The following is a 72,089-nucleotide window of genomic DNA, read 5'->3' on the forward strand; positions in this document are numbered from 1 at the left end:
CGAATTGTCCTTTAGTTCTATCTCTCCTTTAATATAGAGATATAGGGATATTTTAGAACAAAAAAATCCGGTTCAAACAGGAAAAACCCCTTAAATAGTAGTATAGATATGTGCGTATACCTTATCTTTTAGATTGACGGTTCATGTGTCACTGGATACGTGACATAATAAAAAATTATGTTACATTTCATACATATACCATGTAATTTAAGATTTTAAATAATCAGTAAATTTTGTATTTTGTAAAAGGTAAATGTTAGGTTCATAGTATTAGATTGGCAAACTGTGAGTGACCTTGTGTCTTGTAAGTTTATTTAGAGTCCAAGACATGTGCCCATGTCTGCATACAAGAGGTTGCAAGTTATGAAATCTTGACACATAGTAGATCGATTGAGATCTCGACACATAATTTACTAAAGTCGAGCCATCAAGAGAAACATGCTGTCAAAATCCTGATTCAGCCTAATCAGGATTTTTAAGGTTTGAAGCTTTTAAGGTTCCATGGATTCCAATTTAAGTTATAAAAGGAAACCTAGAGGATAGGATATGAGACTTTTGAGAGATGTGTATTGCACACTTAAGGTGAGGGTCAACAAGTTCTCACAAAGCATCACTCTATGATTGAGGTTTTAAGATTATTCAAGATTAGTTGATCAAGTTGAAGTTGTTGCAATGAGTAAACAGACAAGTTGCTACGAAAAAGCTTCAAAAGGGTTCTTAAAGGCGTGAGCATGTCCATGATCGAATAAAGTCCATAGAGAGTCCTTGGTTTTGGAATTGTGTGTGGTCATATTAGTAAGTTTACTTGAGTTAGCAATAGATTTAGGGATAAACATGTTGAAATCTTGGTTCCTCAAAAAAAAAAAAAAGACAAAATCTACTTCTTTTATATATATATATATATATTTTTTACAGTTGATTTGTTTCCTTTAGGTTTGTGGATAAATCATTAGAGATTTTTTCTCGTCTAGCCTTTTCTCTTCGTCACCATATGCCTCATTCAATTTCCACTATGTTTACTCTTTTTTTTTTTCTTTTTTTGCAATATGGTAAATAATTGTTTAGCCAATGTTTGAATTAATTCCACCATACACCCTTAGTGCGATGGTCACTCTACAAGTATGAGTGTTTATGGAGTATGGGGGCAAGGGCGGGGTTCAAGTCTTTAGGAGGGAGCTTCACATACATATACACACAAATTAAGCTAGAGTAGAATTTATATTTTGTATTAAAAATAATAATAATAATAATAGTTATCCATTATTATGGCCCCCCTTCTGGTTAATTTTTTTAAGATATATATATATATATATATATATTTATGAATACATTTTAGATTCATTTAAATAGGATTACAATTATGTACAATTTATCACTAAGCTAATTTGTCATGCCCCAAACCCAAAATGGTCCAAAGTATGAGAAAGACATCTCAAAAGTATCTGTAGATTTTTCCTTTTCAACAATTCAATTCAAATAAACCATATCAAGTACCAACATAAAAAATTATTATAATAATTCCATTAAATATACTCATAAAGTAAGTCAGAGCTCTATGCAATAATTACAAGGACCATTGGCTACAAAGGAATGGAGGTCCGAATAAATAATTACATATCATCAATTTGTCCCATCAATGGAAATAAAATCATAACCACTATAATATATAAAAGAATGAGTCGTCTACACTATGATGTGCATCATCTAATATCTCCATCACAAAATTTTAGCCTCTATTAGTAGTTAGTCTAACTACTGTTAGCCACCAAAAAACTATCTCAAAATTATTGTTACCTACTCTGAAATTTTTTGTAAAATAATGGCATGAAATAGAGTCTAGTAAGTAGCATAATTAATGGGGGTGGGGGAAATGCAAGTTTCATTTTCAATAATAAAAATATGACAAGAATGATTGAATAGTGAAGCACAAAGTTTCTCAAAGTAAATACTTTGAAACTATATACTATAATTTGTGAGCACTAGCAATATAATTCCAAAGCTATAAACTCTAACATAAGGTAATTTGTCACAAATATATCACACTACTACATAGACCAATCATGGGATCCACCCATTCACAACTGGCATGATATTGTCCTCTCTAGTATGCAGTCTCTTGGCCCCATGGGCCGTACCCTCACTCATACCCTCAAGGTTTTTCTCTCCCCCCATGGGTAGCAAGGAGAACGCGTCAAATATGACCTCTTTTGCATGTGGTCTTTTGGCCTCATGGGCAGCAGCCTCACCCACTCATAATCAAGGAACCTCTTCCCCTCATGGATAGCAGGGAAGAACGCGTTATCTAAAGTGAAAGGGTATTGACTAGGATTTGATTTCATTGTCACAAAGACTACGGAAACCAAATCGAGTGATCACCAGGAAATTACACGTAGCATAGGGTTAAAACAACATAAAGTTCATAGGTTACATGTACTTTCAAATATATAGTTTATATCCAGATAGTTTCAGAAAAACCTTAAATAATCTAACTTCCACAGAGTTTGTAAGGTTTTTAATTTCATTCTTTGTCAAAAAGATTTTCTATTAGTTTCCCAAATAACAAGACAAGATAAGCATTTTTAAATTTTCCATTATACAATAAAATCAATGAATTCCTTATCAAAGATTAAATCAAAGATGCTCATATTTTCCATGTAAACAATTCATGCATTTCTCCAAATGCAATACCAAATATGATGCACTTTTCATATATAATAATATATAATAGGGTCACAACACAACACTTTTAAGAAAATATATATCCGTATATAATTTTCCAAAATGTGTTTGACCAAAAAACAATGTTTATGCAACATGGTTATTTTTTTTTTAAATCCCATTAAAAAGCTATTTACCTCGCAACCCGCAAAAGCCTAATTCTCCAAGCTCCAAAGGAGATTAGCTAGAATTTAAAAAATATCAAACAAACCTATCACAATAAGCATAGAGCTTGAAATTGTATCTAGCTACAATTTACGAATTGCCAACTAAGCACTTAATTAGGCAAGCCTAGTATTTAACCTCATTAATAGTATATTTCACTTCCAAAGTTTCTCAACAAATTAATTCACAATGCATAGACTCCAATTTATAAAGTTAACACATTCAATATCATCTCCAACATTATGACTAGCTTCAATAAGATTTATGCAACATCATCAAGAGACCCATGAAAGCAAAATTGAAATATCTTCCAAGATAAGAAATTTAGAACTTCAACTAACTCCAAATAAACCTAATATCAGTGAAAAAATTAGATTTACCATCACATGTTATAACTCAAAACCCCTGAATTTCCACCATAAGAGCACTTGTAGCAGTGGAGCTAAAAAGCTATATAGTTATTTTAGCTCCACCAAAACACAAAAATAACCATACAACAGTGGAGGCAAAGCTTTTCTTTTTTTTTAGCTTCATTGCTACAGTCCACATCTATCTATGGATGTACATTGTAGCTTAGAGCTAAAAAAAAAAAAAAATTTATTCCCTGCCCGGTTGTGTGTGTGGTTGTGATGGTTGTATATAGTGGACATATTATTTTATTGCAGTAGATATTTTATTTTATTGTGATGTTTATATTATTTTATTGTGTTGAAAGCTAAAATAGATCCACTGCTGCAGCATGTGTGTAGGTAAAATAGATAAAGTAACTTTTTGTGGTGCCAAATAGTTAAATTTTTAGCTCCACTACTGTAGATGTTCTAAATAAACTTTAAATAGTCATCATTAGTACAAAATATAAATTCACTCATCAAATACTTCCACCAATACAAAACTCATACATAAAAATACAAAAATATCACTTCCAATGCTCATAAATCACTGGGGTATCATTATTAAAGCTTCGATAAAAATAACCTCAAGTAAAAGTGTAAAACCCACCAAAAGATTAGAAATATTTACATCAAATAAAAGGGATGAAATTGCTTAGAGCTTCTTAAGAATTTGCCAATGACATTGCCGGAAAAATGATGGTAAATATGATAGCATGAAGTGGCACCAGTGGGAGAGTGCAAGGGATTGTTTGTGCGTTTGTGAGAAAAATAAAGAAAACAAATGAGAGGAAATGGATGTTGGTAAATCTGGTTTTATATCTCATACAAAACACATAGCAGAAATGACAAACATGGATCTATTTCATTCATGATTGATAACATGCACTAGGTAAATTTCAGAATTTAAGAACAAGATAGCGTACCTTAATGTGGTAAAATTCAAAACAAAAGATTAGAAGTACTTGGGAGCACTTTTAATCTTCGCTCCAATTCCACTTTACGCCTAAGAAATATGGTCTTTCAATCAGTTTCTGAGGGAGAATAATCGAGTGGCTTCACTCACACGTACACATCATTTCATAATGATATCTCTCTTATAATTTTTTTTGTAATTTTCTCCCTTTATATTTAACGGATTATCTAATTGGGCTGGCCTATTGAGCTTTTTCAATTGGACTTTAGTGTGTGGCTTGGAGTGGGACCAAAAGGGACCAATAAAACACTAGCTCCAATGGGCCTTGGGCTTTTCTGTCAACTCTTGACAAGTCCAAAGTTACTATTAATTATATTTAATATCAATATATAAATATAATTGCACTCTAGGCCTTATAAATAAATTATATCTCAAGACTTTATTATACATGCAACCTCTTCATAAAATATTCGTAATAATACAAAGTCATGAATGTAGACTGCCAAGTTGAAGATTACTACATCTTAATCCTTGAGTACCCGGTTTAATCCTCTAAGTTATTCATCATATATTTATGAAATCCAATTTCATAATATATTTATGAAATCCAATTTCATAAATATATACCTTAGTATCTCCTTACTAAAGTGGTTAGGCCTAACACTCTGAATAACCAAACCCATTAAACTTATCTCAAGGGAATATTTTATATCTCTGTTAAGAGATTATGAATTCCATCTTGAGAATATATGTTCCATCAATACTAAATGTGGTTGTCCAACATACTGAGGTTTTGATCGTTACTTTAGATCTCACTCCTAATATATCAAAGCAACCTATACCTCATGATTAGGTCCATTATTCTCTCAGGATTAAAAGTTCATGCAAATAGAAGTAGTGAGATTTATTATTCATTTGATAATCGTTAGGAGAATAATAAATCTCACAGCGGTCCAGTTTAATATGTCTTAACTCTTAAAACATATCAACATACCAACTAGAAGTCTCCACTTTCATAATCAAAACAAATCATCTTAGTTAATATGTTATAGTCTTCGTAGATGAAATGCCCAATTTTATCACCGACTATGAACTATAATTCTGAATTTACAAAGAACTTGTGATTTATATTTTCTGTGACTTTTCACATAAATCACATACTATGCATCTCATGGACTATATGATAATATCCAAATATTCATGTTACCATTATTTTAGATAATAATAAAACAACTTTATTAATTACAACATTAAGTTATATATATAATATTATACATAGCATCATACTATAGGATTTAAGGGCACACATCCTAACAATAGATGGCCGGTCAAAGAGATAAAGTGATAGATAGAAAATGAACGGTGGGGAATGGTGGGTAGGTGGGAGCACGTGGGACACTTAAAATATTTGACCTTTCTTTTTTTTTTGAAAGCCTGGGCCTTACATAATTAATTGGAATTTTTTTAAAATAACTATAAAAACCAAACTATATCATTAATTAACCAAAGTTTGAAACAAATTTGATATCTAACAAATCGAGTTCAAAGGACTCGATTTTGGAATGCTAAATCAAGTGCACCGAACTCGATTTCAATGTGGTTTGTAGTTGACGTGGACAAGTTGGCCAAGTCAGCATAGAACTCGAGTACGTAGGACTCGATTCCTGTCAAATAGAAAGCGAGTCCTACAGACTCGATTTCATTTTGTTTCAGAAATTTAAGTTTTGTTTCAGCAACCGATGTTCTTCTCTTCCAAGCCATCCCACTCTTCCAACCGGCATAAGCTATAATTTATGCCGTCCCACTCTCCACTTCCAAGCCCCAAAAACCCATGAACTAATCAAATCCAAAACAAATCAAACCCACTCTCCAATCGGTGTTCTTCTCCTCCACTGGAGCGGTGGCGAGAGACCACTATCTGATTTCCATCGCCTGAAGTTTTCGCCACCTGGGTTTGGTTGGAATCGGCGCCTGGGTTGCTGGGTACGTGTTCTTCTCCTCCACTGGAGTGGCGGCGAGAAACCACACGTCCGATCCGATTTCCATCGCCTGAATCGGCGCCTGGGTTGCTGGGTTTTGATCTCTGGGTTTTGCTTCGGCGTTTGCTTCTTTCTTCTTCGTTCTCTAGTTGTTGATCTCTGGGTTTTGCTTCGGCGTTTGCTTCTTTCTTCTTCGTTCTTTGGTTGTTGATCTTTTTGATTTCTGCTTCGGCGTTTGTTTCTTTCTTCTTCATTCTCTAGTTGTTGATCGTTTTGATTTCTGGGTTTAGGTACTAAATCGAGTCCATAGGGCTCGATTTCTGTTTGACAGAACGATGTTGAAATCGAGTTTGGCCCACTCGATTTAGTATTCCAAAATCGAGTTCAAAAGAGTCGATTTGTTAGATACCAAATTTATTTCAAACCTTGGCTAACTAATGATATAGTTTGGTTTTTATAGTTATTTTTAAAAAATCCCTAATTAATTGGACAATCAAACACTAATGATAAACACAAGATTGTTTTAACAATCAAAAAGAAAAAATCGATTTAAAAAAAATCTATTTTTTTGCTCCAACCTCATTTAAACCCCTAGAACTTACTTTGGAGTTTGACAGAAAGGTCTCCTTCCTTGTACTCAATAAATTTCATGGCTTTATAGTCACACAATCACACCACCATGTTCCTACATGTTTGTATCTGGGCTTTGACTTCTCTCTTTCTCTCTCCCTCTGAGATAGTTGGTTTGGTTTGTTGTTTTACCTTTTGTTCTCGCTTTACTCTTTCATCCTAAGTTCCAAGACAAGATTTTTTTACAGATTCGAGATTATAATTTTTCCAAGACCTACACGTGTATGGTTTACGCTTCAACTTGTCTTCAAAAGCAAAAGCAGATTTGACCTATCTTTCTTCTGCTTGTTATTTGCCATTAAATTAATAAATATATTAATAATATATAAATATAATATACGATTTATGAAATTGATAATATATATAATAGAAATAAAATAACAGTATTATGCATAATTTGTTGTTTCATATTTTATACGCATAAACACATAGATTAGGCTAACCATCATTTCACAAGTCTAGAGTTAAAAAAGTGATTTTACAACTTGGCATAATTCAAAACTTGACCTAACACAAAATTCAAGTTGAATTGAACTTTCAAGGGCAAAATTGTTATTTTTTGCATAATATTTGGGAACATTATTCTATAAATATCAAAGTTTAATTATCATTGGTTGAAAAATACTCATAAAGTAACATTGGGCATAAAATAAAACTTAGGTTCAATTGTTATGTGCCATACATTAAGTGTCTAGAAGACTTAAAATGGAGCATTGCTTCATTATATAGATGTTCTTAATTTTATACGCAAAAATTATTTTCTTGAATTCTTTGTGTGAATTAATTAATTAATATGGTAGCACAATAAAACCTAATTTGGTTTCTTGGAAAAACACCAAATTTGCATTTTACTATTTGAGCAAGTTCCTCACTCTCAATCATTTCGACCTGTCATCTAGTCTCTTTCCATTATTCTAAGATAAAAGTTTCAAATTCATATCTCTTGACCCCACCGTCCTACTATTATTTTTTCTTCTTTTAGAGCTCCTTACATCATATTTTAAACAAAAAAGGGGAAATTATTAGGAAATTTTGTGAAAGATAAAATATAAGACGAAGTCAAAATTTTGTTGGGTAGATTTGAATATTGGATGTGGTATTTCAATTTTTTGGGATTGTGTTGGTTGTAATTGATTTCTAATACAATATTTTTTTAATAAAATATCCTTAAATGCCTTTAAGATTTTTTGAAGAGTAGTTTAAAATATTCCTACTCCTTTTCTACCATGGATTGCCCATATGCAATTGCTCTCGATAGTTGAGATTGAGAGTTACAAAAGATTATAAAAACATAAAAGTTATCCAAAAAAAAAGTGAAGTTTAAAGTAAAAACTTTTTGTAAGAGGTGAATGAGGTAATTGCACTAGGGTAATGTCCATTACACACACCCACTTACACATATCGCACACACCAATTATGCACAAAAATCACTATTAGAACCTCTCTAGCACCCTTCTCCCTGCTACTCAAGCTACTTTAAAAACCTTCCCTTGGGTCCTTTTAGAAATGACCAGCACTATAAACTTTTTCTTTTTTCTTTTTTTGAGGGAAACCAGCACTACAAATAATAAATAAACTTGACTCATTACTGGAATGAAAAATGTTATGATATGGAAATGAAGCATTTTCCAAACCTTTAGGTTCTATTTTTGTCCCTTAAATATCATACTCTTTTGATAATTAAAGCCTTCTAGCTCCAAACCTACTTCTATTTTTCATTGAAATAAAGCGTTGTCCAAAGCTCTAAAATCCCATATATTTACTATCAGAATGAAATGAGGATTGAATTTAAAAATTCTTTGATACAGAAAGTTACAATCTGAGTGACTAGTATCAAAATTATTTGACTAAGCCAAAAATTTTATGATTCAGTGACTTCAAATGTCCAATTAGCCTCACAACAACAGGAAAACCGAAGTAATTCTAAGTACGATAGGGTTTAAAAAGAAACTACCAATTAGTAGTTAAATTAAGATTAGAATTTAGTAAAAATATATCCATTCGATCAACTCTATACTAAATCAATCATGTAACAAACTTGCCAAAAAATGTTGCAAGTAAATCAATGCTGTTGCGGTTGAGCAGGATCTATTTTTTCAATTTTCTACATGCAATATCAATTCCATAAAATTCAGGCTTTGACATTCATGATCTTCCTTTCTAAATACAATGTTTTGTTCATTTCATAATAGTAAATAAAGAGATAGTGAAACTACACATTGCAGTGAAAACTAATAACAGACATCTGGTAAATCACTGATCTGACTTGTACAATCAATGGTTTGAAGCTAGAATAATCCATAGTAATTAAGCGTACTGTACACATTATCTGATAGTGATATTGTTCACCCGCTTCATATGGCCTACTGGAAGATATCGGCAAGGTGGTCAGTAATTTTCGTTGAGCCTGACAACCTTCTTGGGATATCTTGAGCATGTGAACGTGCAAGCAGTGGTTAAGCTATAAAGCACGTCACCACCAATGTTTCTGATCAAAGAAGCTGAACTGCTTTACTTTTGAGAAGCAGAGTTCAAGCTCTTTGATTGCATGTGCAGGCCAAAGTGAGCCAATGCTTTCATGTTGTTTCCTTAATAACATCTAATTTTCTTCATTTATGATGTTGGGATGTCATTAAGGACAGATCTTAATCACCGCAAAGCTGATAAAAGAAAAAATATGTAAGCACGTCCTGAATATTTGATACTTTCATATGTAGGTAAAGGAAAATTTATGTGATAGTTGAGACTATTGAGTTGTTAATGAGGATGTATTAGACATTATGAAGTACTATCTAGATAGATCAAGTAGATTATAATCAAGATTTATTTTTTTAATGTTGCTTTAACAGATACAAGTCTTATAAGATATTTAAGAATTTTGAAAAATATGTTGTTTGCCATCAGGTTTTTTTTTTTTTTTTTTTAATAATTAGCTTACTTGCCTTTGAAAGTTTTTTATACTATCAATGTTCTTTAGGTATAACGGTATTTTAACTAACTTTAAGCTAATAAACAATAATAAAAGATACATCGAATCACGCAAAATTTGAAAAGTTGTAGTCTTTAGTTATTGAAATTAAACGACATTAATTAAAAGAAAAAAAAAATCCAAAACTTTATCGGCATTGAAAACATGTCAAATGATTTTATTTGACATAAAATACACCACCGATCTATAAAAAAAAAAAGTAGATTCGGACTTTGTAGTTGGTTGTTCATATTAATTATATGCTAATTATGTGCAGATCTAAGGTAACAACCACCTGAAAAGCCAGAGCATAATTCAAAACAGTGAAAAACATCAAAATAATCTAGGGTTTGTATACCACAAGATGGATTTTCAATTAAAATTATAGATTTACATAGATGAAAACAAAATAAATTAATATATCATAAAGAGAATAAGAAAAAGGGTGAGATCTATACCACTGGTTACAGGCTCCCGCCTCATCTGGCTACCTCCATGTATGTTCTAGGAACTGCATCCAAAGTTACAAAGCACATACCATCAGAATATTATAACGACATGTATGTATATATATGATATATACCATCACAGATATATATATGAAACCATTTGTGTGTATAAACTATAAAGATATGTGTTTGTGATTGGAAGAAAGAGATTGCTTACTTTGAAGGTGAGTCATACTATGGAAATCTGGTAATTCGCTGATTCGTTGTGAGCACAAACTTTTCTGTTCATGCTGCTGTTTGATTCTCTTCTTGTTTGAGAATATGAGAATTTCTCTATTCTCCTCCATTGGAGTTTACCTACAAATATCTATATTGCTCACTCTCTCTTTGATCACATTCACAAGGGTTTCTATGAGGATTGAGAAGTGAAGAAGACTAAGGCATAGTGAGGCTATTTATAGTGTGTTTGGTTTGTAACGTATAAGCTATGTAACGTATACTTCTCATACTTCGAGAACGTATGCTAATTTCAAGGCCAACCACCAATTGTACTTATCTTTTTGAGGGTTAGATAGTACAATAGTACAAGAGAAAAATTTGAACCCTTTTGGGACCAATAGTATACTAATCTTACCCCCTTTAGAAATAAAAATTATTTACCTTTTTCTTTTTTGAAAAATTTTAGGAATAAATTGCCTTACCTTTAAATGTGCTGGATACTTGAAATAATCATAACATGTAAAACTGTATCAAGCATTTTTTACATATGTTACTACAATTAAAATTTTAAATGATACATGAACATTGTTTTTTTTGTAAAAGGTAAATTTTAGGTTTTTAGTATTAAGTTGGCAAACCGTGAGCAAACTGGTGTCACTTGTAGCTTGTAAGTTGACTTGAAGTCCAAGATGTGTACCTATGACTACAGGAGAAGTTTTGTAATTTTTGGAATCTCTACACATAGTATATGGATCGAGATCTTGACACGTAGCTTACTAAATTCGATCCATTGAGATAATAATGCTGTTATAATCTTGAAACAACCTAATCATTTGACATAACTTTTTAGGGTTTTGTGAATTCCAAGTTAAGGTATTAAAAATACTTAAGGGGGTGCGATTTTAGACTTTGAAAGCTGTGTCTTGCACACCTAAGGTAAGGGTTTACTAAATTCTCACAAAAGCATCACCTAGTAATCAAGGAATTATGCAAGATTTTATGATCAAGTTGAAATTGTTTTAATGAGTAAACAAAGATGCTTCAAGAGGATTCCTAGAAGGAGTGAGTAGGCTTTCATATAAGAAGTCCATGGAAGAGGAGTCCTTGGTTTTAGAGTTGTGTGGTCACCTCAATAAGTCTACTCGAGTTAACAATATATTTAGCATTAAATATGTTGTAATCTTCCATTATTTCATAGTAGATTTGTTTCCTTGAGGTTGGTGGATAAATTTTTTGGAGAGTTTTTCTTATCTAACATTTTCTCTGTCACCGTATCATATGCTTCGTTTAATTCCCATTGTTATATATATATATAGTAGATTGATTCTCTCCTTGAGATGTGAAGAAGACTAAAGCACGGTGAGGCGACTTATAGTGTGGTAGGTTTGTAACGTCTACTTAGGTATGTAACGTATACTTCGAGAACCTACGATAATTTCTAGGCCAACCCAATGGTTCTTATCTTTTTGAGAATTCGGTAGTACAAATTTGAACCCTCTTGGGACCAGTACTTCTAAATATTTTTTTAAAAAAGTTTGTTACAATTATTTTTATAAATTATAATCAATTATCTGACTTTTTTTCTTCTCAAATAAAATATAGGATAAATCACTAAATTTCAAATTATACCTCTAAAGTTTTGGGGTGTTTGGATTTGACCTCTTGAAATTTCAGAATTTAGATTTTACCTTCTGAAATTTAGAGGTGTTTGGATTTTACACCCTGACGTTTTTAGAATTTGAATTTTACCCTCTAAAGTTTAGGGGTGTTTGAATTTTACTTCCTAAAGTTTGAGGTGTTTGGATTTTATACCCTGAAGTTTTAAAATTGGAGGTGTAAAATTCTAATTATGAAACGTTAGACGTTTTTAGAATTTAGATTTTACCCTTTAAAGTTTAGGGGTGTTTGGATTTTACTCCCTAAAGTTTGGAGTGTTTAGGTTTTATACCTTGAAGTTTTAGAATTTGGAGGTGTAAAATTCTAATTATGAAACGTTAGGGTGTGAAATTTAAACACTCCCAAACTTTAAGGATATAATTTGCAATTTACCTTATATATATCTTAGATGTACGATTTATGTGCTGCTGGATAAGTGACATAACAAAAACAATTACATTGCCTTTTATACATATATCACATAATTTAAGATTTTAAATGATACGTAAACTTCTATTTTTGTAAAAGGTAAATGTTGGGTTCATAGTATTAGGTTGGCAAACCATGAGCAAACTTGTATCTTATAAGTTTATTTCAAGTCCAAGACCAAGACATGTGCCCATGATTGCACAAAAGGTTGTAGGTTATGAAATCTTGACACATAGTAAATCGATTGAGATCTTGACACATAGTTTGCTAAAGTTGATCCATCAAGAATGATGCAATCAAAATCCCGATTTAGCTTTCAAAACTTTTAATGTTTTGTGGATTCCAATTTAATGTATAAAAGGAAACCTAGAGGACGCGATTTGAGACTTTTGAGAGTTGTGTATTGCACACTTAAGGTGGGGTTTAACAAAGTTCTCACAAAAGCATGATCAAGGTTTTAAGATTATTCAAGATTTCATGATTAAGTTGAAGCTATTGCAATGACTGAACAGATAAGTTGCTACGAAGAAGCTTCAAGAGGGTTCTTAAAGGCCTGAGCAGGTGTTCACGTCAAATAAGTCTATGATAGAAGAGTCCATGGTTTTGGTGTTACTTGTGATCACATCAGTAAGTCTACTTGAGGTAGTAATAGATTTAGATTTAAATATGTCGTAATCTTCCATTCTTTATATGGTGTATTTGTTTCCTTTTGGTTGGTGGATAAATCCTTGGAGAGTTTTTTTCGTCTAGCGTTTTCTCTTTGCCACCATATGCCTCATTTAATTTCCATTGTGTTTATTATATATTTTTTTGCAGTATTGTTATGTGATTGTTTAACCAAGGTTTGAATCACTTGATCATAATTAGTTAATTAAATACTCTTGGCCTTAAAATTGGTTAATTGGTACAATTAGGGTCTAAATCTCTGACAGTAAAAATCAAAATTTATGATTAAAAGATCTTAAAGCAGGGGCAAAGCCATCATTTCACAAGTCTAGGGTTAAAAAAGTCATTTTACCACATGAAATAATTCAAAACATGACCTAACACAAAGTTAAAAGTTGAATTGAACTTTCAAGGGCAAAATTTTTATTTTTTGCATAAAATTTGGGAACTTTATTATATAAATATCAAAGTTTAATTTTCATTGGTTGAAAAATACACATAAAGTAGTATTGAGCATAAAATAAAACTTAGGTACAATTGCTATGTGCCATACATTAAGTGTCTAGAAGTCTTAAATTGAAGCACTGCTTCATTACATAGAAGTTCTTAAGTTTATATGCAAAGATTATTTCAAATTCTCTGTGTGAATTAGTTAATGAATATGGTAGCACAATAAAACCTAATTTGGCTATGTTTTCCAATTTGGTTTCTTGGAAACACCCCTAAATTTGCCTTCTACTATTTGAGCAAGTTCTTCACTCTCAATATTTTTGACATGTCATCTACTTTTCTTCCATTCCAAGATAAAAGTTTATAATTCATAACTCTGACCTCACATTCCCACTATTATTTTTTCTTCCTTTAGAGCTCCTTACATAATAAAATACAGAGAAAAATTAACAGATGCCCTAAGAGATTAGAAGTTTCTTAAAACAGTCAATTAACAAATACCTTAAGGACGCCATTAACAGGACCCTAAAATAAAGCCTAGGCATACAGTTGCTAGGTGCCATACATTAAGTGTCTAGAATACTTAAATCGAAGAACTACTTCATTACATAGAAGTGTCTAAGTTTATACGCAAAGATTTGATAATACAATTACAAATGGAACTTTCTTTCCCCGATTTTCTATGTGAATTAATTAATTATAATATGGCAATGCAATAAAACCCAATTTGGTTATGTTTTCAAATTGGGGTTTTCACAAACACACCAAATTTTGCTTCTACTAATTGAGCAAGTTCCTCACTCTCAATCTTTTCAACCTGTCATCTAGTCCTCTTTCATTTTAAGATAAAAGTTTCAAATTTGAAATTAAATTCAGTAAGGATATGGTGTAAAACCCATTTTTTATCCCTCCAATTCCAACATACCACATCATCTTATTACATATTTGAGAATAAGTACAATCACACCCAACAAATTGTAATACCCATATAAAAATCCAACTAAATTAGGAGTTTATCGATATGTTATTAGGCATGGTAGGATGTATTAAATTTTAAGTAAAATGATGATGTAGCAATCTCTTATTGGATGGTGTAAAACATGGGTTTTACACCCCGCTCTTACCAAATTCGGACTCTTCAAATTTATAACTTTGACCTCACCTTTCCACTATTTTCCCCCTTCTTTTAGAGCTCCTTACATCATAGTTTAAAGTTTAACAAAAAAAAGTAGAGACATTGTTAACAAAAACTATAAAAAGAAATGTGAATATTTTTGTTTAAAAAAAGAATCCATTCCAACTAGTGTGATTGTGACTAAAATATACCGAGAAATAAAATTTTTTAATCAGGATTCATGATGTACGAGGGGAATTGAAAATTTTGAATGTAAATTTGAATTTTGGATGCACTATTTGAATTTTTGGGATTGTTTTCAATGTAATTGATTTCTAATACAATATTTTTTTAAATGTCCTTATATGCCTTTAAGATTTTTTGAAGAGTACTTTAGAATATTCTGAAATCTCTACACATAGTGAATCGATCGAGATAATATGGTGCATTTCAATTGGATTATGAAGCTGAAAAGCTGGTAAATCACTGATTCAGACTCATCCACTCGGCGCATACAATGTAACAGAATAAGTATGAACTCTAAATACCATGCATTCTTCAGAAACTTTCACCACAGTATCATACCATGACTATGAATGACCACATCCAACAGCTCTGTAAAGTTGAAGGTTAACCACTATAACCACATCCAATGACTAGGTTCAAGCAGTGTACCACAAGATGTGTAAACCACACTACCAGTGTGACCATTTGTGAAATATTTGGACCAACTGATCCTTGTATCACAGAAGTACTTCTAGAACCTCTCAAGCACCTTCTCCCTGCTACACCAGCTACTTTAAAAACCTTCCCTTTGGGTCTTTCAGAAATGACAGGAAATAATTGTTAGTTTTATCTTCTTTCTAAATTTTGCAAGGTCTTTTGATTACATAGCAAGCAAAAAAAAAAAAAAAAATCTGAATGACTAGTATCAAAAATGTCTGAAGCTCTAAAATCCTATATATTTACTATCAGAATGAAATGAGGATTGAATTTAAAAATGCTTTGATATAGAAGGTTATAATCTGAGTGACTAGTATCAGAATTATTTGACTCAGCCAAAAGTTTCATTATTCAGTGACTTCAAATGTCCAATTAGCCTCTCAACAACAGGAAATCGAAGTAATTCAAGTACGATGGGGTTTAAAAAGAAACTACCAATTAGTAGTTAAATTAAGATTGGAATTTAGTAAAAATATATCCATTCAACTCTTATACTAAATCAATCTTGTAACAAACTTACCAAAATGTTTTGTAAGTAAAATCAATACTGTTGCGATAGGATCTATTTTTTCACCTTTCCACAAACAATATTAATTCCATAAAGTTCAGGCTTTGACATTCATGATCTTCCTTTCTAAATACAATGTTTTGTTCATTTCATTAATAAATAAAGAGATAGTGAAACTACACATTGCAATGAAAACTAATAACAGACATCTGGTAAATCACTGGTCTAACTTGTACAATCAATGGTTTGAAGCTAGTATAAGCCATAGTAATTAAGCGTATTGTACACATTATCTGATAGTGATATTGTTCACCCGCTTCATATGGCCTACTGGAAGATATCGGCAAGGTGTTCAGTAGTTTTCGTTGAGTTTGACAACCTTCTTGGGATATCTTGAGCATGTTAACTGGCAAGCGGCACCACCAACGTTTCTGATTAAAGAAGCTGAATTGTTTTCCTTTTGATAAGCAGAGTTCAAGCTCTTTGATTCCAGGTGCAGGCTAAAGTGAGGTTTGGCTTACCTTCAGTACTTTCTCTAGTATTTTTTTAACTAAAATTTTTTCTTCTTTTAATGAGAAACTAAACAAAAAGTGGAGATAAAAACCCACCCTACTAACTAAATAAAAATTGGAGATTAAAATCCTTACATGATAAAGGAAAAAATATGTAAGCACATCCTAAATATTTGACATCTACTAACTAAATAAAAATTGGAGATTAAAATTCTTACCTGATAAAAGAAAAAATATGTAAGCACATCCTGAATATTTGACACTTTCATATATAGGTAAAGGAAAAATTATGTGATCGTTGAGACTATTGAGTTGTTAATGGGGATGTACTAGACATTGAGAAGTATTTTTAATTAGCTTATTTGCCTAGAAAGTTTTTTATAGTCTTAATATTCTTTAGGTATAACGCTAATTTAACTATCTTCGAGCAAATAAACAATAATAAAAAAAAGAACAAAAAGTACATCGAATCATGCATACAACGGTATTTTAACTAGCTTTCAGCAAATAAACAATAAAAAATGAACAAAAGGTACATCGAATCACGCAAAATTCTTAAAGTTGTAATCTTTAGTCACTAAAATTAAATAACATTAGTAAAAGAAAATAAATTCCAAAACTTTATCTGCATTGAAAACGTGTCAAAAGATTTTGTTTGACATAAAATATAGGACTGATCTAAAAATAATAAAATAGTAGATTCGGAATTTGTAGTTGGTTGTCCACATTATTATGCTAATTATGTGCAGATCTTAGGTAACAACCACCCAAAAAGTCAAATCTTAATTCAAAACAGTGAAAAATATCAAAATAATCTAGTATTATCATTTATGTAACACAAGATAGATTTATTAAAATGAATTATAGATTTACATAGATGTAAAAACAAAACTTTTTTATTAAAATTAATATATCATAAGCTTTAGAATAACAAAACCAAAAGAGAATAAAAAAAAGGGTAAGATCTATACCACTGGTTACACACTCCCACCTCAAATAGCTGCATCCATGAATGTTCTAGGAACTGCATCCAAAGTTACGAAGCACATACCATCAGAAAATTATAACAACATGCATGTACATATAATATCCCATCACATATATGAAACCATTTGTATAAAGATGTGTTAACGTTTGTGATTGTGACAGGAAGAAAGAGATTGCTTACTTTGAAGGTGAGTCATACTGTGGAAATCTGGTAATTCGCTGATTCGTTGTGAGCACAAACTTTTCTGTTGATGTTTCTGTTGATGTTGCTGTTTGAGAATTTGAGAATTTCTCCATTCTCCTCCATTGGAGTTTTCCTACAGATATCTATATACTACTCTCTGTGATCACAATGGTTTCTATGAGAGTTGAGAAGTGAAGAAGATTGAAGAATGGTGAGGCTATTTATAGTGTGGTTGGTTTGCAACAGATACTACTCTCTGTAATCATAAGGCCAATGCCAGGCCAATGTTACTATCTTACCAACTCTTTTTCCCCCCAATTATCTTACCTTTTAGTAAACATGAGTCATGTCACTCGTGACATAAGCAAAACATGTGTTACAAATGCATCAATCCTAAATCCATATGCTTGATGCATTTCTAACGCATGTTTTGCTTATATCTAAAAGGTAAGATAATTTGGGAGCTTAGTAAGATCAGTACCATTGGCTTGGCCTTGGCCTCATGATTATCAAGCATATGCATTTCGAACATATCCTAAATCTTTCTCAAAAAATAAAAAAATACATATCCTAAATCAAATTTATGATACAGTGAACTCTACAAAGTTTTTTTGAGAGCAACAAAGTTATTTTAGCAGTTTAGATTTCTAATTAAGGCCTCCTCATATTCATGAGATCATGAGTATCTCTAACCAAGATTTTGGGACGACTGAGTATTTAGTATTCGAAAAACTTTAGATAGTTTTGTAGCTAAGAATTTTTTAACACTTCTCTAATAATGTATATGTTAGGTTTAGCGTTGGCAAATACATAACAACATGTTTTGAGTTGTAAGTATCAAATATCAAGTACAAGATCAATATTCAAGAAGCTGCTCGATAGAAAGAAGATTCTGTAATCTAGACTTGCTCTCGATTGAGCGTCGATTAATCAAGAATGGGGAAATTTTTTTTTCCTAATATGTTTTATTTTAAGCCAACTAATGATATCGATTATTGTAACCCTAATTAGAGAACATATTTAAAGACCCATTAAGTACGACTTTCAAGAGGTTGTAGAGACAAAAAAAGAAAAGAAAAAGAATATTATATACAAAGAGAGAACTCGAACCTCCAACTACCAACTATCAACGCTTGAGTACAGAAGCAAATAGAGTAGATATTCTCATGTGTTGTTACTACCATATTGTAGATCAAGGTTGAAGTTGCAGAGTCATCCTAAGGTAATTGTGGAAATCAAATCATCAAGAAATTCTTGAAGGCTTGAGCATGGATTCATATTCGAAAAGTTCAAGAGGCTTGGAACAATTTGATTGGACAAGACCATTTACAAGAGATTACAATTAGCGATAAGGGTATATTTCAATCTTACACTTCGACTTTAATGAATAGTGAATTTTTCTTGGGGTTAGGGTTAACTCTCGTAGTGTTTTTTCTCATGGATGTATCCATGCATATTCCACTTCATCACTCTATGGTTATTTTCTTGATTTATTATTTATCTGGTGACATATTTAGACCATGCAAATTAACCAGTAATCAAAATTGAATGGCAAAATTGGTTAATTTAATCAAGTAGAGTTAATTCCCCTAAAATCAACCTACTGTGTCTAAATTTTATTTCAATACAGCGTGCCACATCATTGAACATTTTATATGATGCATAAATATCCTATTTTGCAAAAGGTAAACTTTCAATTTTTTGATTGCAACTCCCAAGGTAGGTGCAAAAGTCATTTTAAACCATCTCTCACAAACTTTGTGAGCTTTTTTCTAGAATATAAAAGCTTAATTCAAATTGGTTGAAAATTACTATTGAAATAGAATCGATCATTGAATAAGTTTCAGAATTAAATTAAAACATAAAACTACATTGGAAAATATTATACTGTTTATAAATTTGGTCCTGTTAACAGATGACTTAGGAGTAATTGTTAATAGACTATTTAAAGAAATTTTTGACAAAATTTTCATGAGAATATATAAAAAACCATTGAAAAAATTAATTGATTTTTTATTTTCCTATAAGAAGTTTCTTCAAATAATTCTTAAACCAATGCTTTTAGAGCATCGGTTAACATTTCCCATAAAATTAATGCAACCATGTGTTTGTCTTTAATTGGAAAACTTAATATGCAACACATAAAGAATTGTACTTAAGTTTTGTCATGGAACATGTATAATAAAGGTTCATTGATTTAGTGTATCATTTTTGTTGTTTGAGAGAAAGGTAGAAATTTAATGTATCATTGAATGAGAATATTAATGTACCTTTAATGAGAATAATGACACATTAAAGGTACATTAAATGTGAATAATTAAATCAATCAATCTCATTAAAGATACATTAATTATTCTCATTCAATGACACATTAAATCAATCAATCTCATTAAAGATACATTAATTATTCTCATTCAATGACATATTAAATCAATGATACGTTATAAATTTTGGAAGTGTTTGAATTTTACTCCCTAAAGTTTGGAAATGTTTGGATTTTATACCTTGAATTTTCAGAATTTGAGAGTAAAATCCAAATACCTCCAAATTTTAGGAGATAAAATCTAAATTCTGAAATGTGAGGATGTAAAATCCATTTAAATAAATAAATATATATATATATATATATATATATATATCACGTAATTTAAGATTTTAAATGATACTAAAATTTAAAATGATATGTAAACTTTGTATTTTGTAAAAGGTAAATGTTAGGTTCATAATATTAGGTTGGCAAACTTGTACCTTGTAAGTTTATTTGAAGTCCAAGACATGTGCCCATGATTGCACAAGAGTTTACAAGTTATGAAATCTTGAGACGTAGTAGGTAATTTGCTAAAGTTGATCCATCAAGAATCACGCAATCAGAATCCTGATGTAGTCTTCAAAACTTCTAATGTTTCTCAGATTCCAAGTTAATGTATAAAAAGAGACCTAGAGGATGTGATTTGAGAATTTTGAGAGTTGTGTATTGCACACTTAAGGTGTGGTTTAACCAAGTTCTCATAAAAAGCATGATCAAGGTCTTAAGATTATTCAAGATTTGATGATTAAAAAAAGTCATTTCACAAGTCTAGGATTAAAAAGTCATATTACTTCTTCTTTTTTTTTTTTTTGTAATACGACTTTTTTAATCCTAGACTTGTGAAATGACTTTTTTTATTCATCAAATCTTGAATAATCTTAAAACCTTGATCATGCTTTTGTGAGACTTGACATAACACAAAGTTAAAGTTGAACTGAATTTTCAAGCTCAAAATTGTTATTTTTTTGCATAAAATTTGGAAACTTTATTCTATAAATATCAATGCTTAATTCTCATTGTTGAAAAATACTCATAAAGTAGTATTGAGCAAAATACTCATAAAGTAGTATTGAGCATAAAATAAAATTTAGGTACAATTCCGATGTGCAATACATTAAATGTTTAGAAGACTTAAACTAAAGCACTACTTCATTACAAAGAAGTTCCTAAGGTTATACGCAAAGATTATTTTCTTGAATTCACTGTGTTAATTAATTAATATGACTGCACAATAAAACCTAATTTGGTTATGTTTCCCAATTTGGTTTCCTGGAAACATGCCGAATTTGCCTTCTACTATTTGAACAAGTTCCTCACTCTTAATCTTTTCAACCTGTCATCTAGTCTCCTTCCATTTCAAGATAAAAGCTTCAAATTCATAACTTTGACTTGACCTTCCCACTATTTTTCCTCCTTCTTTTAAAGCTCCTTACATCATATAGTTTAAACAAACAAAAAAGTAGAGATATTGTAAAGGAAAACTGTAAAAGAAATGTGATTTTAAAAAAAAAAAAAAAAAATCCACTCTAACTAGTGTAATTGTGACTAAAATATACAGAGAAATAAAAAATTTAAGTCGGGATTCATGATGTACGAGGTGAATTGAAAGATATGAAAGTGGATTTGAATTTTGGATGCAGTATTTGAATTTTTTGGAATTGTTTTTGATGTAATTGATTTCTAATACACTATTTTTTTAAATTTCCTTATATTCCTTTAAGATTTTTTGAAGAGTAGTTTAGAACATTATGAAATCTCTACACATAGTAGATCGATCCAGATAACATGGTTTCAATTGGAGTATGATGCTGAAAAGCAGAACTAAGGAACTTCAGAATGGGCTGCCAACACAAGCCCCCCGTCACAGTGTGCATAGTGTTTTGCCATTTGTTTGAAATATTGAAACTGATCATTTTTTTTCCTCATAGATTCAAAAACGCAAATGCAATAGCAGGGTCAACAGAGATAGAAAATACACAATTACACACTATGAGATTCATTTGTCGTAAAATAAAAGAATACACAATACATTTATGAAATCGTTAAAAGAAACAAAAAAAAAAACTGGTAAATCATTGATTCCGACTCATCCTTTTGGTGCATACAATGTAGCAGAATAAGTATGAACTCTAAAAACCATACATTCTTCAGAAACTTTGACCACTGTATCATGCTTCCTGTATGACTATGAATGATCCAAAGAAAAATACTAGCAAGATGACTAAAGGATAATTAGTCAATTATAATGTCTGGAAGACTTAAATAGAAGGCTTACCTCATTACAGAGACGTTCGTCAAGGCTAAGCTTATAACAAACTTGCTGAGCATCTTCTTTGTGGCTTCGTATGCGGGTACATGATGTTCCAGCCAGGTATTTGGAGATTGTTGCTTTTTTCTGCAAGCACTACCACCATCCTCTCCCTTGGCTGAAGAGACTATGTGCCATGCAAACTGGGGGGGAAAGTGTTTTAAGCGGCAGGCGCAATGGTTCATATTACCTGAAATTAACTCAATGAAGTCAAATAAAAGTTATGATTATGTATAATTTCAAATTTAGCTGAAAGTTGACAATCGTCAGCATACTAGAACAATTCATTTGTCCTATTGGAAATTTAGAAAGATGGGATAGATTCTGCCATCAAAGGCACAAGCTGTTTATGAATTATACAACTGAAAAGAGGCACATATGGGCCACATATAGCCTTACCATTTGTCATTTTTTAATTTATGAATCAAGCCAACTTATTTTAGAATGTACAGTTTTTTTTTTGGTCTCAAGTTCTATATGTATAGCTTGTTAATGTCCCGCTTTTTCCTAGGTACATCTTAGTCAAACTCAGCTTATTTTTATCTTACCCAATTAAGCTATATCAAATGTACGTGAGTTAAAAAACAGACTGAGAGACAAAAATCTTGAAAGACAGCAAGCAACATTGAATGTGTAAAAATAATGAATGTCAGCTAAATCAATTAGTAAAGTCTTTTGTGATTAAATGTGGGACTCCTGATTGAATCCCACCTATATAGAGTGAAGCTCCCCCTAGTTCTGTAGCCTATAGGCTATAGGCTAGATAAATTATTATTATTTAAAAAAAGGTGCAGAAGTACATATGTAAAGCATAGACGTAAGATCTGAAGAAAGTGCACATGCCTGTTTGGCCTTTATTTGTTTAAGGTCTAGTAAATCACTGTTTGGATGTGATGGGAAGGAATTGTGATACAATAGCCTCTTGAACACAGACATTATGAATGATTCTTTCTCTCTCTCTCTCCAGAAATATTTCTAGGAGTCTCCATTTGCCACCCACAGGGGCTTCTGTATGAAATAAGAAAAAAAGGAAATGAAGGATACCCTCAATTTCATGCTGGATATCTCACAGAGGAATAATGTTTTTTTTTTCTAGCATTGTTATGTGAATTGTCTCATGGCTTTCCCCAAGCGCGTGAATTTGTTAGGTCCACCTGCCATTAAGGATGATCACATATTGTAAGGAACATAAACTTTCTTATTAAAAAATAAGGTGAAGAATTCCTTAATGGATAAGAAAGAAATAATGCAGTCACACCAGTTGTAATGTATGGTATTCCAGCATAATTCCACATATAGATGTGGCTGAAAAAGAGACTGCAATATCCTGTGGGCACCAATTTGTCAAGTACAGATTATACCCTACTCGTCTTCCATGTACACTGCACTGCACCGGCAGTACCCTCACTAGCGAGTTTTATGTTGATGGCCTGCCAGTGAAACAAATAGATTCTGAAAGACTATTTGTCACCCACATTTTTCAGAATGGCCTAATTCTATCACTCCTCAAAATTATATAACCAATCATGGTTAAGATATAAATGAATTGGGAAAAAAATTTATTTTGTGAGAAATTGAAAGCAGGAACTTTCCTTAAATATTAATAACAGTAGATTAAACATTTGTATGTAGCATCTTACTATATGTGGCACCATAGTTGACACAAGGTAATTTTCAAGTTTCCAATATTGTCCACAGCGAAATTTTTGGTATTTATTTAGTTTCCAAATTCAAAAACACTAGTTGAAATCTATGGAAATATGATCGATTGAACTTTATATGACAAAGGCAAAAACCTACTTGATCTCTTAAATTATCAACCTTAAGCTTAGTACAAAAAGCTAGAATGATGGGTATTGGTCTCATAAAGATCATGGGTCTACTTATTTTTTCCTATTTACAAGAATTTAAAGTTGTATCTTTAGGGGGGAAACATTCTCTTTTTTCTTTCCCTTCTGTTCAACTAAACTATGTCCATAAACTTCCTTTCTTTTCACAATTGATGCAGGATTTGTGTAATCAAAGTTACTTTATATGTGCTCTCCAATAAAAAAAACACACACACACACTCGACTAAATTGGCACATATCAACTTATGATCCAAGTTGGTCTGAACACATGTAGTTTAGACTTGTGACTGAGAAGGACAATAAGTAGTAGAAGTATACCTATCATTTAACCAAGGAAGACACCCATACTCACTAAAGTTGGATAGCCTTGAATATGTCAATTTGATTTAGAATGTAGAATGGGCTTGCTGAAATTGGCAACATACTTCTATCACAGTTTTCTTAGAAATAGTAAAGCAATCAATAGGAATAGATATTAAGAACACATTCCACAATCTTTTATAGTATAAATAATATTAAGAACATATTCAACGATGAATTCAGGTTTAAGCATGAGTTCAATAAAGTCTAGAACAAATCAAGAAATCCAGTCTCAAGGTTGAAAAATTATAAATGCATCCCAAGTCCTTTCCAACACTTTGATGAATGAAAATATACACCGTACCTCTGCATGAAAAAAAAAATAGAGCTACTACATTCCATGCAAGCAAGTTGACAGTGGATCTATCAACACATGGCATAGTACAAAGGACTTATAGAACCCACTGATATTGGGCTGCTGAACACTTAACAAGTCGACAGAACAGGACACATGCACTAGAATCTATTCAAAGTATATTCAGCTAAAAGCAAGATGTAAAGGTCTACTTTTTGCAAAATTTCACAGGTCACATTCTTCATGCTTCAAAACTTTTGTATTTGAAGAGATGCATTGTGCTAAATGAATCTGAGACTTGAGTACTACAATATATATGAGATCCTGACAAGGAAAAGATTTACAATGAACCAAATATTTTAAGCTCAGGTTGTTTTACATATCTGTATGCTTTGACAGATTTAAGTTAGGGTCACGAAAGAAGCAAAAAGTTTCCTTCTTAAATTCCTTTGATATCTTGCAACTATATACTTCCCATATATGACTATATGTATATGCCCAAATGCTATGGTTTAGCAATATGCTACATTGATTTAGTTAGTTGAGTGGGCCGAGTTAGAAGATAATATGGCCAATTGCAAAGCATTCATCAAAACATTTTTTTTTTTGATAGGTGCATAGCATTTATCAAAACATGGGTTCCCTTGATGCTGTAGTCATCATATTAGTGCTCAAATACATTTCTATGGTGTGAGTGATAATCCAAACCAACTAGCCATTGAAGGACATAGCTCCACAAATCATGGCTGACCCCTGCCTCTATGTCCTGCAATGTCCTGTAGGTTTTGGAAGCCAGAATTGACAATTAGGAACTATGCAATATGCACATGATTTTTAATGCCTGTGACCTTTTGCCACCTGCTCTCTCTATGTATTATTATGCCAAAAATCATGGCTCAACCTTGCATGGTATGGGAAATCAAATAGGGAGAGAACAGGGGGGAAAGGTCACAGGCACTCAAAATAATTTGTTGCAACTTAATCAAAATATTCATAAAGAAGCTAATTATCCAAGTAATAATAGCAATGCCCTATTACTAGGACATGAACTTTACTTGGTCATAGCTTTATTGAATAAGATCCTATGGCATGGTGTTTATATTTTTTTTGGGCAGATTGTTTTGAGATAATAAAAGCTCTGGTACCATTTTTGTGAGTGTAATCAATTATAGGTGTCATGTGGAATAGAAATAGAAAAATAGAATAAACGATTGCATATGGATCACAAAGATTTACATGGTTTGACTCTAGACCTACATCCACAGGTGACAGTGTTGAATAGAAAGTTTCACTCAGGAAATAAGGAAAAGGAAAGACAGGTGCAAAACTCTGACAAAACCTAAACTGCAAACACACTCAATGTAATACCTTTTGCCAAATTACAAAGACTGGCTCACAGAGAAAACATAGAGCTGGTTATGAGATTTTCTGTGGAGACAACTAAAATCAAATAGGACTAGGTGATACTATTGGCTTTGTATTACAAGACAAGAGAGCTAACAGACTATCAATGGGTTATACTTCCATGTGGTACGCGTAAGGCTTATTCAAGCCATGCATAAACTTGATTTATTATAAAATCAGTAGCCATCAACAATCCAATCACAAAATCATAGGCAAAAAAAAAAAAAAAGGCAATCAGGTTTGATTTAGAAGTTACCTGTATGAAATAGGTGACGACATTGAAGCAATTGCTGAACATACCTCAATTCGAAGACACTTAAATCCAAAATCTCTCTCTCCCTCTCCAACCTAACTTTGGCTTGCCCAGCATACCTAACTGACACCAATTACAAGATATTCTGCTTTTCATTTTTGATAAATAAATCAATTACAAGAATTACATTCATAATCCAAAAGTATGACAAGTTAAAAGTTAAAATTGCTCCCCTTTCATAACCAGATGTGATTTAATCTTTCTACTTTGTCTCATTGGGAAAATGAACTCCTTTGGTCAGTTTTACGCACAAGCTTTATTTAAAAAACTGGTGACAGTTAGAATAAAATTCTGGTATAAACAACAGCAATGCAATACACATGAGATTAGTACTTCCTAGGGGCTTGCTCTCTCTTAACATTCCAAAACATGTCTATGATAGGAGGAACTATCCATGGCATGATCAAGATCAAAGGTATAATTATTCTTAATTTGAATTTGTTACAAGTTCCAGCTACAACATTGATAGAAATTCTTGCACAAAAAACAAAATTAGGAATTTATACCCTCTTTACTCTAACCATTTTTCTAATTACCTAAAGGAATAGTTTTCCCACAAGAATCATTGCAGAAGTTTTTCTTCTCTTTTTTTTTTTTTTTTTTTTTTTCCCTAACAGAAAATATTATATTAGGTATTTTGACTCCAATGATAATTGAATATATAAAAACTCACTCGCTAAGCTGCAAAATTGCAGATTACACAATAACTCACCAAAAAGTCCATGCAAACAATAAAGAGATGTGAATATAATCCAAAATATAAGAAATAAAAATCTCCATTACTCAGTCAGATAAAGTTGACATAATCTTGGATTTAAACTGCTAAGAAATTAAGAATGATGCCCAATCTTGAATATGGCATTATCCTACTTTGAAAGTAATTCACAAGAGCAAGCACTAATATTGTAGTATGCCATGTAGTGTACAAGATTGATTTACGCATAATTGACTTGTAACAGACCCAAGACACCAAGAAGAGTACAGAAAGGGCACGATATGTTCATATTTCTACTGGAAAACATGAAGAAGTCGAGTGCAATTCAACAATGAAGCTGATACTGCAAAGTATTGCCAATATATATTACTCCAATGCTAGCCAATCCTATATATAAGAAGTGCGAAAAAAGGGGGTAGGTTACTTGAGGCATGCATCCAAGACAAATTATATTAATCTCAAAATTGATAACTCACCAGAGTCATGCATATCACATGTTTTCAGGCAAAAACGATCTCTTTGAAACTGATTTACCATCTGTCATCAGAACAACAATATGGTCTTGTCTTACTGATCTCCCTGCGTCAATAGCCCCTGAATCCTGATCTACTGTCAGCATCATTATGCACACCCGAAAGATTAAAGAAACTAAGAAGCGGCATGAGTTTCAGTTGTTGTAGTACGTTAAAATAGGAAGATTATATGTCATTTGTAATGATGGGTGATAATTATAGTCCAAATCAGTCACGATAACACAAAAGGCAACATCATAACAGAGAACTATCCATAACTGTTGTACCAAGTCAAATATGTTCTTCAAAAAAAAGCAAAAGTACATTTGAATCTGATAAAATAAACCAAGGTTCCATATAATCAATATCTTTGTTCAGCTTTTGGTGCATGCAATAATGTACTGTTCATCAAGTTAAGGCACAATTTTCACTAGGAAGATGATTGTACACTAAATTACACAGCATAGTTTAATTTAATGTGGACTTCACACTTTATAGAAATGCATGAAACAATAAAATGAACACTAGGTGTTCATGATAATACGTAAGACAAGTACCATAAAATTCCTTCTTCTCTTTTGCCAAGAATAAGATTTCATTCGATAGTGCCAATCATTGCGTTCCACACATTCAAATAATGAGAGAGAGAGAGAGAGAGAGAGAGAGAGAGATTTTCATTAACTAATCAAATAAATTAAAAGTTCCATTTGAGATCAAAGCAAAACAGAACATTATCTTTATCTCCATAATACACATGTTTATTCACCACGACTATCTCTTGGTGTCAAGCAATTGTTGGCACCAGCAGCCATTTTACCAAACTGAATTAAAACCATTATGGCATGAAAAATAGCCCACATTATAGAACATATGAAAAATTGGGAGAAAAAAATCTCATACTTTTGTGAAAGTTTGACACCAGCAGCCAGTATGAAATGTCATTGTAGAAAATTCGAAAAATTGAAGAAGAAAAATTGATTACATTCATGGTGAAACTTGGAAAGATTATGCTCAAAACTGCCAACATGCTATGTGAAGTTGCAGGTTAACCACCATAACCACATCCAATGACTAGGTTCAACCACTGTACCACAAGATGTGTAAACCACACTACCATTGTGACCATATGTGATATATTTGGACCAAGTGATCCTTGTATCACAAAAGTACTTCCAGAACCTCCCAATAAGCACCCTTCTCCCTGCTACAAAAGCTACTTTAAAAACCTTCCCTTGGGGTCTTTTATAAATGACTAGCAATAATTGTTATTTTTATCTTCTTTCTAAATTTTGCAAGGACTTTTGATCACATAGCAAGGAAAAAAAAAATAACCAGCACAACAAGTAGGTAGTATAAATAAAACTCGACTCATTCTACTGGAATGAAAAAATGTTAGGATATGGAAATGAAGCCTTTTACAAAGCTTTAGGGTTCTTTTTTTTTTGTCCCTGAAATATCATACAAGATTTCTATAAATAAAGCCTTCTAGCTCCAAATCTACTTCTATTTTTCATTGAAATAAAGCAGTGTCCAATGCTCTAAAATCCCATTTACTATCAGAAAATGCTTATTGAATTTAAAAATGCTTTGATATATAGAAAGTTACAATCTGAGTGACTAGTATCAAAATTATTTGACTCAGCCAAATGTTTCATGATTCAGTGACTTCAAATGTCTAATTAGCCTCACAACAACAGGAAACCGAAGTAATTCAAGCACAATAGGGTTTAAAAAGAAACTACCAATTAGTAGCTAAATTAAAATTAGAATTTAGAAAAAATGTATCTATTCAACCCTATTACTGAACGAATATTGTAACAAACTTACCAAAATTTGTTGTATGAAAAATCAATGCTGTTGTGATTAAGCAGGATCTATTTTTTCAACTCTCCACATAAAATAACAATTCCATAAAATTTAGGCTTTAACATTCATGATCTTACTTTCTAAATACAATGAGCTGTTCATTTCATAATAATAAGTAAAGAGATAGTAAAACTATATATTGTAATGAAAAATATTAACAGACATCTGGTAAATCACTGATCTGACTTGTATGAGACAACTAACATGTACAATCAATAGTTTGAGGCTAGTATATCCATAGTAATTAAGCGTACTGTGCACATCATCTGACAGTGATATTGTTCGCCACACAAAAACAACTGCAACAACAAAAAGATAGTGATATTGTTCACTGGCTTCGTATGGCTCACTGGAAGAAATAGATGGTCAGTAATTTTCCTTGTGTCTGACAGGCACTAGGAATCTTCTTGGGATATCTTGAGCATGTGAACATCCAAGCAGTGGTCAAGCTAAAAGCAAGCATCACTACCAACCGTTCTGATCAAAGACACTGAACTGTTTTTCTTTCGAGAAGCAGAGTTCAAGCTCTTTGACGCCATGCTCAAGCCAAAGTTAACCAATGCTTTCATTTCGATTCCTTAATTGCATCTGGAAATCAACACAAAGCTGATAAAGAAAAAATATGTTAGCACATCCTGAATACATCATATTTTCATATTTCATATAGGTAAAGGAAAATTTATGTGCTAGTTGAGACTATTGAGTAGTTAATGAGGATGTATTAGACATTATGAAGTACTATCTAGATAGATCTAGTAGATTGCAATTAAGATTCTTTTTTTTTAAATGTTGCTTTAACAGATCTAGTAGAATTTTGTGAAAAATATGTTGTTTGCCATCATTTTTATATATATATAGAAAAATTAGCTTATTTGCCTATTAAAATTTTTTATAGCCTCAATGTTCTTTAGGTACAACGGTATATTAACTAACTTTCAGCAAATAAATAATAAAAAATTAACAAAAGATACGTCGAATCACACATAATTCCTAAAGTTGCAGTCTTTAGTCACTGAAATTCAACAACATTAAGTATAATAAAAAAAGTCCAAAACTTTATTGGCAATGAAAACGTGCCAAAAGATTTTATTTGGCATAAAATACACTACCGATCTAGAATAAAAAATAAAAAGTAGATTTGGAAATTGTAGTTGGTTGTTCATATTAATTATATGCTAACTATGTGCAGATCTAAGGTAACAACCACCTGGAAAGCCAATGCATAATTCAAAACATTGAAAAATATCAAAATAATCTAGGTATTATGTACCACAAGATGAATTTATTAAATTGATTTATAGATTTACATAGAAGAAGAAAAAAATGATTTTTCAAAAATTAATATATCACAATTAAGCTTTAGAATAATGGAACCAAAAGAGAAAGGGTATGATAGATCTATACCACTGGTTATACAATCCCACCTCATCTGGCTGCGTCCATGAATGTTCTAGGAACTGAAACCAAAGTTCAAAAACACATACCATCAGAAAATTATAGCAACATATATGAAACCATTTGTGCGCATAAAGCTATGTGCTTGTGATAGGAAGTAAAAGATTCCTTACTTTGAAGATGAGTCATAATGTGGAAATCTAGTAATTCGCTGATTCGTTGTGAGAACAAACTTTTTTGTTCATGCTGCTGTTTGATTATCTTCTTGTTTGAAAAATATGAGAATTTCTCCATTCTCCTCCATTGGAGTTTACCTATAGATTTCTATATGCTACTCTCTGTGATCACAATGGTTTCTATGAGAGTTGAGAAGTGAAGAAGAGTGAAGCATGGTGAGGCTATTTTATAGTGTGTTTGGTTTGTAACGTATACTTCTCATACTTGGAGAATGTACGATAATTTCTAGGCCAACCCCCAATTGTACTTATCTTTTTGAGGGTGGGATAGTACAAGAGGAAAATTTGAACCCTCTCGGGACCAATATTATACTAATCTTACCCCTTTAAAAAATAAAAAATGATCTTTTTTTAAAGAATCAATTCTCAAAAAAAAAAAAGTAAAATAAAAATTGTATTACCTCTAAATGTGCTTCTAGATACTTGACATAATCAGAACATATTGTAAAATGGCATTAAGCATTTTTTTACATATAATAAAAACATATTATAAAACTGCATTAAGCCTTTTTTTTTTTTTTTTTTACATATGTTACGTGAATTAAAATTTTAACTGATACGTGAACATTATATTTTTGTAAAAGGTAAATTTTAAGTTTATAGTATTAGATTGGCAAACCATGAGCAAACTTGTGTCACTTGTGTCCTGTAAGTTTATTTGAAGTTCAAGATGTGTACCTATGACATCACGAGAGGTTTCAAAATTTTTGGAATCTCTACATATAGTATATTGATTGAGATCTCGACACATAACTTACTAAATTGATCCGTTGAGATAATAATCCAATTATAATCTTGAAACAGCCTGATCAATCGACACAACTCTTTAGGGTTTTGTGGATTCCAAGTTAAGGTATAAAAAAGACTTAGGTGACGTGATTTCAAACTTTGGAAAACTATGTATTGCACAACTAAGGTGAGGGTTGACCAAGTTCTCACAAAAGCATCACCTAATAATCAAGGAATTATTCAAGATTTTATGATCAAGTTGAAATTGTTAATGAGTAAACAAAGAAGCTTCGAGAGGATTCTAGAAGGGGTGATTAGGTGTTCATGCTTGAACAAAGTCTATGATTGAGTAGTCCTTGGTTTTGGAGCTATGTGGTCACGTCAGTAAGTCTACCTAAGTTAACAATATATTTACCATTAAATATGTTGTAATATTCCATTATTTTATAATATTTATTACCTTGAGGTTGGTGGATAAATTCTTAAAAAGTTTTTCTTATCTAATAGTGAAAATTAAATTTTTTGATTGAAAATCATAAGGTAGGGGCAAAATCATTATTTCACAAATCTAGGGTTAAGAAGAAAAAAAAACCCCCATTTTACAACATGGCATAATTCAAAACTTGACCAAACACCAAATTCAAGATGAATTGAACTTCCAAGGGCAAAATTGTTATTTTTCACACAAAAATTTGGGAACTCTATTCTATAAATATCAAAGCTTAATTCTCATTGGTTGAAAAGTAATCATAAAGTAGTAATGAGCATAAAATAAAATTTAGGTACAATTGTTATGTGCCATACATTAACTATCCAAAAGACTTAATTTGAAGTGTTGCTTCATTAAATAGAAGTTCCTTAGTTTATAAGCAAAAATTATTTCCCCGAATTCCCTGTGTGAATTAATTAATTAATATGGTAGTACAATAAAACCTAATTTGGTTATGTTTTCCAATTTGGTTTCTTGGAAACACACCAAATTTGTCTTCTACTATTAGAGCAAGTTCCTCACTCTCAATCTTTTCGACCTGCCATCCAGTCTTTTCATTCCAAGATAAAAGTTTCAATTTCATATATCTGACCCCACCATCCCACTATTATTTTTTCTTCTTTAAGAGCTCCTTACATCATATTTTAAATATAAAAAAAGTAGGGATATTGTTAGGAAATTTAGTGAAAATTGTGACTAAAATATATGATGAAATCAAAATTTAGTCAAGATTAATGATGTAGAAGGTGAACTAAAAGATCTAAATGTAAGTTTGAATATTGGAAGCGGTATTTCAATTTATGGGATTTTTGGTTGTAATTGATTACTAATACAATTTTTTTTTTTTTTAAATTTCCTTATATGCCTTTAACATTTTTTGAAGAGTAGTTTAGAATATTCTTACTCCTCATCTACCACAGATTGCCCATGTAGCAGAATAAGTATGAACTCTAAATACCGTACACTCTTCAGAAACTTTGACCAGCGTATCATGCTTCCTGTATGACTATGAATGACCAAAGAAAAATACTAGCAAGATGACTAGAGGATTGTTAGTCAATTATAATGTCTAGAAGACTTAAAAAGAAGCCTTACTTCTTCACAGAGGATAGTTCCTCATGGCTAAGCTTATAACAAAAATTCTGGGCATCTTCTTTGGGGTTTTGTATGCAGGTACATGATATTCCAGCCACAAATGCAGGTACATAATGATCCAGCAGGATATTTGGAGAGATCGTTGCTTTTTTCTGCAAGCACTACCACCAATCTCTCCCTTGGCTGAAGAGACACTATGACCCATGCAAACATGGGGGAAAAGTGTTCCATGCGGCAAGCGCGATGGATCATATTCCCTGAAATTAACTCAATAAAGTCAAATAAAATCTATGATTATGTATTATGTCAATTTTGGCTACATGTTGGTAGTTGTCAGCATACTGGAACAATTCTTTTATCCTAAGGGAAATTTAGGAAGATGTGATAGATTCTACCATCAGAAGAACCTAATACAATTGAAAAGAGGCACATATAACCTTACTGTTCATCATGTTTAATTTATGAATCAAGCCAAAAGTAAATATGTAAAGCATAGATGTAAGACCTGAAGATAGTGCACATGCTTTTTTGTTTAAGGTCTATTAAATTATTGTTTGGATAAGATGGAAAGCTATTGTGATACAAAAGTCTCTTGAACATAGACATTTTCAATGACTCTCTCTCTCTCTCTCTCTCTAAAACCATTTCTTGGAGTATCCATCTGCCACCTACAGGGGCTTGGTATGAAATAAGAAAAATAAGGAAATGAAAGGAAACCCTTGATTTCATGCTGATGCTGGATATCTCACAGAGGAATAATGTATTTTTAGCAATGCTATTTGAGTTGTCTCATGGCTTTCCCAAGCACTTGCCAATTTGTTAGGTCCACCAGCCATTTAAGGATGATCACATATTGTACGGACCATAAAATTTCTTATTGAAAAATAAGGTGAAGAATTTCTTAATGGAAAAGAAATAAATAATGTTGTTATACCAGTTGTAAATTTGTAATGCATGGTATTCCAGCTGAATTCCAAAGTTAGATGTGGCTGAAAAAGAGACTGCATTATCCTGTGGGAATCAATTTGTTGAGTACAAATTACATCCTTTTCACCTCCCATGTACACAGCACTGCACCGGTTGTCCTGTCTCTGGCTTTTATATTCATGGCCCGCCTGTGAAACAAATAGATTCCAAAAGACTATTCGTCACCCTCATTCTTCAACATGGACTAAATTCTATCACTCTTCAAAATTATATAATCAATCATGGTTAACAAATAAATGAATTGGGATATAAAATTGTTTTGTGGCAAATTGAAAGCAGGAAATTTCTTTAAATATCAATAACAATAGATTGAACATTCATATGTAGCATCTTACTATATGTGGCACCACAGTTGACACAAGGTAATTTTCAAGTTTCCAATATCGTCCACAATGAAATTTTTGGTATTTATCTAATTTCCAAATTCAAAAACACTAGTTGAAATCTATGGAAATATGATTGATTGAACTTTATACGACAAAGGCAAAAACCTACCTGAACTCTTAGATTATCAAAATTAAGTATAGTATAGAAAGCTATAATGGAGGGTACTAGTCTCATTTTATATATACAAGAGACATTGCAGCTTCAGGGGAAAACATTCTCTTTTTTCTCCCCATTCGGTTCAACTAAACTCAGTCCATAAACTTGCCTTCTTTTCATTATGGATGCAGGATTTGTCTAATTAAAGTAATTTTATACATGCTCTCAAAAAAATAAATATAAAACACTCTCGACTAAATTGGCACATATCAACTTATCATCCAAGTTGGTTTGAAACACATGTAGCGTAGACTTGTGACTGAGAAAGTACGTGTTAGAAGTATACCTATCATTTAACCACGGAAGACACCAATACTCGCTAAAGTTGGATAGCTTTGAATACGTCCATTTGATTTAGAATGTAGAATGGGCTTTCTGAAGTTGGCAACATATTTCTATAACAGTTTTCTTAGAAATAGTAATGAAATTCATAGAAATAGATATTAAAAACATATTCCACAATTTTTCATAGTATAAATTATATTGAGAACATATTCCACGATGAATTAAGGTTTGAGCATGAGTTCAACAATGTCTAGAACAAATCAAGAAATCAACTCTCAAGGTTGTAAAATTATAAACGCATCCCAAGTCCTTAACAACACTTTGATGAATGAAAATAGACATCATACCTCTGCATGAAAAAAAATAAAGCTACTACATTCCATGCAAGCAAGTCTGCTGTGGGTTGATCAACACATGGCATAATAGTTAAAAAAATCAACATAGTAACCAGAGCATATTACAAGGGACTTATAGAACTCACTAACATTGGGCTGCAGAACACTTTACAATTCAACAGAATAGGACACATTCACTAGAATCTATTCAAAGCAAATTCAGCTAGAAGCAAGACATAAAGGTCTACTTTTTGCAAAATTTCACTACACATGTTCATTCTTCCCTCACTCACAGCTATGACCTTTCAACTATGCAAAGAAAACCTTTTTATTTGAAGAGATAGATAGTGCTTAATGAATCAACAACTTGAGTAATTGAATATATATGAGATCCCGCACAAGGAAGAGACTTACAATGAACCAAATATTAAGCGGGGGTGGTTTTACATACCTATATGCTTTGACAGAGATTTAATTGGGGTCACCAAAGAAGCAGAAAGTTTCCTTCTTAAATCCTCTGATATCTTACCCTATATACTTCCCATATATGTCTCTCTATATATATAAGGCTAATTGTTATGGTTTAGCCGTATGCCACATTGATTTGGTTAGTTGAGTGGACCAAGTTATAATATAATATGGCCAATTGCAAAGCATTCATCAAAACATATTTTTGATAAGTGCATAGCATTTATCAAAACATGGGTTCCTTTGATGCTGTAGTAATCTTTTTAGTGCCCAAATACATTTCTATGGTGCGATTGATATTCCAAACCAACTAGACATTGATTGACATAGCTCCACAAATCATGGCTGACCCCTGCCTCTATGCCCTGCAACGTCCTGTTGGTTATTGTAGCTATGCAATATGCACATGATTTTTAATGCCTATGACCTTTTGCCACGAGCTCTCTCTATGTATTATTATGCCAAAAATCATGGCTCAACCCTGCATCATATGGGAAATCAAACAGGGAGAGAACAGGGGGGGAAAGGTTTCAGGCACTCAAAATAATCTGTTGCAACTTAATCAAAATATTCATAAGGAAGCTAACTAGCCAAAATAATAATAGCAATGCACTACTACTTGGTCATGAACTTTACTTGGTCATAGCTCTATTGAATAAGATCCTATGGCATGTTGTTTATATTTTGCTTGGGCTGATTGTTTTGAGATAATGAAGGCTCTGATACCATTTCTGTGAGTGTATCAATTTTAGAGTTGTCATGTGGAAAAGAAATAGAAAAGTAGAATAAACAATTACATAAAGACCGCAAAGATTTACATGGTTTGACTTTAGACCTACATCCACAGGTGACGGTGTTGGTGTTGAATAGAAAGTTTCACAAAGAAATAAGGAAAAGGAAAGAGTGGTGCAAAACTCTTACAAAACCTAAACCTCAAACACACACAATGCGCTATCTTTTGCCAAATTACAAAGACTGGCTCACAGAAAACATAGAGCTGGTTAGGAGACTTTCTGTGGAGACAACCCAAGCCAAATAGGACTAGGTGATACTATTGGATTTGTATTACAAGACAAGAAAGCTAACTAACTATCAATGGGTTATTCTTCCATGTGGCACACGTAAGGCTTATTCAAGACAAGCATAAACTTGATTTATTATAAAATCAGTAGTCATCAACAATCCAACACAAAATCAGGTTGGATTTAGAAGTTATATGTATGCCTCTCTTACCAATAACACTCTAATTACTATATCCAACTTATTTTATGGAAAATCATCGTAGAAACTAGAAAACACAGTTTTAAGACAATCTTTCTATTATATAGAATATCAACATTAATTTTCATATTTACTGAATTAGTGAATCTTTAAAGAGTCCATGCAAACAAAAAAGAGATGTGCATATAATAAAAAATTTAAGAAATAAAAATCTCAATTACTCAGTCAAATAAAGTTGACATGATCTTGGATTTAGACTGGTAAATAAATTAAGAAGGATGCCCAATCTAGAATATGGCATTATCCTACTTTGGAACTCATTCTCAAGAGCAAGCACTGATATTGTAGTATGCCATGTTGTGTACAAGATTAATGTACGCTAAATTGACTTGTAACGGACACAAGACAGCAAGAAGAGTACAGAAAGAGCATGATATGTTCAGGTTTCTACAGGAAAACATGAAGAAGGCAAGTGCAATTCAACAATGAAGCTGATACTGCAAAGTATTGCCAATATACATTACTCTAATGCTAGCCAATCCTATATATAAGAAGTGCAAAGAAAAAGGGGGGGTGGGTACTTGAGACATGCATGCAAGAGAAATTATAATAATCTCAAAATTGATAACTCACCAGAGGCGTGCATATCACATTTTTCAGGCAAACACGATCTCTTTGAAACTGATTTTACCATGATTCATCAGAAAAACAATATAGTCTTGTCTTACTGATCTTTCTGCATCAATTACCCCCTGATCTACTGTCAGCATCATTATGCACACCCGAAAGATTAAAGAAACAAAGAGGCCAGCATGACTTTCAGTTGTTATAGTATGCTAAAATAGGAAGATTATATGTCAATTGTAATGATGGGTTATAAACTAATAATTATAGTCCAAATCAGTCACTATAATGCAAAAGGCAACATCATTACAGAGAACTATCCATAACTGCTGTACCAAGTCAAATATGTTCTTCATAAAAAAGCAAAAATACACTTGAATCTAATAAAAATAAACCAAGGTCCCATATAATCAATATCTTTGTTCTGCTTTCGGTGCACACAATAATATACAGTTCTTCAAGTTAAGGCACAATTTTCACAAGGAAGATGATTGTAGATTTCTAATTACACAGCATAGTTTAAATTAGCGTGCACTTCACGCTTTATTGAAATGCATGAAACTATAAATGAACACTAGTTGTTCACAATAATACATAATATAAGTACCATAAGATTCCTTCTTCTTTTTTGCCAAGAATAAGATTTCATTTGACAGTGCCAATCATTGCATTCCTGACATTCAAATAATGAGAGAGAGAGATTTTCATTAGCTAATCAAATAAATTAAAACTTCCATTCGAGGTCAAAGCAAAAAAGAACTTTTTCTCCTGATACACGTGTACAAAATTGTTCACCAGTTTAACAGTGACATTGTTTTCTAAACCTGCATGTGGTTATTCACTGAGACAATCTCCTGGTGTCAAGAAATTGTTGGGACCAGCCGCCAGTTTACCAAACTATATTAAAACCATCATGGCATTAAAATGTGTAAACTACACTACCAGTGTGACCATATGTGAAATATTTGGACCAAGTGATCCTTGTATCACAAAAGTACTTCTAGAACCTCTCAAGCATCCTTCTCCCTGCTACACAAGCTACTTCAAAAACCTTCCCTTGGGGTCCTTTTAGAAATGACAGGTAATAATTGTTATTTTATCTTCTTTCTAAGTTTTGCAGGGTCTTTTGATTACATAGCATAAAAAAAATGACCAGCACTACAATAGCTTTTGTTTTTTGGGGGAAACAGCACTACAAATAGGTAGTATAAATAATCTCTAGCCATTCTACTGGAATGAAAAATGTTATGATATGCAAATGAAGCATTTTCCAAAGCTTTTAGGTTCTACTTCTATTTTTGTCCCTGAAATATCATACAAGATTTTGATAAATAATGCCCTCTAGCTCCAAACCTACTTCTATTTTTCATTGAAATAAAGCATGGTCCAAAGCTCTAAAATCCCATATATTTACTATCAGAATGAAATGAGGATTGAATTTAAAAATGCTTTGATATAGAAAGTTACAATCTGAGTGACTAGTATCAAAATTATTTGACTCAACCAAAACTTTCATGATTCAGTGACTTCAAATGTCCAATTAGCCTCACAACAACAGTAAACCGAAGTAATTCAAGTACGATAGTGTTTAAAAGAAACTTCCAATTAGTAGTTAAATTAAGATAGAATTTAGTAAAATCAAACTTACCAAAATTTGTTCTAAGTAAAATCAATGCTGTTGTGATTAAGCAGAATCTATTTTTTCAAATCTCCACACGTAATAACAATTCCATAAAATTCAGGCTTTGACATTCATCATCTTACTTTCTAAATACAATGTGTTGTTCATTTCATAATAATAAGTAAAGAGATAGTAAAACTACACAGTGTAATGAAAAATAATAACAGACATCTGGTAAATCACTGATCTGACTTGTATGAGACAACTAACATGTACAATCAATGGTTTCAGGCTAGTATAATCCATAGTAATTAAGTGTACTGTACGCATTCTCTGATAGTGATATAGTTCACCACAGAAAACAACAGCAACAACAAAGGATAGTGATATTGTTCACCCGCTTCATATGGCCCACTGGGAGAACTAAATGATCAGTAGTTTTCTTTTATTTCTGCACTAGACATCTTCTTGGGATATCTTAAGCATGTGCACGTGCAAGCATCACTACCAACCATTCCAATCAAAGATGCTGAACTCTTTTCCTTTCGAGAAGCAGAGTTCAAACTCTTTAACCCTATCTTCAAGCCAATGTTAACCAATGCTTTCATGTTGTTTCCTTAATTGCATCTCTTAATCAACACAAAGCTGGAAAAAAAAATATATGTAAGCATATCCTGAATATTTGGTACTTTCATATTTCATATATATAGGTAAAGGAAAATTTGTGATAATTGAGACTATTGAGTAGTTAATGAGGAAATATTAGACATTATGAAGTACTTTCTAGATAGATCTAGTAGATTATAATTAACATTTTTTTTAAATGTTGCTTTAGCAGATGCAAGTCTTGTAGGACATTCTAAGAATTATTGAAAAAAAAAAAAAAAAAACTCATTTTCCTATGAAAGTTTTTCATAGCCTCAATGTTTTTATGTACAACGGTATTTTAACTAACTTTCAGCAAATAAACAAAAAACAATTAATAAAAGGTACATCTAATCACATGAAATTCCTAAAGTCGTAGTCTTTAATAACTGAATTTAAACAACATTACATAAAAGAAAAAAAAATACAAAACTTTATCGGCATTGAATACGTGTCAAAATATTTTATTTGGCATAAAATACATGACCGATCTAAAATAAAATAAAAAATAGTAGATTCAGATTTTTTTGGTTGGCTGTTCATATTATTGTGCAGATCTAAGGAAACAACCACCCGAAAAGCCAAAGCATAATTCAAAACAGTGAAAAATATCAAAATAATCTAGGGTTTATCATTGATGTACCATAATGTGGCATTTGGTACGGGAGAATCCACATTATTCTTGGCATCTACATTCCTAGGAATGTAGCTATTCCTATGTTTGGTTTCATTGGGAATATCTTAAGATTCCTAGGAATGTGAGATGATAACGCTTGGTTTATTCTCAAGAATCTTAAATGAATTATTTATTTTTCCTATTCTATCCTTAGATATGAATGTGAATTACCAAGTTCTTAAAAAAAAAAAATCTTCCTCTAAATAAATAATGAAAAACCAAATATAAACAATTAATTATGAAAAATTCATTAAAATTATAGTCTAATATTTCAAAATGACAGGTACAATACAAAAATAACTATTTAAATTCTCAAATACTTTTATTCTTAATAACAATTTTAAAAGAGTTTAATCCATAATAATTTGTTTTATATTTTATGTTAATTGCTTAAATGATAATGAAAAAGGGTTAAAATTATCAATTTATAAAAAATACAATTTCCTTTAAGCTTGGGAATCTAGATTCCCACCTGTTTTAAAGGGAATCAACATTCCTACTAAGAGGGGAATCCAGATTTCCCTGGCATCTGATTCCTTAGCGTGATTTGTAACCAAACATAGGAATCTTTAAACATTCCTGGAAATCCTAAAATATTACCCGGTACCAAACACCATATAAGATCAATTTATTAAATTGAATTATAGATTTACATAGATGGAAAAAAAAATACTAATAATTTTTTTTTAATATATCATAATCTGTAGAATAATGGAACCAAAAGAGAAAGGGCAAGATCTTTAGAATAATGGAACCAAAAGATCAATATTTAGAATAATGAAACCAAAATTCAAAAGCACATAACATCAGAAAATTATAGCAACATTCATGTACGTATGATATTCCATCACATATATTTTGAAACCATTTGTGCGTATAAAGATATGTGTTTGTGTTTGTGATAAGAAGAAAGAGATTGCATACTTTGAAGGTGAGTCATAATGTGGAAATCTGGTAATTCGCTGTAAGCACAAACTTTTTTATTCATGCTGCTGTTTGATTCTCTTCTTGTTTGAGAATATGAGAATTTCTCTATTCTCATCCATTGGAGTACTTTACCTACAGATATTTATATTGCTCACTCACTCTTTGATCACAAGGGTTTCTATGAGAATTGAGAAGTAAAGAAAGACTGAATCATGGTAAGGCTATTTATTGTGTTTGCTTTGTAAAGTATGCTTCTCATACTTCGAGAACATACGATAATTTCTAGGCCAACAACCCTAATTGTACTTATCTTTTTGAGAATTCGGTAGTACAAGATTTGAACCATCTTTTTGAGGAGTCCAAATCTTCTGTCTCATTTTATCTGCTCTACTCTATATTTCACCAATAAAAATTTGACACATATCTCCCTAATTAATTAAATTCTAATTTTATGCCTTTATTATTTGTTACCTAAAATAAACAGCAGTAAATAAATTAAAATAAACAAAACCACCCTGGCCAAGACATCCCACAACTGTACCTTCGTCGGCGACATCTGTGCCGGCCAACCATCACCACCAGCCACACCCCTACCACCACAGATTGCCGACGTCATCAACGTCGGCCAACCACTACCAAAAACAAGAATCAAGGAATTGGAATCATGTCTTGCTGAGGTACAAAGGCTTGAGCCCACAAAAGAAAACCTTGAGATAGAAGCTGCTATATGCCTTGAATTAGAGGAGTGGACGGAAAGAGAGGAGCTAAAATGCAAGCATAAATCTAGAGAATTGTGTATACGAGAAGGTGATCGAAATTCCAAATTTTTTTTATTTATTTATCCACCATAATTTGGAGAAGAAGAAATCGAATAAATGAGATAATATTAGATAATGGAGTTCGGCATCTAAGCAGAAAGGAAATAGGAGAGCATTTTGAAAATAGTTTCAGATAGCTTTATAAATCTAAAAACCCAAGGTTTCCCCCTGATCTTGAAGGGCTCATTGAGCCGTGCATAGAGGAGGCTGATAATGAAGAATTAGCAAGGGTCCTGTCCGGTCTGAAGAGGAGATACAACAAGTGATTTTTGAGAAACCACCCTTCTTGAGTTTCATCCTTTCAAGCACTGATCCTCATTGCCTATGAAAAACCGTATCACATTCAAACCATTCCCAGTGACATCAATATATATATAAAAGCAGAGACCTCATGCGAGAGTGCATAAAGTTTTGCCATGTGGCGCTCTATATGAGTTCTTTGCAATCCTCTTTATTATGAAATGATGTTTTCCAACTTCAAAAATTAAAACAATGCAGCTTTTATGTTTAGCACTTATTGCTTCATCAAAAATCAATTCACTTCTTCCTCTCTCCTAATTCTTCACTTCTTTCCATCCACAAAAAAAAAAAGACTATTCACTTCTTCCGGACAAAAAAAAAAACTTCACTTCCCCGTTCAAATTTAAATGCACACTATGGATAAGCACCTGGCAAAGTGAGACCAAGCTTTGCACTATATTACACCTTTACAATAATATTATACTTTCCAAGTAATTTCTGTTGAGATCAAACCTATCTTAAATTTTTTAAATTTCATTCATTCTCTTTCTTAACTCTTCAGTTCTTTCTACGTCTCTTAAGTCTTAACTCTTCACTTCTTCTAGCAAAAACACAAACAAAAAACTCTTTCACTTCCCCTTTCAATTAAACGCACACTATTGTACCTATTTCTTTTGAAAATTATATATTAATGGATCAATGATTCCTCTTTGAGTTCATGGACAAAAGCTCCTTTCTTAGTGTCTGTAAATAAATAAATATTGCCAACTCTCTCTCTCTTTGTTTCTTTCTTTCAATTTTTTTTTTCAAAATTTTATTTGGGATACTAAATTTGCGGTTTGCAATGTTTAAGGGAAGATAGACTCGGGTAGATTGAAGCTTCAACTTTACCATGTTTTGGCCGGGGACTAAAGTCACTAAACACAAGGAGAAAATGCCACCAGCCCCTAATTTATCAAACCCTTCTTCAGTATCTAAGAGGTACAAAATACTAATACTCAATTTGTTCATTCTTTGTTGTTGTTTGGTAATGGGTTTTTGATAATCGAACTAGATGGTGGTTTGTTTCTTTTCATTTGAACTGTTTACTGGTTGAGATTTTTACTAAGCCACACTATTTTTGTAATTTATGATTTGGCTTTTGGTGAGTGATTTAAATATGTTATATGAGGATGTGATTAAGAAAATTAGTTGAATTGGGTAATATTTAGACCCTAAGGCAAAGACAGGTTGAGTAACTAATCTGGTTTGTTGGGCAGGTAGAAAGATCAATGAGGAAGAAGCTTAATCAATAAATCAAGCTCCTCCAAGCCACATGTAGTCGGAGCACAAATACATGTATCTCTATGGATAGGGTCACATTCAAAGCGCCAATGGAGGCAAAACTTTTGTGGGATTCAAAGTGCAAAAAGCCCAAGAGTAATCATATATTTTATTTTGAATCCATAGTATTTGATAAAATGCTTGGCAGAAAATTTATAATTTTTATTTGGTTGTATGATGTAGTAGCCTATATAATTGACATAAGTGAAACAAATTAAATTAGCTACGGGTAAGAAAGAAGTTATTATTTTTAGGTGAATAATTTTCTTTTACCTATTGAGGGGTTAAGTATTATTTGGTAGCAAATTTTTTAAATAATCACCACAATCTACAAATATTCTATGTCTTACTAAATGATAGAAACTCAATTGTTAAAAATAAGAACAAAGAAAGAAACAATAGAACCCCAAAGGTACAAATTAAGAACTAAGTGGGCAGAAAAAAATTATGTGGTGTCTCCATTATTTGAAGGTTAGCCTAGAATCTATATAAACTCAAAATGGTATTAAAAAATTGTTTATTTTTTTATTTTTATTTTTATAGAAGATAGAATTTCTATTATAGCCTAATCTAAGTGTATATGCGTGTGAAGGTCCCTCCTGGAGACTTGAACCCCGACCCTTACCTCCCAAACCCCATAAGTACTTATACTTATGGAGTGAGCATCGCACCAAGGGTGTGCGGTGGTTAAAAAATTGTTAAATATGTTGAATCATGTCTACCTCAACCATCATTGAAACTACTTGATTTATTTATTTATTGGTCAAGTATCATGTACGACTGTCCGCAAGAGCCTTGACAATATCAAAGTGTGTTTGTTGCTTGGCCTAGACATGAATCACTATGCAACCTTAGCACTGCTATAGTTAAAATATTATTGAAGATGCTTCTTAGGGTCAATGCCTTAGTTAGACATTTCGTATGACAAGGGACAGGTTCAAGGAGTTTGATATGCATAATGTATGCTTGCAAGTAATTGGTTTACGATCAACTGAAGATGCTTCATAGGGTCAACGCCTTAGTTAGACATTTCGTATGACAAGGGACAGGTTCAAGGAGTTTGATATGCATAATGTATGCTTGCAATTAATTGGTAGACAACTGATGGTAGACAACAAAATATGCCTACATGCTCTGAAATTTCTACTATAATTGTAGGTGATTTTAGCAATGAAAATATCCACCATTTATGTTATAATATATGTACGAAAATTTCAAAAACCATTTTACATAAAAGCTTATAGCATTATCCGCGCAACGCGCGGGCAACCTTCTAGTTTTAATAAACACATACACAACAAACAGAGAGAGAGTGAGGTATGCATTTTCTTGTCTCCAAGTCATCCGGGCAATTGAATCGGAGAATGAGATGGATCAGAAAGATAGAAAAGGCAAAGGAAATAGAGAGAAAGTGCAAGAAAATTTTGGTGGTAGTGGTTGGCCGGCGTTGATGACGTCGGCGATCTGTGGTGGTAGGGGTGTGGTTGGTGGCGATGGTTGGCCGGCACAGACGTCGCCGATGAAGGTACAGTTGTGGGATGTCTTGGCCTGGGTGCACTACAAAAAACGGGGTCTAAAGCCGCGTTTCAAAAACGCAGCTATAGACCCCAAAAACGCGGCTATAGCCTATAGCCGCGTTTTCTAGAGCCGCGTTTGTAAACGCGGCCTAAGCAGCGCAGCAACAGCCCTGTGGGTCTATAGCCGCGTTTTTACAACCGCGGCTAAAGATTGGACCTAAAGCCGCGTTGTTTACCCACGGCTATAGTCTGAGACCTATAGCCGCGTTTTTCAAAAACGCGGCTATAGGTTTTTTAAAAAACAAAAAAAAATAAAAATTCGGGGTGTTTTTTTTCCCCAAGAAATTCAAAATTCAAACCAAAAATAAAATTCAAAATGAAAAGGAAACCCAGAAAATTCAAAATCAAATACAAACCCAAAAAATTCAAAATCAAACACAACATACTAACAATACAACCACAATTTGCTCCAAAATATAACACTAAAACCATTCAAGTACAAGCTCAGAAACACAAACCCATTTAAACATAAACACAATATCAGGGACACAATAGCACAAATTCAAAATTTTTAGCATTTTCTCCATTTTCTTACTAACTAAACATAAAATAACAAAAAAAAAAAACTAGATCTATAGAAAAATCAGTGACTGAGATGAAGAAAAAAAGAAGAAGTAGCTAGAAAGAAACAAAGAAAAAAAAAACAAAAAAGTGTTGTGAAAAAAAGATGCAAGAACTCCAAAGAAACAAAGAAAAAAAAAAAAAAGAGTTACGTTGGAAAAATGAAGGAAGAAAGAAAAAGGAAAAAAAAAAAAAAAAGAAGAAGAAGAAGAACCTGAAGAGTTAGTGAAGAAGGAAGAAAGAAAAGGAAAAAAAAAAAAAACAACCTGAAGATTTAGTGAAGAAAGGAAAAAAAAAAAAAAAAAAAAAAAGGGGAAAGAGAGAAGAACCTGAGTGAAGAATGAAGAATGAAGTAAGAAAAAAAAAAGAAAGGCACTTATATTGAGAGTGGGTAGGTGAGGATGCAGGTGGGAAAGGAGGGGGCACGTGAGAATTTTTTTTTTTTTTTTTTTTTGAGCCGCGTTTCTAAAAGCACAGCCAGAGGGGGTCTATAGCCGCGTTTTTGGAAAACGCGGCTATAGGCCCCCACTGCTGCAAACTCCAGGCCTTTAAAATTAAGAAAATTAATTTGGCTGAGGGGGAACTATAGCCGCGTTTTTTAAAAACGCGGCTATAGGTCCCGTATGGCTGCTTTTCTAAGCGCAGCCCCAAGCCAGAAGGGACCTATAGCCGCGTTTTTAAAAAACGCGGCTATAGGTCCCCCTCTGGCTGCGTTTTCAAACGCAGCTCCAGGCCCCACTTTTAAAAAAAAATTATTCGGCTGGAGCTGCGTTTGAAAACGCAGCTAGAGGAGGACCTATAGCCGCGTTTTCGAAAAACGCAGCTATAGATTATGTCTATAGCTGCGTTTCTTAAAAACGCGGCTATAGATCAGCTATAGCTGCTTTTTTTTATAAACGCGGCCAAAAAACGCGGCTATAGCTCGCGTTTTTTGTAGTGGTGGTTTTGTTTATTTTAATTTATTTACTGCTTTTTATTTTAGGTAACAAATAATAAAGGCATAAAATTAGAATTTAATTAATTAGGAGACATGTGGCAAACTATTATTGGTAGAGTATAGAGTGGAGCAGGCAAAATGAAACAAAAAATTTGGACTCCTTTTGAGAAACACACAAACACACCACCTTAAAACTAATAGTACTTTTAAAAATTTTCTTACAATTTTTAAAAATAATAATCAATTATCTTACTTTTTTTTTCTTCTCAAATAAAATATAAATTTTATATATATCATCATACTTCATACTATGTAATAAAAGTTGGACTTAGAAGCCGTAATTGCGCCAAGTAATTTCACCAAATTTTTGAATTTTTTTAGATTTTTCAATAAATTCATTCACTTAAGTTTTTAGATAAAAAAAAAAAGGTTTTTTTTTTTTTAATCTTTTTGCCCGTTTGGATCCAGTGTTTTGCTGGCAGCGTTTTTTTTTTTTTTTTTTTTTTCGTTTCTGCTGCGGCCTGCAGAGACAAAACGCTCAGTGCGCGTACTGTGCGCACTGTTCACGCACATTTTTAGCAATTTTTTATTAAAAATGTTTCCCGCAATACTATTCACACATTTAAAATTATTTTGCTACAGTGTTTTCAGTTTTCAATTTTCAGCAATAAGTTCTATCCAAACAAACCATTTATCAACTTTTTTGGATAAAATGTTAAAGGTCTTGTAGCTGAATTAGCACCTCCCCATGCACAAAGTACTTGGAGGTCTAGGGGGAAAGGATTCGAGCTGCAGGATTAGCAACATGTTGTAATTATCTCTTAAAAAAAATTTGGATAAAATATCAATAAGTGTTCTAATGAACTTCTTCTCTTTTTTTTCTTTTTGAATTTTATAAAGTAACAATTTTACTAGCTTACGTTAGTTTCCTTTTTTATAAACATTTATCCCACGTCATCTATTTCCTAACAATAAAGTAACAAATTTAAAAGTATTATTTTTTCTTCTCAATTTTTTTTTCTTTTGGAATAAATGACAAAAAATAGCTAATATTTATTAACTTTAACGTAAACTAAAAAAAAAAAATTCTAATAACAATCTAATAACATTAATTATTTTTATGGGATAAAGTAAAAAGAAAAAAATGTAATTAACATAAACTTCTCAATTACGTAAACTCTTTTTTCTTTTTGTTCATATCAAATTATCAACTTCTTCACAACTTAAAATTATCTAATATAAAAGTAAGGGTATATTTACTGTTTGATATATTTTTACCTTTTCCTACCGTATGGTTTTTGATGTATTCTTTCCTTCTCATACTTACCTTACCTATGAAACTTGCATGTATGTATTTGTCTTCTTCTTTTTTGTTTTTTCATAAAATTCCCTTCTCTATTTTTTTTTTCATCAAATTGAATATGTTTTGTGTGCGGGTTGCTTTTTATTTAAGTTATTTTTGTTAAATTTGATCTAATTTATATGCTTATTATGGTCTTCAGAATCAATTGTATATCTTCCATGAAAACTAACAGATTAATTTTAACAAAAACCTTATTCACTTTTTGAAAGATTTGTTTTCCAATATGTGCAGATCCCATAGGTAGAAATGAGACCAAGATTTGAGCATCCAAAACCATGATAATGAATATCACTCCACAAAGAATGGAGATAGAAAATTGATTAAATATAAGAAGGGTGATGTAAAAACAATGGATATTTAAGGTGATGTGAAATATCCATGTCTTTGCTGCCTCCCCCTTGCTATCAGAGTTAATTCAATTTTTATTTGAGTATCTTTACTTTTAACTCTAATAATTCCAAAAAAAATTTAATGTTTAGAAATTAATATTTTTTGTAATTATTATTTGTTTAGTGTTAATATTAATTTGACACTTTGAGATGCAAGCGCTTCATTATAATTAAATATAAATGTTATTATGTTGGTATGTTATAATTATTATTTGTTGTTCCTCACCCTGCTTCACCTTAATTGTTATTTGAATAAGTAAAAGTTATGTCTTAGTCTGACCAGGTATAGCATTTCTCTTCAATCATTAATTAATGTTTCTTAATAAAATTATTCATGTTATAGGTTTATGACCAAAACCGTGCAAAGCCCGCCCGTTTACTACTAAAAGCTTTTAGAAATTTAAAACTTTCCATAATCTTTAAAATATTTTTACTATTTTATTTGTTATTAAATTTAATTATATTATCAATTTTTTTTTTAATTTATATAAAATTCTTTTATTAAGCTGCGCGCGTGTGTGTATATCTTACTTTTAGATGTACGATTCATGTGTTGCTAGATGCGAAACATTATAAAATTATGTTACCTTATATATATATATATATATATATATATATATATATATATATATATATATATATATATCATGTAATTTAAGATTTTAAATAATACGTAAACATCGTATTTTGTAAAAGGTAAATGTTAGGTTTATAGCATTAGGTTGGCAAACCGTGAGCAACCTTGTGACTTGTAAATTTATTTTTAAGTCCATGACATGTGCCCATGTCTACACAAGAGGTTGCAAGTTATGAAATCTTGACACATAGTAGATCGATTGAGATCTCGATACATAGTTTACTAAAGTCGAGCCAACGAGAGAATCATGCTATCAAATTATCCTTATTTAGCCTAATCAATATTTTTAAGGTTTGAAGCATTTAAGGTTTCAAGGATTCCAATTTAAGTTATAAAAGGAAACCTAGAGAACAAGATATGAGACTTTTGAGAGATGTGTATTGCACACTTAATGTGAGGGTTAACCAAGTTCGCACAAAACATCACTCTATGATCAAGGTTTTTAGGTTATTCAAGATTTGTTGATCAAGTTGAAGTTGTTGCAATGAGTAAACAGACAAGTTGCTACAAAAAAGCTTCAAAAGGGTTCTTAAAGGTGTGAGCACGTTCACGTTCAAATAAAGCCCATAAAGAGTCCTTGGTTTCGAAATTGTGTGTGGTCACATCACTAAGTTTACTTGAGTTAGAAATAGATTTAGGGTTAAATATGTTGTAATCTCGGTTCCTCCAAAAAAAAAAAAAATTGTAATCTTCTTTTTTTTTTTACACCTAATTTGTTTCCTTTAGGTTTGCAGATAAATCATTAGAGATTTCTTCTCATCTAGCGTTTTCTCTTCATCACCATATTGCATGCCTCATTTAATTTCCACTATGTTTACTTTTTATTTTTTTACAATATGGTTATGCGATTGTTTAGCCAAGGTTTGAATCACTTTATCATAATTGGTTAACTAAATATTCTTGGCTTTAAATTGGTTAATTGGTACAACTAGGTTCTAAATCCCCAATAGTAAAAATTCAGTATTCTGATTGACAATCCCTAGGTAGGGGCAAAACCATCATTTCACAAGTCTAGGGTTAAAAAAGTGATTTTACAACATTGCATAATTCAAAACTTGACCAAACATGAAATTCAAGTTGAATTGAACTTTCAAGGGCAAAATTGTTATTTTTTGCATAAAATTTGGGAACTATATTTTATAAATATCAAAGCTTAATTATCATTGGTTGAAAAATACTCATAAAGTAGTATTAAGCATAAGATAAAACTTAGGTACAATTTTGATGTGTCATACATTAAGTGTTTAGAAGACTTAAATTGAAGCATTGGTTCATTACATAGAAGTTCTTAAGTTTATACGCAAAAATTATGTTCTCGAATTCCCTGTGGTTCAACTAGGTTCTAAATCCCCAATAGTAAAAATTCAGTTTTGTGATTGAAAATCCCTAGGTAGGGGCAAAACCATCACTTCACAAGTCTAGGGTTAAAAAAGTGATTCTACAACATGGCATAATTCAAAACTTGACCTTACACAAAATTCAAGTTGAATTGAACTTTCAAGGGCAAAATTGTTATTTTTTGCATAATATTTGGGAACTTTATTCTATAAATATCAAAGTTTAATTATCATTGTTTGAAAAATACTCATAAAGTAATATTGAGCATAAAATAAAACTTCGGTACAATTGTTATGTGCCATACATTAAGTGTCTAGAAGACTAAAACTAAAGCATTGCTTCATTATATAGATTTTCTTAAGTTTATACGCAAAAATTATTTTCCCAAATTCTTTATGTGAATTAATTAATTAATATGGCAGCACAATAAAATCTAATTTGGTTTCTTGGAAAAGCACCAAATTTGCCTTCTACTATTTGAGTAAGTTCCTCACTCTCAATCATTTCGACCTGTCATCTAGTCTCTTTCCATTATTCTAAGATAAAAGTTTCAAATTCATATCTCTAACATCACCTTCCCACTATTTTTTTTCTTCTTTTAGAGCTCCTTACATCATATTTTAAACAAAAAAGGGAAATTATTAGGAAATTTAGTGAAAAATCGTGACTAAAATATAAGACAAAGCCAAAATTTAGTTGAATAGATTTGAATATTGGATGTGGTATTTCAATATTTTGGGATTGTGTTGGTTGTAATTGATTTCTAATACAATATATTTTTTAAAATATCCTTATATGCCTTTAAGATTTTTTGAAGAGTAGTTTAAAATATTCTTACTCCTTTTCTACCATGGATTGCCCATGTGCAATTGCTCTCAACAGTTGAGATTGAAAGTTAAAAAAAATTATAAAAACATAAAAGTTAAAAGTTAAAAAGTGAAGAAGAAAAAAAGTAAAAACTTTTTGTAAGAGGTGAATGTGGTAATTGCACTAGGGTAATGTCCATTACACACACACCCACTTACACCTATTGCACACACCCCAATTATGCACAAAAATCATGGCTTGAAGTCACAATTTTAGTTCAAAAAAGTGTGTGTGTGTGTGTGTAGATCACTGATTCCGACTCATCCTCTTGGGGCATACAATGTAGTAGAATAAGTACGAACTCTAAATACCATACCCTCTTTAGAAACTTTGACCACTGCATCATGCTTCCTGTATGGCTATGAATGACCCAAAGAAAAACACTAGCAAGATGACTAGAGGATAGTTAGCCAATTATAATTTCTAGAAGACTTAAATAGAAGCCCCACTTCTTTACAGAGGATAGTTCCTCATGGCTAGGCTTATAACAAAATTGTTGGGCATCTTCTTTGGGGCTTCGTATGCAGGTACATGATGTTCCAGCCATGAATGCAGGTACATAATGTTCCAGCAGGATAGTTGGAGAGATTGTTGCTTTTTTCTGCAAGCAATACCACCAATTTCTCCCTTGGCAAGCGCGATGGATCATATTCCCTGAAACTAACTCAATAAAGTCAAATAAAAGCTATGATTATGTATTATGTCAAATTTGGCTACATTTTGGCAGTTGTCAGCATACTGGAACAATTCTTTTATCCTGAGGAAAATTTAGGAAGATGTGATAGATTCTGCCATCGGAAGAACAAAATGCTTATGACTAATACAACTGAAAAGAGGCCCATATGGCCACATATATCCTTACTCTTCGTCACTGTTTAATTTATGAATCAAGCCAAAAGTAAATATGTAAAGCATAGATGTAAGACCTAAAGACAGTGCACATGCTTGTTTGTTTAAGGTCTAGTACATCACTGTTTGGATAAGATGGGAAGCCATTGTGATACAAAAGCCTCTTGAACACAGACAATTTTAATGATTCTTTCTCTCTCTCTCTCTCTCTCTCTCTCTAAAAACATTTCTTGGAGTCTCCGTTTGCCATCCACAAGGGCTTCAGTATGAAATAAAAAATATAAGGAAATGAAAGTAAACCCTTGATTTCATGCAGGATATCATGGCTTTCCCCAAGCGCTTGCAAAATTGTTAGGTCCACCTGCCATTTAAGGATGATCACATATTGTACGGACCATAAAATTTCTTATTGAAAAATAAGGTGAAGAATTCCTTAATGGAAAATAAATAAATAATGTAGTTATACCGGTTGTAATGCATGGTATTCCAGTTGAATTCCACAATTAGATGTGACTAAAAAAAGACTGCAATATCCTGTGAGAATCAATTTGTTGAATACAAATTACATTCTTTTTACCTTCCATGTACACTATAATGCACTGGTTGTCCCATCATTGACAAGTTTTATATTTAAGGCCTTCCTGTGAAACAAATAGTTTCCAATAGACTATTTGTCACCCTCATTCTTCACCATGGCCTAAATTCTATCGCTCTTCAAAATTATATAATCAATCATGGCTAACAAATAAATGAATTGGGATATAAAATTATTCTGTGACAAATTGAAAGCAAAATTTCTTTAAATATCAATACAGTAGACTGAACATTCATATGTAGCATCTTACTATATGTGGCACCACAGTTGACACAAGATAATTTTTAAGTTTCCAATATCATGCACAGTAAAATTTTTGGTATTTATTTAGTTTCCAAATTCAAAAACAATAGTTGAGATCCATGGAAATATGATTGATTGAACTTCATATGAAAAAGGCAAAAACCTAACTAAACTCTTAGATTTTCAACCTTAAGCTTAGTACAGAAAGCTATAATAGTGGGTACCGGTCTCATTTTATATATACAAGAGACATAAAGATCATGGATCTACATTTTTTCCTCTTTAAAATAAATTAAAGTTGTAGCTTCAGGAGAAAACATTCTCTTTTTTCTCCCCATTCTGTTCAACTAAACTCAGTCCATAAACTTGCCTTTTCACCATGGATGCAGGATTTATTTAATTAAAGTTATTTTATACATTCTCTCCAAAAAAAAAAAAAACACACACTCGACTAAATTGGCACATATTAGCTTATCATCCAAGTTGGTCTAAACACATGTAGTGTAGAATTGTGACTAAGAAAGACAATTAAGTGTTAGAAGTACATCTATCATTTAACCATGAAAGACACCAATACTCACTAAAGTTGGATAGCCTTGAATATGTCCATTTGGTTTAGAATGAAGAATGGGGTATCTGAAATTGGCAACATACTTCTATAACAATTTTCTTAAAAATAGTAATGCAGTCCATAGAAATAGATATTAAAAACATATTCCACATTTTTTGATAGTATAAATTATATTGAGAACATATTCCACAATGAATTAAGGTTTGAGCATGAGTTCAACAACGTCTAGAACAAATCAAGAAATCAACTCCCATGGTTGTAAAATTATAAACGAATCCCAAGTCCTTTCCAACACTTTGGTGAATAAAAATAGACATCATACCTTTGCAAGAAAGAAAGAAAGAAAGAAAAAAAAAAGCTACTACGTTTCATGCAAGCAAGTCTGCTGTGGAGTAATCAACACATGGTATAACAGTTTAAAAAATCAACATAGTAACCAGAGCATATTACAAAAGACTTATAGAACTCACTAACATTGGGCCGCAGTACACTATACAATTCAACAAAATAGGACACATGCACTAGAATCTAACGAAGAGATTAGATTCGAAGGGAATGGAATGATCATAAGGGAATGGAATCTCTTCATTGTAATCTCTTCGTTGTCATATACTTCGTTTAAATACATTCTATTCCATTTCATTCATTTCCATTCTTTTACGATCATTCCATTCCTTTCCATTCCCTTTCCTTATGAACTCCCAAACGGAGCCTAAGAGAAAGGAATGGAAAAGAACGGAATTGAATGAAATTAAGTAATCTTGATTGGATGTTTTAAAATAAAGGAATTGAAATGAATGAAAATGAATGGAATGTAAGTAATCTTGTTTGGGAGCAACATGGAGGGAATAGAATGGAATCATTTTATGACAATATTACTATTAGATCTGTATTTTAAAATAAATGGTTGAATATATAGGGGTATTTTAGGAGTTTTAGTAAAAAAATCATTAAATCTAATTCTATTCCCTCCCATTCCTCCCAATTTCGGGGGGAATGAAAATTTGAGGTTTTAAGAGAATAGAGAAGAATGAGTGTTCCCTCCTATCCATTCTATTCCCTCTCACTTAAACTCTCAAACAAAGGAATGGGCTTTCCATTCCCTCCATTAAAACTCCCAAACAAGAGAAGGGAAGAATATTCTAAAATTATTCTTTTCATTCATTTCCATTCCATTCCCTTCTCCCAAACGAGGAAGCACGGGTAATTATACATACCTGTATGCTTTGATAGAGATTTAAGCAAAGAAGCAAAAAGTTTCCTTCTTAAATTGCTTTGATATCTTATCCTATATACTTCCCATATAAGTCTATATATATATATGGCCAATTGTTATAGTTAAGCAATCTGCATTTGGTTAGTTGAGTGGGCCAAGTTAGAAGATAATATGGCCAACTGCAAAGCATTCATCAAAACATGTTTTTAAGAGGTGCATGGGTTCCTTTGAGGCTGTAGTCATCTTTTTAGTGCTCAAATACATTTCCATGGGTGCGATTGATATTCCAAACCAACTAGACATTGATTGACATAGCTCCACAAATCATGGCTAACCCTTGCCCCTATGTCCTGCAATGTCCTGTTGGTTACTGTTACTATGCAATATGCACAAGATTTTTAATGCCGGTGACCTATTGCCACCAGCTCTCTCTATGTATTATTATGCCAAAATCCATGGCTCAACCCTGTGTGATATGGGAAATCAAACAGGGAGAGAACATGGGGGAAAAGGTCACAGGCACTCAAAATAATCTATTGCGACTTAATCAAAATATTCATAAAGAAGCTAACTAGCCAAAATAATAATAGCAATGCACTATTACTTGGTCATGAACTTTACTTGGACACAGCTCTATCGAATAATCTCCCATGTTATGTTTTTTATATTTTGTTTGGGCATATTGTTTTGTGATAATGAAGGCTCTGATACCATTTTTGTGAGTGTAATCAATTTTAGAGGTATCATGTGAGGAAAATAAATAGAAACGTAGAATATAAAATTGCATATGGACCACAAAGATTTACATGGTTTGACTTTAGACCTGTGTCCATAGGAGACGGTGTTGAATAGAAAGTTTCACAGAGAAATAAGGAAAAGGAAAGAGTGGTGAAAAACTCTTACAAAACCTAAACCTCAAACACACACAATGTGTTATCTTTTGCCAAATTACAAAGACTGGCTCATAGAGAAAACATAGCGCTGGTTAGGAGGCATTCTGTGGAGACAACTCAAGCCAAATAGGACTAGGTGATACTATTGGCTTTGTATTACAAGACAAGAAAGCTAACTGACTATCAATGGGTTATTCTTCCATGTGGTACACGTAAGGCTTATTCAAGCCAAGCTTAAACTTGATTTATTATAAAATCAGTAGTCATCAACAATCCAACACAAAATCATAGGCAAAACTAAAGGCAATCAGGTTGGATTTAGAAATTATATGTATGCCTCTCTCACCAATAACACTCTTAACTACTATATCCAACTTATTTTATGGAAAGTCACCTTAGAAACTAAAAAACACAGTTTTAAGACAATCTTTTTATTATATAGAATATCAACATAAATTTTCATATTTACTAAATTAGTGAATCTTTAAATCCTACTGAGGCTACAAAGAGTTATCACCAATGATTACGTTGATTTGTTATATTGAAATCGCAATAGCGTATAACATATCTAATAAATCATTCTCTCACTTTTTTCAACTTCTTTGTTGCAAATGTGTGCCAAGACTTCCACATGTGTATTTATTTTACAATGTTTTCTATATTTTTTATTATTATTTTGATTATGAATGTTGTGAGCTTACTAAGACTTTAGTAAGGTTGAAAACTACTTTGGGGAGATTAACAAGTGTATGAGCAAAAATAGCATAATTTTTTTTTTTTTTTGGAAGGGGAAACTCAATTCTCATTAACTGAAAAAACGTTCTGCAGTATATAACAGAGAGAAAAAACCAAGACTAATACAACTCAACAATTCTCCTTATCAATGATGAGAAGACGATGGAACATTGGAGGTTCTATTCCTTCCCATATCTGACTAGCCCCCACCGATTTTGCAATTTGAGCTAATTCATGCGCAACCCCGTTAAAATCCCTCTTCAAATGCTTCATCTGCCAGCTTCCAAAATTCCTCAACAAACCTGTGATTCCTTGGACAATTGCACCCAGTTCTCCCATGTTTGAATTTGTATTGACAGCTTGGACAATTGAGAGGGAGTCTGACTCAATGAACACTTGATTGAGCCCTCTTTGACAAGCTAGGAGGATACCTTCTTCAACTGCAAAAGCCTCAACAGTTTTTGCTGCATAAGTACCATTCATCACCTTGCTCTCAGCTACTACTACCATGCCCTTGCAGTCTCGAATTACCACCCCCACACTAGATGCTCCTCTATTCCCATCAGTTGCCCCATCAACATTTATCTTATATTTACCAAGGGTTGGAGCTGTCCACCCCTTCAAGCTGCTTCTGTCTTACCAGGTGAACTACCATAGCCCCTTTGTAATCCTTTTGGTTTCGCTGTGTAGTCGCCCAAACTTGGGAAGGAGGGAGGTCAAAAGACTCGTGGATAACCTGGTTTCTCCTGTACCAGATGGACCAAGCCGTGGCACAAAAAGTTTCAACATCTTGAGTAGTTCCTGAAACCAGAATCTGCAAAGCCACATCAACCACCGTCTTGTTCCCTACCAACAAACTTATTGGGCAATCATGCCAATTCCACCACACATCCCAATTTTTCTCAAAATATATCAGTGCGTGACTAGTGCTTTCTTCAACTTTCTCACACAATGGACATTTGGCTATAATGATTATCCCTCTCTTGCACAAATTTAACCTTGTGGGCAAGCCCTCCATACACGCTCTCCACGCAAAAATTCTGATCTTTGAGGGAAGTTTGAGCTGCCACATTTTCTTCCACAGCAGGGTTCTATTGTCCTCAACTGAACATTCACCCAATTCAGTTTTTTTCACCAAAGGTAATGCAATATAGTATGCACTCTTGACAGAAAAAACACAACGTTTATTTCCTATCCACATTACTTTGTCTTCCGGCAGCGTATAGCTAAGCTGGATATTAAGTATAGTTTCAGCCTCAAAGGGGAGGAAATACCTTTTGATACTAGCAAATTTCCAACATCTTGCATCTTCATCAATTAATGACGAGACCATTGGGAAATCACCAATATCTTGCTGAGGGGAGCAAATTTTATATGTGGTTGGAGTTGGTAGCCATTTGTCATTCCATATATGTATCATCCTTCCATTCCCCACTCTCCACCTCGTGCCCTTCCTAATTACCTCTAGGCTACTGTGGATACTTCACTAAGCATAGGAAGGGCTGCCCCCCAACTTCAATCCCAAGATGTCACTGTAGGGGAAATACTTTGCCTTGTAAATTCGAGCAACCAGGGAAGTTGGGTTAGCCAAAATACGTCATGCTTGCTTTGCTAACATGGCCAAGTTGAAAACTTTGAGGTTTCGGAAGCCCATTCCTCCCTTTGCCTTTGATACGCACATTTTCCGCCAGCTGACTCAAGACATTTTTAACTCCTGGTCTTTCTGACCCCACCAAAAATTCCTCTCCATCCCCTCCAGGTCATCACACAAACCTTTTGGGAGCAAAAAGCAGTTCATGGTATATGTGGGGATTGCCTGGGCTACAGCTTTTATGAGAATCTCTTTGCCACCCATTGAGAGCATTTTTTCTTTCCAACTCGATAGTTTCTTCCCAACTCGCTCTTTTATTTCCGCAAAAACTTGGTTCTTTGAAGCAATTGCTAAACATACCTTAATTCGAAAATACTTTAAATACAAAATCTCTCTCTCTCTCTCTCTGACCTTACTCTAGCTTGCCCAGCATACCTAACTGACACCAATACAAGATATTCTCTTTTTCATTTTTAATAAATAAACCAATTAAAAGAATTACATTCATAATACAAAAGTATGACAAGTTAAAAGTTAAAGCTGCTCCACTTTCAGAACCAGATGTGACTTAATCTTTCTACATTGTCTCATCGGGAAAATGAACTCCTTTGGTCAGTTTCATGCCCAAGCTTTATTTAAAAAACTAGTGACGGTTAGAATAAATTTCTGGTATAAACAACAACAATGCCATACACATGAGATTAGTACTTCCTAGGGGCCTGCCCCCTCTTAACATTCCAAAACATATCTATGGTAGGAGGAACTATCCATGGCATATCTAGATCTAAGTTATAATTATTCTTATGTTGAATTTATTACAAGTTCCACCTATGTTAATAATTGAACCACGTTAATAGAAAAATACAAACGCAAAAAAATAAAAAATAAAAAGAAGATAGCTATTCTCACTAAAAAAAAGCCAAATCCTTCATTCTGCAGTTCTTCACTTAGTTTGGTGTTTTATTGATTGATTTTAGCATTCTTAAATAGTAGAGTAGAGTAGACTTAGTAGATTTTCAGTTCAACTCAATTTCTTTTGGATTTAAACTTAATTTGTAGAGGTGTGAAAAATAATCATGTTAACTCAATCAAATATCTTGCAGTTTTTTTAATATGTAGTAATTTGGTTTTTTTATTGATTGATTTTAACATTCTTAACTCAGTCTTTTGGTTTTTTTTTAATTGATTTTAACAAATTAAGCTTGAATCCAAGAGAAATTGAGTTTCTCTTGGATTCAAACTTAATTTGTGGAGGTGTGAAAAAAAATCACGTTGCTGTTTTTTTTTAATCCAAAAAAATTGTAGCTAATAGGTGTAGTAATCTAATTTAAATGAAAGAAAAAAGGATTAGATTAAGATGAAGAGTTAGGATTGTAATCAAATTAAGAAGAAATAGAAGAATAAAAGAATTTGTATTATACTACTACAATTTAAGATGCATTAGACATCTTTTTTTTAGTGTAGTATATGGTTGCTGCAATTTAAGATGCATTAGACTTTTTTATTATATAAATATTTTCTTTTTAAAACCGAAAAATCTAAATTTTTTTTTACAATTCAGTGCCACCAGGGCGTCTAACCTCAGCTTTTATTATATTAGTATAATATTTGTTTAATCGACACTATAGTTAAAACTTTTTTAAAATAATAATAAATTTGATTCGGCTAATGATTTTCAATGGGCTCACAAGCCCAGCAGGCTTAAAATAACAAAGTTGGGCTATTCATCTCAGTCAGGCTAAACAAAACACTATTATATATAAACAAAAGGGCCCATACAAAAATCCAGGCCCCAAATAATAGTTTATGATCGAGCCCTAAAAAATTTTCCCTCATTGCTCTTTCCCAAAATTTCGAATTTTGAAACACCTTCACACTCTCACTCTCGGACACAGACACAGAACACACAGACACACAGAACACAGAGAAAGAGAGAGGGAGAGACGTTGTTTCTTGCCGTTGATGTTGGGCGAAAATCAAAATCCCACATCGGATTTATACGTTAAATTTGGTGTTTTTGTGTTTGTTTTTGCTGATTCTTGAAGAAGAAGAAGAAGAAGGAGGAGGAGGAGGAGGAAGAAGAATAGAGTGGAATAGAAATGATGGAAGCAATATTGATAGAGTGTGTTCAGAATAGCCTTCGGCAATTCATGCACCGAAACGCCATTTTCATCTGCGAAAGACTCTGCGCTCAGTTCCCATCTGAGGTACTCTCTTTCTTTTTCTTTTTCTTCTTTTCAAGAAAAACCCTTTTGTCATTAGCAAAAAATATTGATAAAAAAAAAAAAAAACCTGACTTCTTTGACTTCTGGGTTGTGAAAATTGCAGACAAATTTGCAATTGTTAGCTGGGTGTTATTTGAACAACAATCAATCTTATTCTGCTTATCACATTTTAAAAGGTATGTATGTATGTATGTATGTATGTATGAATGTGCTTTGTTGATTCTTATTAATTAATTGATTAAGAATGTTTTTGTTTTTTGTTTTTTTCAGTAAGTTTCTTATTATGTGGTTTTATTCTTATGTGAATGAAGGAACACAAATGGCTCAATCCCGGTACTTGTTTGCGATATCATGCTTTCAGATGGATCTTCTTAATGAGGCCGAAGCCGCGTTATGTCCTCCTGCCAATGACCCTAATGCTGCCGAGGTCGTATTTTTAATTTTACAACCACAAATCAATAATATTCTTAATCATTACATATATGTTTTCTTCAAAATTTGGGGTGGGTTCAGTCAAAATGTAATACTTTGGACCCATTAATTTTGCTGTTTTTGTAGTTGTTTGCTTCGCTTCTGGTGATGAGTTACTTGCTCATTTTTGTTTTTCTTCTTTTCCTTTTGCAGATTCCAAATGGTGCAGCTGGTCATTACCTTCTTGGGCTTATTTACAGGTTGCTCTTTTTTCAGTTTTTGTTTTGATATGTAGGTTAAGCTTTTGTTTTCCCACATGTCAGTCTTTTTGTGAACTTCCAGAGTTCTTTTGCTTGATAGAGAGACAAGGAATAAGTCGGTTTGAGACAGACATTGTTTACTTATCAAAAATGAAAAGAGAAAAGAATGAATGGGACACGGGACACCCTTAAAGCTTGTTGGTTTCTCTCATATGGTTTTTTGAAGTGGATTGTCTATGAAGTTTGCTTAAACTTATTATCAAATTCACCTGTCTATTAATGTTTCGCATGACAGAATATCAAGTGAAAGACATATTTAATTAAAGTTTTCTTCTTGCTGCCCCAAGATATGGACTCACAACTGACTATAAGTAGTTGGAATACAATGCCACATTCTCTTATTTTGTGTTGGCTCTATTCTTTAATTTATTTTAATTCACTGGCATCTATAGCTTATTTAAAGTCTTGGATCAAAGTAGTGATTGGACAATGTAAACATGGTTGTTAACCCCCAATTAATTGAATTTCATTACTATATTATCTTTTAACCTCTGTGATCCATATGAGTTATATTTCCTTCATCTTACAACTAGGATAGTGAGACTGAATTTCATTCAATTCTCATCTTTGAATTTCTGAATTAACATAAATTCTGTTGATGGTTAGTTTTTATTCATGCATAGACGGCATGAATATGTCCATTTATATTTACTTCAATTTTATGAAATTTCTTAGTTTAGCATATTGGCTGCTTATTATTGGGATTTCATTTTTTTTTAGGTATACTGATAGAAGGAAAAGTGCTGTGCATCACTTCAAGCAGGCATTATCTATAGATCCTCTAATGTGGGCTGCATATGAGGAGCTTTGTGTATTAGGTTTGTACAAAAAATACCTGCATGGTTTCAAGTTCTTTAACTGCTTTGCTACTGGCATAATATATGACTTCGTGCAGAAACCAATTGGTTAACTCTAAAGGCTTAGAAAATTAATATTAGGAATTTCAGCTGATTTGAACTCAGTGAAAAAGAAATTTAAGGTCATTATGGTTGGTGAAGTTCCATATCAGCAAAAGAAAAAGAGAGTTATATAAAATATCACGGTTTGACTGCTGCCCTCGTTAAGATTCTTACTAATGATAATCTTTGCCACCGTAAAGTCTGTGTGATCAAGTGGAGTTACATGTTTTAGAAGGCTGGGCCAGTAAGTATGCTAGTGATTTGTGGTCCCTGATTTTTGTTTATTTGGGGATCAGTGGGTTTGTATCATCGAATCATTGAAGTGTTGACCTGCAGGAAGGGGAGATTGTTAGGTGGGGTGTTCTGCTTTGTGTGCAATACCTTTGTCTCTTCTTTGGATGGTTTGAAGGGAGTGTAACTGTATAGAGCATTTGGAGGTTTAGAAAGGCCTTCAATGGAGTTGAAACTTTTCCTTGTGTGTCCTTTGCATGAGTGGATTGCTGTATCCAATCGTTCATCTCGCACTTTGCTTGTTTTGATTGATATCTGATGTTTATATAATTGAGAGATGTAGTAGTGTTGTCTCAGTGACCTTTGGCGTTTGCTCTCATACTTTTGATCCATATTTAATTCAAGGCCTTTCTCCTTTGATTGTTTTAGGTGCTGCTGAAGAAGCAACTGCAGTTTTTGGTGAAGCAGCTGCTCTTTGCATACAAAAGCAGTACTTACATCATGGATCAGCTTCCCAAAGCTTGCACATCTCAAATGAGGATCGTAACTTAGTTTCTGGCAGGAACTTTGGCCAAGGCCCCAATGATGCCAGTCCAACGCAATTGAAACACATGCAAGGAAATAGCCTAAGAGATATTCCTGGCAATTATCATGGAGCAGCTGCATTGGGAGGAGCTGCTAGTCAGCCTTCAAATGGCAGTTCATCAAACGTATCATTCTATAATACTCCTTCACCAATGGCCTCACAGGTATAAAAATGGAAATTACATCTCATAATGTTATAGCTATGTATAAGGTTTTACATCCTTTTTTATTCTGTGAATTAAAGATTTAATCACTACTATGGTTAATTCCTTGAAACTTTAAATGAAGTTAATGTGTTTGTTTTCCTTATAAAAGAATAACTCTCTTCCTTCCAAAAATAATTGTTTTTGATGCTGCTCGTTATAACTCATGGTACTGAAGCAGTGGACTTTTTCCCCTTGTTTCTTTAGCTAATATATTGAGTTTCTTTACATCTTCATTAGTTTGTATCTCCTTCTTCTGTAAAGATTAATCAGTGGCCTTAGATCCCCTATATTTCACAGTTGTCAGGTGTTGCTCCACCGCCTTTGTGTAGAAATGCGCAGCCAAATGGCCCAAACCCAAGCATTCTCAATGCTGATAGCTCTCCAAGGTCAACTGTAAACTCTACTATTCAAGCCCCTCGAAGAAAGTTTGTGGATGAAGGAAAATTACGAAAGGTTATTGATTTGAATATTCATTTATTTATTTATTTTTTAAATTGTCACTCAGTTTTCATTTATATAAAAAATTAATTATGTATTTCACTGCTTTCATATGTCATCTCCTTTACATAGAATATAGTGATAATTAAATTAGCAGTAATTCCTTATTATAAATTTTATAGTCTAAATTATGAATTTTCATGCATCCATTTTGAAGAACTTTTTTGTAATAAATAAATTCAATAAATTATTTAGTCAGATTTCCATAGTGCATTTATTGTGCATGAAACTAGGAATTTTATACGGTTCATTAGTAACATGTCAGGAAGTTAAAATTGGGCAGGGGGTGGGGGAGTCTTATCAGCCTCCGACTTTACACATTATCTAAAAAAGCTTAGTTCAAGTTCTTTTAGGTATTAGTTCTTTGAATTTGGGAAGTTGTGAGGTGTGAGCTTTTGCATATTAATTTACCCACTAAGATCATTTTGTTACTTGGTTTTGCCTTTATATATTTTGTTAGAATTGTGGTTTATGCTTTTGGGATAAGTGCCAATTTTTATGGTATTAGTGTAGGCGGTAATAAGTCTGATTGTTGTCTCCTTTTAACCCCCATTTGAATGTTCCAAAATTCCACGTGTTGGACTCCACTTATTGAGGGAGAGTCTAGACCCACACGTGAGAGAGTGTTAGAATGATGGTTATCCACCCTTTCCTATCAACTTAAGCTTTTGGATGTAGTTGGCATTTGATCTCGTTCATGTATTTTGAGGTTATTCAGTTGTTTCAGTATTTTCTGCTTTTCCCTGCCTTTTAGGTATGGAATTTGAGCTCATAGTAGTTTATTTTGCCTTTTGGGTTGATACAGTCCTCAATTCATTACATAGGTTGCACCATTGTACTTTAATATGTCGGCTTAACTTGTCTATACATCTTATGGCATCTTTCTGCCTTATGTTATCAAATTAGTGGGTATGGTTGTCTTCTTTGTATTGTGGGTGACATTTTCTTTTTGTTCATTATATGCTATATTTGGATGGGGAAAGAGGAGAAAAGGGGGGGGGGGAAGTAGGGGAAGGGGGTGGGGGGTTTAAATTTTCCTGTTTGAAAGTTTTATAAAGGGAATAAGAAAGGATTTGAAAGGGTTTTAAGGGATATATTACCCCTTCAAACCTCTTATTTTTAATTCCCCTACATTGGGGGAATTTGGAGGAGGGTTCCAGTTTTATTAAAAAATTTCAAATTTCCAATTTTATCCCTAGCATTATATCAAATTACTAACTATATCAACCATCTACATGATCAAAATTCTCTCTTTCTTCCCTCGTATTTAAAAAGTCCTCCTTTGGTTCTCTAATGTCTTAAATATTATACCTATCTAAGAACAATGTCATTGACCAGTTTTGTGCCCTCTCAAGTGTCTTTTAGCCATTAAGAGTTACTCACACTGCAGTGTAATAACAAACTTCACTTTTTCAAGGACAATTACTTCAATTTATACCCTGGAAGAAAATCAATGGTCTGTCTCTAACCATCTTAAGCAAACATCTGCCTTTTTTTTTTTGGATAGAAAGTTCAAGTTCAAGAGAAGAAAGGAGCACAAAAACATGTAACTGGACAATTCGAAGGACAAAAAACCAAGCAGTAGTAGTCTGCTTCTTGAGAATTGTAGGAACAAAAGTTATGAACCACTGCATATGTGTCCCATCCAGTTATTCAGTCTTTTATAATAAAAAGGGACAGAATAAAATTTAGTTAATGAAAAAAGGAACTTAAAAAGAAATGGAAAAAAAAAGACTTTTTTCTTTTGTTTTGTTTTCTCTAGCTGTGTTATCTTAATTCAAAAGTCTCACACTGGAAAGCAAATAAGCTTTTGTTACTTTGTGCCAAATGGAGTGTCCTAAGCTCTCTCTCTCTCTACCCTTGAGCTTCTTTCTACTAAATCAAAGCCTGATATTGATCTCTTTTTTCAGCCACAGATCCACTACTATCTCTACGTGGTGCTTACAGATATATTAATAATATGGTTGTATATAATGGTCAATCACCCTCCTTTACTTACACACATATTTTATGCTTTGAAATACAGTTTGGTGCAATATGATTAATATGTTCATTGGTTAATAGTAGAGTAACACAGTTTGATTAGTAATTTTCTTGTATAATTGCCTATCACAAAAATAGAAAATGGCACAATTATAATTTTTTTTAATTTTTATTTTGTTTATCTTTATATGTATTTTTAAAGAGAAATTTCATGTAGATAATATCAAGTAATGATCTCTTATGATTATATCTATTTGTTTAATTTTAACCAAAAAAGGGTACAATCATCAATTTATATGATGTCTTACCCTTTCCTCTCCTTCCCACATTAGTTTTCAAAACATCCAAACAAAGAGGAGGGTCTCTATTCCCTTCTCTTTCCCTTAATTTTTAAAACATCCAAACAAAGCCTCTCCTCTCCCTCCAAACTTTCTAACCTAGTCTAAGTCATTTGAGCTTGTCTTATTTTATCTCCTTTGTTTTCAGATTTCTGGGAGGTTATTTTCTGATTCTGGCCCTCGACGAAGTACAAGACTTTCTGGAGAAGCAGGGGCCACGAATGTGAGTGCAACTATGGTAGTTGGAAATGGAACTAGCAACTCTTCTAAATATCTTGGAGGTTCCAAGCTGAGCTCTATGGCATTTCGTGCTGTGACAGTTCGTAAGGGTCAGTCATGGGCTAATGAAAATATTGATGAAGGTAATGGATCTCTTTTTCTTCTACTAAGTTAGTGACCTATACAATAAAAATGATGATTACTAGTGCAAAAATGATAATCTTCCACTGGTATTCCTTTACATAATTATTCTCTACCACTTGGTTAAAAACAATAGGATTTGATTTTTCTTCAAAAACCTGATAATGGGAACTCAAATTTTTAGTTGCGTTGTGGATGCAAGAGTTGTTTCCTATAGATTGTGGTTTGGACTTCCAATATATCAATGTGAAGTTGGCCTTATGTGAACTCGATTTCCTTTCATTATGATATTTTGCCTAATGGCTATTTTATGGATACTCTAATCATTCTAATTCGATCTCATTTAGGGATACGCAATGAGGCTTTTGATGATTCTCGTTCAAATATTACATTGTCAACTTCTAGTTCATCTCCCTCTGGTGATACTAGAGATCTTGAACAAGAAGGAGCCACCGTTCCAACTAATGGAAGTATCATGAACGGTTCAAGAGTTATTAGTGGTGCTTCAGAAATAATGGGCCTTTTGAGAACACTTGGGGAAGGCTACAGACTTTCCTGCATGTACCGGTGCCAGGTATTGCATGTTTTTTCTTGAAGAAACAACAAAACATACTAGTTATATAAATAGGAAAAGATGATTGGAGAATTTTTTATGAAAATAACGGAAGTCTATTAGAAATCGACACAGAAAAGAGATGATTTTATATGCCCTGGCTTATGTGTAATTGTATGACTGCTTCTGGGTTGTACAGGAAGCACTGGATGTCTATCTTAAACTTCCACACAAGCATTATAATACTGGCTGGGTACTTTCTCAGGTAGGTTGTAGTTCAAAATTCTATACATGACCCTTTTCTGGATTTGATACTTTTTATCTACATTGTGATACAAAAGTTGACTATTTATACTAATGCATGGGTTTTTTTTATTATCAATGAACTGGTTTATTTACATGCCATTGATTCCTAAATGACTCTTCTGCTAGAACATTAGAATATCTGCATAATACTGACTATTTGGCATGTTACTGTTCATGTTTCAAATGCAGGTTGGAAAAGCATATTTTGAATTGGTAGATTATTTAGAAGCTGATCGGGCTTTCAGTCTTGCTCGCCAGGCATCCCCTTACAGTTTAGAAGGAATGGATATATATTCTACAGTACTTTATGTGAGTTTTGACCATATTGTACTTGAGGAAAGAATTCTTTTTTCCCCTGTAAAATGGAAGGGGGGTTGTCCCAACTATGCAATCTGAAAATTTACTTCCTTGGATGGGTAACTTAGCAGAGTCAGCTGACTGCAAGTGGGGGGCTTAAAATCATTGTTCTGCTTCTTAGTTTGTCATTACTATATAGTTCTCTTGATCTATTTTTCTTGCATTTATGATAATGTATGCTTGCAGTAAATTTTTTTTCCCGTTGCTTCACTAACAGTTATACTATATCCATTGCAGCATTTGAAGGAAGATATGAAGCTAAGTTACCTGGCTCAAGAACTCATATCGACTGACCGCTTAGCTCCTCAATCTTGGTAGCTTTGTCAACTCTTTTCAAATTACAATGTGCATTCTAGTCTTTAGTTTCTTATAAACCTGCTCAGCATTGGACTTTTTCAAGTATTTTTAATACTCACTTTTATACTTCTTATTTTCAGAGCTATTTCTCCTTTCAAATGTTGTTATTATTATTATTTTTTTGATAAGTAATAAAGATTCATTGATATTAAAAAGAGAGAGTCACCCAAGTACACAAGTTGTATACAAGGGGGAACAAATCAAAGACGAACATTACAAAAGTCAAGTAAATCCAAAATAGAAGAAAAAGGATGGTTTCTCCACACTGAGAACCAGTCAAGTAAGGTTCGGAAAAAAAGAAGCTTGAGATCAGGCATGGAACTCTTGATGTCTTCAAAACACCTTCTCTCCTTCCAAATACACCACAACAAATAATGAGGAACGACCTTCCATATATCTCCATTATGATGGCGACCAAAACAACCTTGCTAGCAAGCCAATAGCCCAACAACAGACCTTGGCATAACTCAACAAACTCCAAATAAACCAAAAACCATATCCCACAACTCCAAGGCAACTGGGTGATGAAGGAAAAGATGGTCAACACTTTCACTATTGCACTTGCACATATAACACCAATCCAGAATGCAAGCCTTTCTTTTCCTTAAATTGTCAATAGTCAAACATTTTCCCAAGGCTGTGGTCCAAATAAGGAAAGCCACTCTAGAGGGAATTTTTTGCTTCCAAATGCTTTTCCAAGGGAAAAACTGCTCACTATGGCCAACTAGAAGATGGTAATAAGCACTAACCGTGAACCCCTTACTCTTACAAGGCAGGCAACAACTCTTGTCCTCCCCGATCCCCTTACAGGAGTGCTATAAATGGAATTGATGAAGCTCATGAAAGCTTCCAATAATAATAATAATTATTATACTTTAATCTGGTGTTTAAAGTTTAGCTCCATGCAGTATAATATGTAATTATCTCATGTCTTACTGAACCTGATTTTGGTTGTTTATTCACTCTGGTGGACCACGCAATGAGTGCTTATTTGTAAATTGTTGTTATTGTTCTTTATTACACTCTGAAGTCTTGAGATAAGGAGACTTCTATTCATATAAGTGTAACTTTTTCCTGCATACTTGTTAGTGGAGGGATGGGAAGGTCGTTTGGCATTTGTCTTTCAGTTTTTCCATGAGTCATGTGTTTGTTACTGCCCTCCTGTTATTTGGTTGTATTATGGTGACTACTCGTAGACGTTTGGTGATTTATTGCTTTTTTGGCATTGATCACCTACTTTTCATGCTGCCAGTAAGTTGTCTTTTCTAATGTAAGGGTCAAAGGCCAGTATTAATATTATCACGTCCTTTGTTATCCATGGCCGTAATCAGGGTTCTTAGTTATTTCTATCAACATTACCTTTTCTTACATTTTTTGTTTTGAATGGACATGTAGGTGTGCTATGGGAAATTGCTATAGCTTGCAGAAAGACCATGAAACGGCTCTGAAAAATTTTCAGCGAGCTGTTCAACTTAATCCAAGATTTGCATATGCACACACCCTTTGTGGCCATGAGTATGGCAGTTTCTTCCCTACCTGAAACCCCAAATTAACTCATAAGATTGAAAATCTTGTATTGATGGTTAATTCTTACTTTTTATTATTTCAGCTCACTATTTATGATCTTGCAATTGTTTCCTCAACTGCAGATATGTAGCTTTGGAGGATTTTGAAAATGGAATTAAGAGCTACCAAAGTGCACTTCGGGTTAATGCAAGGCATTATAACTCCTGGTATGGGCTTGGAATGATATATCTTCGCCAAGAGAAGTTTGAGTTTTCGGAGCATCACTTCCGAATGGCTTTCCATATAAATCCACGTTCTTCTGTTATAATGTCTTATCTTGGCACAGCTTTGCATGCCTTAAAGGTGGGTCACTTGCTACATTTTTCTATTATTATTTATGGCTACCGAAGCAATATTGTATTTGCAAACTCTCTTAATTGTATTTCTATTATCCAACAGAGAAGTGACGAAGCTTTGGCGATCATGGAGAGGGCTATCTTAGCAGATAAGAAGAATCCTCTTCCCATGTATCAGAAGGCTAATATACTAGTGAGCTTGGAAAATTTTGATGAAGCTCTAGAAGCCTTGGAGGAGCTTAAAGAGTATGCCCCTCGTGAAAGCAGTGTATATGCTTTGATGGGTAGGATTTATAAGCGGAGTAAGATGTATGACAAAGCGATGCTTCATTATGGTCTTGCTTTGGATCTGAAGCCACCTGCAACAGATGTTGCTGCCATTAAGGTGATTGACTTATTTCATAGCTAATTGTTTCTTTTTTAAACTTGGATATTATTGTTGTTATTATTGAAATGCCACTTCAGTGTTTTAGAACTCTGTAAAGTTCCCGATATGCAAAAAGATTCTCTCTTTTTGAGGATTTTGGAGTTTAAATGAGTGCAAAGATTGCTATATGCCATTTAATCAAATTTCTCTGGAACACAGTCATCAGGTTTTAAGTTCAGAACCAATGGTAGTGTAGCCTAGTGGCATTTCTCCTTTGGGAGGTTTCGGTTTCGACCCAAATCCGGTGCTAGATTTGTGGGGTTAGAAATTTCTTCTATTGTTTATAGAAAAAAGGTTTAGTTTTCTGATTGCACAAGCATGTTTGTCATTCAATTTTGTGGTACAATTAGTCAAACTATCTGCCACAAATTATGCGTTTTGGCTCTTTATTTGTATCTATACCATTGATGCGCTTCAAAAAAAAAAAAAAAAAAAAAAAAAGAAAGAAAGAAAGAAGAAAAACTCAATCTTCTATTTTGGGTTTGATTACTTCACAAAAAGATTGCATTTCTTTTTTGTTCTTTCAGTAAGTGCAGAGAGCAAGGAACTTTTGTTATGTTCATCATTTCTTACTTTATAATCTTTTGACAGGCTGCCATTGAGAAGTTGCATGTACCTGATGAAATAGAAGACAACTTGTAGATTTACTTGTCCTTGATGTGCAGAAATGGAGAATGATGCAAATTATTTGGCTCAGATCGTTTGGTTCCAAGGAGTTTGGCCTGCTTGTGCTTTCGATGGATGATGAATAAAAAAGCTTAATGCTTGAGGCCTGATTTTTCATGCTGGTATCCCATCTAGTTGGCAGATAATGTGGAAGTAACCTCAGTTTCTGTAGGTGATTTACACATAACAGAGGAGTTCGTGTAACAAAGGTATTAAAAGATGCCATACATGTATGGATACTGGTATAATGATGCCAGAGAAGTCTTGTACCATTAGTCTGTATTACTTGTTCATAGTTGTAGTTGGCTCTCCTATTCATTGATACTAGGGCATAATATTCAATATATTTAAATCCGTTGTTTATCTAGGCACATAGCCAGATTGCTGATCCACACCCTTTTCTTATGATTTTGCACTAATCCTGTACCCTTCGCCGCACATAGTTGTATTTGGAATCGTACCCTTTTACACGAGTTGGTTTATTAATCATTATAGCTTTGTAACTAATGCTAGAGGCCCTTGAGGCTCACATTCCATCGAACAACTCAAGTTTTTTAGAATCAAAGTGAAATGAAGGCCATTACAATCATTATAATTGTGATTTCAAGGTTTGTCGTTTTAGCCTATTGTCTATTGAGTCTGGATCCACTATAATACAAGGGCACCAGATGTGGGGTTGAGCTTGCTTTAGACTTTAATTGTATGTTATAACATAGATTGCACTGACATTACACTACAATCTCCAAGTCCGTTAATTTTTAAGGAGTTGATGATAGAATCTTGAATTTAAGGATTTGAAATAATATTATAAAACTGGCTATTGGAGCAATAGTATCTTTCAATCCCACTTTTTGTGACATGGCTCGGCTAGCTGGTTTCTTTGATATTAGGT

At 32.8% G+C, this 72,089-nt stretch overlaps 1 protein-coding gene and 3 long non-coding RNA genes across 14 annotated transcripts; 2 read left to right on the forward strand and 2 right to left on the reverse strand.

The window, feature by feature from the left end:
* Window positions 1-9,023: 9,023 nt before the first annotated feature.
* LOC142619133 (uncharacterized) lies at window positions 9,024-10,541 on the reverse strand. The gene is made up of 3 exons (XR_012841451.1): window positions 10,432-10,541; window positions 10,224-10,276; window positions 9,024-9,457 (listed from the first exon to the last, which is right to left on the reverse strand). It is a non-coding gene; the product is annotated as an uncharacterized LOC142619133 (long non-coding RNA).
* A 10,598-nt stretch (window positions 10,542-21,139) lies between these two features.
* Window positions 21,140-31,442, reverse strand: LOC142618775 (uncharacterized). 5 transcript variants are annotated; one of them, XR_012841348.1, is made up of 6 exons: window positions 31,162-31,442; window positions 30,998-31,050; window positions 27,692-30,199; window positions 23,122-26,563; window positions 22,246-22,468; window positions 21,140-21,398 (listed from the first exon to the last, which is right to left on the reverse strand). It is a non-coding gene; the product is annotated as an uncharacterized LOC142618775 (long non-coding RNA). The 5 variants fall into 5 exon arrangements; XR_012841346.1 differs by lacking the exon at window positions 21,140-21,398 and having other exon boundaries at window positions 21,498-22,468; window positions 23,122-23,432; window positions 23,537-26,563; XR_012841347.1 differs by lacking the exon at window positions 21,140-21,398 and adding an exon at window positions 21,498-22,155.
* An 11,860-nt stretch (window positions 31,443-43,302) lies between these two features.
* LOC142618283 (uncharacterized) lies at window positions 43,303-44,353 on the forward strand. 7 transcript variants are annotated; one of them, XR_012841231.1, is made up of 3 exons: window positions 43,303-43,419; window positions 43,782-43,909; window positions 44,188-44,353. It is a non-coding gene; the product is annotated as an uncharacterized LOC142618283 (long non-coding RNA). The 7 variants fall into 7 exon arrangements; XR_012841233.1 differs by having other exon boundaries at window positions 43,303-43,364; XR_012841235.1 differs by having other exon boundaries at window positions 43,322-43,364; window positions 43,787-43,909.
* A 16,082-nt stretch (window positions 44,354-60,435) lies between these two features.
* Window positions 60,436-71,587, forward strand: LOC142621325 (cell division cycle protein 27 homolog B). The gene is made up of 16 exons (XM_075794643.1): window positions 60,436-60,820; window positions 60,942-61,014; window positions 61,150-61,265; window positions 61,463-61,509; window positions 62,290-62,387; window positions 63,129-63,448; window positions 63,788-63,943; window positions 66,458-66,671; window positions 67,017-67,243; window positions 67,422-67,487; window positions 67,718-67,837; window positions 68,123-68,199; window positions 69,638-69,757; window positions 69,892-70,111; window positions 70,208-70,489; window positions 71,123-71,587. The coding sequence occupies exons 1-16, from the start codon at window positions 60,713-60,715 to the stop codon at window positions 71,171-71,173; spliced, it is 2,295 nt and encodes a 764-aa protein (XP_075650758.1). The 5' UTR covers window positions 60,436-60,712; the 3' UTR covers window positions 71,174-71,587.
* Window positions 71,588-72,089: the final 502 nt, after the last annotated feature.

Source organism: Castanea sativa, chromosome 12 (assembly GCF_040712315.1).
Source record: "Castanea sativa cultivar Marrone di Chiusa Pesio chromosome 12, ASM4071231v1".
NCBI classification, from domain to species: Eukaryota; Viridiplantae; Streptophyta; class Magnoliopsida; order Fagales; family Fagaceae; genus Castanea; species Castanea sativa.

What these genes read in the sequence shown, in the direction of transcription:
- LOC142621325 (XM_075794643.1), top strand. Translation starts at nt 60,713, where the DNA reads ATGATGGAAGCAATATTGATAGAGTGTGTTCAGAATAGCCTTCGGCAA. An exon ending in GCGCTCAGTTCCCATCTGAG is followed by an intron (nt 60,821 to 60,941) that starts GTACTCTCTTTC and finishes TGAAAATTGCAG; the next exon opens with ACAAATTTGCAATTGTTAGC. An exon ending in CTTCTTGGGCTTATTTACAG is followed by an intron (nt 61,510 to 62,289) that starts GTTGCTCTTTTT and finishes ATTTTTTTTTAG; the next exon opens with GTATACTGATAGAAGGAAAA.